The 72089-nt window shown below is 38.0% G+C and overlaps 2 protein-coding genes, 1 non-coding gene and 2 pseudogenes across 5 annotated transcripts; 1 reads left to right on the forward strand and 4 right to left on the reverse strand.

Annotated features, from left to right (window-relative positions):
- The first annotated feature begins 8063 nt into the window (after window positions 1–8063).
- On the forward strand, window positions 8064–12974 carry LOC149821613 (putative F-box protein PP2-B12 pseudogene; annotated as a pseudogene). The gene is made up of 3 exons (XR_016426146.1): window positions 8064–8348; window positions 11043–11161; window positions 12311–12974. The product of XR_016426146.1 is annotated as a putative F-box protein PP2-B12 pseudogene (transcript).
- A 1783-nt stretch (window positions 12975–14757) lies between these two features.
- On the reverse strand, window positions 14758–25337 carry LOC149821614 (uncharacterized). The gene is made up of 3 exons (XM_089980721.1): window positions 25124–25337; window positions 23521–23675; window positions 14758–15232 (listed from the first exon to the last, which is right to left on the reverse strand). The coding sequence occupies exons 1-3, from the start codon at window positions 25299–25301 to the stop codon at window positions 15068–15070; spliced, it is 498 nt and encodes a 165-aa protein (XP_089836847.1). The 5' UTR covers window positions 25302–25337; the 3' UTR covers window positions 14758–15067.
- Window positions 25338–30920: 5583 nt separating this feature from the next.
- Window positions 30921–31105, reverse strand: LOC149821615 (U2 spliceosomal RNA; annotated as a pseudogene).
- A 2041-nt stretch (window positions 31106–33146) lies between these two features.
- LOC149821616 (U5 spliceosomal RNA) lies at window positions 33147–33265 on the reverse strand. Its single transcript, XR_016426255.1, has one exon. It is a non-coding gene; the product is annotated as a U5 spliceosomal RNA (small nuclear RNA).
- Window positions 33266–37861: 4596 nt separating this feature from the next.
- On the reverse strand, window positions 37862–51019 carry LOC149821617 (U1 small nuclear ribonucleoprotein C-like). 2 transcript variants are annotated; one of them, XM_089980722.1, is made up of 8 exons: window positions 50985–51019; window positions 50626–50724; window positions 42791–42853; window positions 42633–42675; window positions 41702–41743; window positions 41344–41632; window positions 38893–39289; window positions 37862–38101 (listed from the first exon to the last, which is right to left on the reverse strand). In XM_089980722.1, the coding sequence occupies exons 3-7, from the start codon at window positions 42796–42798 to the stop codon at window positions 38895–38897; spliced, it is 777 nt and encodes a 258-aa protein (XP_089836848.1). In that variant the 5' UTR covers window positions 42799–42853; window positions 50626–50724; window positions 50985–51019; the 3' UTR covers window positions 37862–38101; window positions 38893–38894. The 2 variants fall into 2 exon arrangements, with proteins under 2 accessions (XP_089836848.1, XP_089836849.1); XM_089980723.1 differs by lacking the exon at window positions 50626–50724 and having other exon boundaries at window positions 50985–51001.
- Window positions 51020–72089: the final 21070 nt, after the last annotated feature.

Below are 72089 nucleotides of genomic sequence, written 5' to 3' on the forward strand. Positions count from 1 at the left end.
GTGCACATTTTACACAACAATGATTTTCTATATTTAGAAAATAGTTCATAATTGATTCATTGCTAATTTATTAAAAAAATTAGCAATTGATAAAAATCATGAAGGTCTCATCTATGCTAATTGATAAAAAAATGAAATCCTTAACATTCTAACCAAAAGCAAGCATTTATTATTCATGGATTCATGTTTAATGTTAATTGAAAAAGAAAAATACATAAAAATCCTAATTAAATATTCATAAAAATCAAATCAAAACCCTAATTACTATAAACATCATAATTTTGCATTTATGCTAATTGATAAAAAAATAAAGCCCCTAATATTCTACTAAAAATCAGGCATTCATTATTCAAGAATTCATGCCTAATAATAAATAAAAAATACAAGAACTCCTAAAATTATAACTAAACATTTATGTTATTATAAAAAAATTATATCAAAACCCTCCCACTCTCACTTGTTATTCTGTCATGAAGTCTGGTCAGGTGGTGTCCACCCTGACAGGATCTCTCATTGGGTGGGCAGTTGGGTCAGGGTGGGCACGTGCCTGGCCAATGTACCCGTTACACAACAGACAAAACATGTGTTTTGTCCATTTTGTTCTTCATTCAGTCCATCAAACAAGCCCTTATGTGTCCCCAGACATTCATATAACATTCATATAAGAGATGCCCGAGTCTGGAGGTCCATGCACCAGCCTTCTCTATGGGGGTCAACGGGTTGGATCCTTGCTCAAATGGGTGGGTTCAAAACCAGATCCGGCTAGGTGATGCGGGTATCGGATCCGGATTCAAATCTGATTGGATTTTTCATAAGAAAAAACATACCCGGATCTGATAAGAGTATCGAAAACCAGACTCAGTCCATACCCAGTAAAATAATAATTTTCATTTCTTTTATATTAAAAATTTTCATATCTTAATGTGTACTGACCTGGGCTTGGTATAAAATTTCTTAAAACTGTACCTGACCTATTTAATAGTTGGACCTCATGGGTCTTTTCCGAATAGTTAATCGGACCCCTTCTTTGTAACCAAACCCTGACCCTATACTCTATAGGATCCATTACGGGTCCAGATAGGGTCATACCCAATCCGTTGACACCCCTAGTCTTCTCAGAATGATTGGGACCCTCAAACCATTAATTTTATCTGCCAGAAGTAAAATCTAGAAGGACCCAATAAACCGAAATCCTCAAAATGATTAGTTTTAGGTTTTTTTGTTATATTTTTTGGAAAAAATAATTAGAAAAAACCATGTTCCCTTTTATGCATCTTCTTGCTTTTAGTTATTGAGGTTATTAATAAAAAAATTTGTCATAATTTTTATTTTCCTCAAAACATTTCTTTATTTTTAAAAATTCATAAAAACATATTTAGCATATTTGAAGTTAAATTTGCATCGATTCAATTCTGCCCCCCGTTTGTCAAATCATTTTTTAAAAAGATCTATTATATAAATCAATTTTAACGACACTGGTCAGGGTTGTTTTATCTTTACTTTGGTTATTTGTTCACTGAGGAATGCTTGCTCTACATGAGTAGACATATGCAGATACTGAACCACATTAATATTTTGCTTAAAATGGAAGGGATTGAAGCTCAAAATCAAGGAGTCAATTCATAATGCAACTGACTTGCCCTAAACAAGGACCAAGTCATCCATGAAGTACTAAAGTCACAAAGACAGCATTTTATTAAAAGGCAAAAATAGGATATATTCTCGGCCGATAAAAACACTAAATATCGGCAGAAGTCGTTATTAACTTTTTTTCATTGTAAGAATTCATTTCCTATTTTAATTATTTTTTTTGCTAATATTTTTCGGATGAAAACATGAGAAAAGCAAACAAATTCAATTCTCACCTGAAAAGGTGTGGTATTTCCCTGTTTAAATTCTTGCCACTGTTAACGCCACCACGCAGTACGCATCCACATTTTCTTAGCACCCTTGTTACTTAAAAATGTAGTCTATAAGATTCTCGTAGTCCTAACCTTGCTTCATGGCTTCTTCATTGTTCTTGGCTTTGTATACTGAATTAAGTTTTAAGCTTCAATATTCTTTCAAAAAAAAATGAAATGAAAAGTTTGGGTGCGATCATACTGGCTGAAAGAAATAATTTACTAAAAAAAGAAAATTTATGCAATAGGAGGAAATAATATAAAAAAGACTTTTTTAAAATAACAAACAAAATAAAATGTAAAATATCGAGCTAAAACAGTGATTAAAATGGAGATAAATTTGGTCACAATGACCTGACCGTCCATCCTAACAGGAAATCATGGGTGCCAGTCATATGGACCAAATCCAGTGGAACGTATAGTGATCCCATGGACATGACCTCAGCATCACCTCGTCATCAATGGGACAAGGTCTTTCGACTTTCAGTCCAAAAATCAGCCATCCAAACTTGTTCGTCGGCATTGTGCACGCACTTGCACGGTCCCGTGCTACCATGTACCATTGGGATTGTACCGCCATACTAAGGGCCACTTCTCCGCACACTCAAGGCCAATGCCCATGTCTCATGGGGGATTTGCATTACACTGACACTCTCATGCACTCTCAGTGATGCTCGTGCGATATAAGGGTAGTTTGTGCCAAACTTGTATCAAGACAGGCCAACCAGCTCAAGCAGGAGGTCTCTTACATATGTGTTTTGGGAGCTAAGTTTAGTTTCCACTGGTAGAAGAAACCCAAAAAAAGTACTTGAAAAACCATAAAATTTTTAACTTTTAAATTATTCGAATCCAACTTCACTAACGTGTTTCCTATAATTCATTTACACGATGTATTTTCAATCTTGACCCTAAACAACTCCAAATGCACTTTGAACTTTTACCTTCAAGATTTCGTGCATGTACCATGCCCGTGCTACACACCAGTGCTACTAATGAAGGGAAGGAATTAATGAGCTAGAAATCATAGGTGCAAGTTGTATCGACTCAATCTAAATGCATTGCATAGATGTATTTAGCATGGTTTGCTTGCTAAGGATTAAACCTGTATCATACTTTTTCTGATGTAAAAATATGATCTTTTGAGTTATACAATTTTGGCACATTGTAGGCTATTGATTTTTGAACCCCTTTAAAAACTAACTATTTGTCACAATCAAACGATTCAAAACAAGTTTTGTACTAAACAAACCATATAGATCACATCCCTAACATTTGATTTACAAAAAAAAATAAAAAAAAATTGAAGAAAAAAGTGATTTCTACGCATTAGTTTCTTACCTTCATTAGTAGGGAATATTTTACCCCAATCCAGCCTCACCCATGAATTTAGCATGGTGCATTTGTTAGGAAACACACCTTTGATGATGTTTCAATGTTGTTACCTGAATCAATCAATTTAGAGAATTGGCCTATTCAAACATAATCAAATCAAGCTGAGTGGGTTTCTTTTTAATTTAAAAATTATTACAAAGTAAAAATATTAAAAATAAGGGCCTATTTAGATCCATAGCCATTTTTACCATACCTGAAAGTGTTTGTCTTGTTAGAGTTGCTGCTTCCGTTTGATTCTTGTGTTGGCTCAAGCTTCTTTTAGGCTTTTATCATCTATTTTCTTTCCTTTTTTGATCTCTTCTGTAAGGTTATGGCAGTCCCCCCACAGGTGTTCCCTTTCTTGTTGATCTTTATACAGCATGTTCGGTTTTTATTTGATTTACCAACCTCATTGAGGACCTGACCGAGAGGGTGGTGTATGTTCCCCCCCGATGATTCACTGAATCCCACGTCTGTGTTCGGGGCTTTTAATGAGTACCACGTATACAAGCACATGGGGCTCGTATTCCCGTGTATGTTGACATAACTTTGCATCGGACTCTGGTGTTGTTGCAAAGACTTAAGTACCCTTTCTTGCTATTCTTCTCATAAAGTGATGGTTTGAGAAAATAACAAAAATGCTCTTCATTCAAAAAAGAAAAAACAAACAGTTAAAAAAAAGGACAAACATGTTCTCTAGCCAGAAAGTCGAGGATGATGTTGACTCTTCAAAGTCTTCTTCTTCTTTCTTCGTTCAAAAAAAGGACAAACATGTCCTCCATCCAGAAAGTCGAGGATGATGGTGACTCTTCAAAGTCTTCTTCTTCTTTCTCCGTAAAACACTGTAAAACCCTCTCTCTCTCTCTAGACAAGAAATCAAGGGAGGCAAAGAGTTCTCCCTGGAGAAGGCCATGAACATCAACCCTCTCATTCTCTCTCCCTTCTCTCTCTACTTCTGTGTACATCCAACAGACGATCCTACATTGCTCCATCAAACACCGACTGACCTGCACACTGACTGTAGCATCGTTCAACTTGAAGAGTTATGGAGTCTGATTCAGAGTTTTTACCCTTACAGAAGGGGGGGTCTGAGGGCTCTTCCCAGCGTGGGTAGCATCATTCAACTTGATTCGTTGTGGAGCCTGATTTAGAGTTTTTGCCCTTACAGGAGGGGGGTACGGGGCTCCCTCCCAGCACAGATCCCGCTGCACGGTCAGCGGGCGGGGGTCCAGGGGGGGCGCCCCTAGCGGGGGGCTCGGGGGGAAGCGCCCTCCGTACCAAATTTTTTTTGGGCCTTCAAACAGCGATTTGTAGTGTTATCGGGCTTTCCTACAGCGATTTGTAGTATTTTCGGGTCTCCAACGAGCCCTACAATGATTTATAGTGTTATCCGGCTTTTCAACAGCGATTTGTAGTGTCTTCCGCAAATCGCTATAGTGATTTATAGTGTTTTTGGATCTCACTATAGCGATTTGTAGTGTCTTCCGCAAATCGCTATAGCGATTTATAGTGTTTTTGGATATCACTATAGCGATTTGTAGTGTCTTCCGCAAATCGCTATAGCGATTTATAGTGTTATTCAGTAAGCAAATCATTGTAAATCGCTACCCGAATTAGGACCAACTTGTCAGGGCCATATCTCCCTAACCGGAGGTCATATTCCAAATTCGTAAAAAGTGGTATCTTCGTTATTGAGTCTAGTTTATTTTTGTAAATTTTAAGTAATTTCTATTGTCATTTCATTCCCCATTTTAACTTAACCTATACATTACAACCACAATCATCAAAAGAAAGATTGCCCAAGCTAAGAGTCTTGAGAGAGCAGAGGAGGGCCTCACCACCCACCGAACAACAAAAAATACAACGACTCAACTTCAAGTGCAGTAAGGACCCAGAGTCGAATAAATTTAGAGGCAGCTCATCGATTGGCTCGGGTTCATATTCAGCATGACATCCAGAAAACTTAAGAACTAGTTTGTCAACAGTAAATGATTATACAAAAGTTGCCCCCAGACCCCTCTCCTGTAAGGGTAAAAACTCTGAATCAGGATCTACAACTCATTTAGTTGAATGATGCTACTCACGCTGGGATGAGCCCCCAAACCCTTCTCCTGTAAGGGTAAAAACTCTGAATCAGGCTCCACAACAGTCAATGTGCAGGTCAGTCGGTGCTTGATGGAGCAATGTAGGATCTTCTGATGGATGTGCACAGAAGCAGAAATAGAAGAGAGAGAGAGAGAGAGTGAGAGGGTTGATGAGCCCTCGGATCTCCCTCCTATAAGGGCAAAAGGCCATGAACACGCTGAGAGGAGCCCTCAGACCCCCCTTATGTAAGTGTAAAAACTCTGAATCAGACTCCATAACTCTTCAAGTTGAATGATGCTACCCACGCTGGGAGGAGCTCTCAGACCCCCCATTTCTGTAAGGGTAAAAACTCTAAATCAGACTCCACAACTCTTCAAGTTGAATGATGCTACCCACGCTGGGAGGAGCCCCCAGACCCCTCTCCTGTAAGGGTAAAAACTCTGAATCAGGATCTACAACTCATTTAGTTGAATGATGCTACCCATGCTGAGATGAGCCCCCAAACCCTCCTCTTGTAAGGGTAAAAACTCTGAATCAGGCTCCACAACAGTCAATGTGCAGGTCAGTTGGTGCTTGATGAAGCAATGTATGATCTTCTGATGGATGTGCACAGAAGCAGAAATAGAAGAGAGAGAGAGAGAGAGTGAGAGGGTTGATGTTCATGGCCTCCTCCAGGGGAGATTTTTTTCTCGGATAATCCTGCAGTACAGAGACTAGGTCTTAAATAATCATCTTCGGGGCACTTAAGTCTTTACAACCACTTCTTTTCAAGAATCGTCATTTTTTTTTTGCATCAATGGAGGAGAGGGTACTTAAGTCTTTGCAATCGCATCAAACTCCAACGCTAATTAATGCTGACAAACATGGGGATACGAGACGCACATGCTTACATACGTGGTGCTCTTTGGGACCCCCGAACATGAGATGTAGCTAACTGCCCTGTTCGGGGGGGGGGACATATAACCTGCTTTGGACCTGACCACTATTCCTATCAAAAAATCCAGGCCATTTTCCACGTCGCTGCCATCTGTGAATTGAATGACAGATCTTTTCATGTATATATTCGATGTGAAGTCTCATAGCGATACAAATCCTTTGCCAGAATTTGCAGAAAAAAATCTATGCTACGATATATATGTTCTACTTTAATTAATTTAATGAAAAGTTTAAGAAAATTGAACGAAAAATAACCAATAATTCATTCATTCATTGACCTCTCAGTGAGACCTCTGCAATAAGTATTTATAGCGAGATAAAATCAAAACTTAATTATAATCCAAAATCCAATCGAATACCAAAATATTTAGTATTGGATTAAGAGATTACAAACGGCAACATCATAACGATATTTTCAAAATATCGCCGACGTATGGGGTGGAAATGTTTTTACATTGTAAGAAATAAGAATCTGTCGGCTTGATGTTTAGATACTCACAGTGTTACCAAATATTGTGCCGTCGAAGCTTAATTAGGTAACCCAACCGGAGAAGAAAGGACGAGGGGCCTTTTGGCCTGTCAGCAAAAAGCTCCAAACGCCATATGCACTTCACTTACAAAAAAGCCACCAACAACGCATAAGTGTAACTTTGCATGAATGCCTTCCATAGATTCAAAGGGTTCGGGTATATCCGATATCGAATCCAAGTCTTGTTATTCGGATTCAGTAAGCAAAAACCATGTCCGAATTCGAATTCGAATTCGACTCAAAGGCCATCGAAATCCGAGATTATATGTCTTAATCGGATTCAGTGGAGACTTTGTTCATCCAAGTATCCGATACTGATCTGACTGAGTCCAACCCGTTTACATCCCTACCCAAATCCAATTCCGTCTCAAAAGCTTATACGTTTAAGCCAAGAAGCACCAAGACGAAATTAATATGATACTGAAACCTTTTCTAAAAAGAGCTTACCCTGCACCAAAAGCACTCCTTTTTGAACGGGTTTCGGGTCCTAAAAAAGGCGCCCTCATAATCGACTATAGAGAGTAGGGACCGTGATTCTGTGCCGTCGGATTACGAGCGTGGACGGTGATCGTTGATTCTCCGGTTTCCCGAAACGGTGGTCCGCCTGTCACGCCCTGAGGAAGAGTTCCTTAGTTGCGAAGACTTCAAGTTCAAGCGAATAATTACCATAATACCCTTCAACCTTACAATAATAGTAGCTGCATGGATCAAGTCTCCTTTGGTGGGGGGGCCATTGTCAAAGGTAAATTACAATATTGCCATTTCTACGTGAACAGTAATTAGTAAAGCGTGCAGTTTATAGTATACAGATTAGGCAAAGATATTCGGAACCGCTGATTTTAGAGTTTTATAATTAAAATCCAGATCTGATGAATATCCGACCCGTAATTGTGTAAAGCCGTAGCCAAGTGGCACAAATAGCTAACTGGATCCGGGTCTCATAGGAGATTTTTCTGATCCAAACCATTTTAAGTAGGGATCGTATAATGTTGGATCCGATAATGCCCACATTTCCGTGTTCAACTGCGGATATGGCTAGGTCTGTTGCACTGATATCCGAACCGAAACCGAACGTTCAAATCCTTTAAGAAAGGTAATATGCAACATGGGGTCCACGAATCATGGCACTATGGTAATATTTCTGTAATAACGGGGGTAGTTCTATCGTACGGCCTCTATAAATGGAGGGGCGGTTATGATCTTCGAGAAGCATAAGCCATAAACCGCTCGAGGGAACGGGAATGGCGAGCGCTCCGTGTCCGTCGTTGACGTCGATCTCCGACCTGCCGGAAAACTGCATCTCCCACATCCTTTCTCTGACGACGCCGAGGGACGTCTTCCGGTCGTCGGCCGTCTCTTCGAGCTTCCGGTCGGCCGCGGACTCCGACTACGTTTGGGAGAAGATGCTTCCGGCCGATTGCCCCGACCTGCTCTCTCGATCCGTCTCTCCCGTCGGCTTCTCCTCCAAGAAGGAACTCTTCTTCTACCTTTGCTCTTCCCCTCTCATCATCGACTCGGGCAAAAGAGTACGTCTCTCTCTCTCTCTCTCTCTCTGAGAATGGACAAATCATCACGGCCATATTCTACATTACCGATTGTCGGTTATATTCAATCTCCACCGCAAATCTCACTCGTTGGAACTATGTGTGAATTGAATATAATCAATGAATTGGTTACGTGCAATGTGACCTGATCTGCTCTGGAATCCCATGCATGACCGAGCCGGCTTAGTTAATCGGTTGGGAGGAAGAAGGAAGGAGGGCTTTGCCTTCGATTTTATTTGATGACGAAATTACCCGCGGGTTTGGTGTGAGGCTGCCCGGGAGTCTGGGTTTTGAATAAGGGTGTTTCTGTCATCTCGTTAATTGGATGGAGCCCAAACTTTTGTTCCAGGGGTAGAGGGTAGAGGTTTGAGATGTGCTGATCCTAGCCTAGACTCACTTGCTAAGTCTGTTCTTTGACTCCGATGGGGTTTTAGGTCAAACTGGGCACGGGCTCGATACCATGGGAACGACTGGCCGAGTCGACCGAGTTTCGGGTGCAAGTAAGCCGCCGACGAACCGGTGGGGCCCTTTTGGTGAATAGGGTCCAAGCTAGGGAGCATCTGGTGGGTCCCGCAAAGGTATATCTTTAGGCCTTGTTGGGAAAACGTGAGCAGTACGTGGAGGAATCTTAGGTGTCATGCGGCTCAAAGGCGATGATATATTGATATGTATCCAGCCTAAAGTGGGTTCCGATTGGGTAGAATGTAGAGTGGAATCTGGTTCGGAACGTTATTCTGTGATTTTGGGTCCGAAAATGGATGGAGAAAGACCCGAATCAGATTATGGTATGGAAAAAATCTGTTGGATCTGGATAAACGTTCAACCCAATCAGATCCGTTTTCACCCATAATCCGACCAGTCGTTTTTGTTTACACGGGCAAGCGTGCGTCTAAACGCGCCTTTTATAGAAGGTAGAAAGCAGAAAAGACGAGCGAAAAAAGATGAGAAATAATGGTCAAAAGAAAGAAAAAAAAAATGGGAGAAACGGTTGCAGCAGAATGTGGAAAAGGGGAAAAGAATGAAGGAAAATGGTAGCCGGAAAAGGAAAGACAATGTGAAAAGGAAAGGTGCCCTGGTGAAACGGATAACTCGTGAAAGAAAGGCAAAGATGGGAGAGGCAGAAAGGCGAATCAGAGACGTTACGGAAGATGACAGATTGGCCGCATAAAAAGACAAAAACGTACGAGAGTGAGGATCCCTCTTACATTAAATCCTAACCGTCTAACCAATGTTGTCGGTATCGGTATTGGTCGTGATTATATCGGTCAATACCGATACTCAAGTGAATCGTTATTTATGGGCTAAAAAATAATAAAACATTATTAGTGTCAATCATAATGAAACACGTGTTAAAACCGTTAGACCATTTGTTTGCTATCCTATTGGAAGTTTAACAATCCATTTCATCACTTCCATTTGTTTAGTAAGAAGATTTTACAATAAAATAGTCAATCCATCTTTTTCTTTTGCTTCTTCTCTTTTTCTCCAAACTAGCTAAATAAAAGATCACGTTCCTGATGGTTCTTTCTTCATCAATGGATATAGGAATTTTACTCTGGATCGGGATTATGGCAAAGTACTTTTTGATCATTTCTATCAAATATGCACCCTCATTATCAAATATGCACCCTCATTATGACTCCTTTTATGTTCATTTTCTCTGTCTACATACATTACATTATCTCTATTATTAATCTTTGATTAAACTGGAACTGCAAATTCTTAAGTTTTTTTTTCACTCATATAACTATATTGATTTAGTTCATCCATCCGAATAAAAAAAAGAATTAAATTACTTTTTTTTCCTAAAACAAGCAAAAAAAATATTTTTATATTTTATTAGGCTTACAGCGTATCAATTTTCTGTGATAAGTACCAATATTGATGCATCAGGATTAAGGGTGTCATGGGGTAGGGTTTAACTAGACCCAACTTAGACCAAACCCTATAGGGTTTGGGTACGATGACAAATAAGAAGACCTGATTAAGACCCAAGTTCGAACCTGAAGGTCCAATTAATACATGAATTTGGGTATAGTTTGTGAGATTTTATATCAGACCCGAGTCCTACCCGAGTTTCCTTTAAGACCTGTATTTTTGTTCATGTTAAAAAATAAAAAAATATTATTTTATCAGGTATGATTCGGGTCTGGCCCATGTAGTTCTTATCGGATCCAGGTATGATTTCTCTTATAGTATACCTTATTAGACTCAAGTCCGAACCTGATATCATACCCAAAAATTTAGTCCAAATCTAGTTCCACATGGGTCCGAACCAAACCAAACCCGTTAGCTAAATAGAGCGACGATCCTTGTAATTGGCCGATACTGTTTCTGAAATGAATCTTTTTAATTCGGTTAAAAATACTTCATTGTCAAGCAGAGCACGACACATGTTAAAAAAACATTAAAATAATATTAAAAATTATTTTGAGCATTTTTTTAATATTTAACCAATTCAAGTTAGTATCTTATCGATTTTCTATGTATCGGCGTATACAAAGCCCATTCAGGCTGATACCAACATTGATTCGGATGCATCAATTGGAGATGTTAGGATCAACATAGGATCCTCTGTATCATGTGTGTCAGATATATAATCGATTGTACAGGTGCAATCGATGTAATGTGTGTTGCAAACTATATAAGAAATGTTGGTTTTGGCGGTGAGTGCAGAGTTTGTCGCTGGATAGATCAAGCGGGAAGAAATGCATCATGCTGTCTGCGAGGGAGTTGTTCATTGTGTGGGGTGACGACCCACGTTACTGGAGGTGGATTCCTCTGACTGACTCGAGGTACGTTCTATATATATATCCTTTTCCTTTTTCTAGCTCTTTGATTCTTTCCCGTTTTTTCCCTGATCTTGTTGTCTTTATCCTTCTCCTGATCGCTCAAAGGAAAAAAAGCTGATTTTCATTTTCTAGTGAAAAGTTTTCCCTAGATACTTGAATTGTATGGCACTTGAGGATCTGGTCGTAAACTCTTTGTTCCAGCGACTCAGATGTCCCTCCCGTTCATTTCAAACGAAGAATGAATGATTTTGTCTTGGAAAGTCCTTGTCGGTTACTTGGCTTTGTAAATTGATGGCCTGAAAGACGATTGAGTTTAGAAAACAAGCCCTGGGAGCTTTCGGGGGACACCTGTGAAGTTGTGTATTTTTTCTCCAAAACTTAGATCCAGATAACATGATCCTGGGATGCATGATCTTGTACGACTGGCAGGTCAGCGTGATGGATGCTCTCGGATTCCATCATATATCAAACACTAACAATGAGATCCTGATATCAGGATTTTCTTGGTGAGAGAAAATCTCGTGATAAATTAAAAAAGTTTGCTTTTTTCCGAGAAAAGCTCAAGACGGTGGTGCGGGCATAAGCAAAAATTAAAAAACATATATATAAAACTTCTATAGAAACACAACTGAAGTACATCAGTAAAAAGAAAAAACAGAAATCAAAATAGGCAATCGTCTGAAAATATTGGGCTAATATTGGCTTTATGAAAAAAAAAATCTTGAAAAAACTGAAAAAGACTTTGTTGATGTGAGAGAAAGTATTCTTTTAACTTTTTCTTATTTCTGGGTGTCCTTTGTGTACATTGATTCATGCGGCCGCACTTGATCTCATGCTTTTGAATTGGAATTATTTGTCAAGGAAAGAAAGAGCAGCAACACAGGTGGTAGTAAAAGGGATCCGAAAATTAATAAACGAAGGGTTACTGTGCTACCACCATGTGCATGAAGTTAGTTTTTGTGATGGATAAAAAAGGGAGATATTGCAGAAACGTTTGTCACAAACTTTACACGAAGCAGTGGGCCATTGGGATCCGTAATCATAATGGGAAAAGCAAAACATGACATTTCAAGTATTCTACAGACAGTACAAGTGTTGTGATGAATGGCAGTGGTGCGTGGTGTTTGATCAGTGAGAGTTTCCTACTTGCAGGTTTCCGGAGGTGGCTGAGCTCTTGCAAGTGTGCTGGTTGGAGATCAGGGGCGCAATCAAAGCCTCTGAACTCTCCCCACGCACCCAGTACGCAGCATACTTCATCTTAAAGCACAACACCCATTCGTTCGGTTTTCACTCGCGCCCGGCCGAGCTTTCTCTCAGCGTGTGCGACAGCGCTCTCGTCTCCAAGCGCGAGGCCTTCATACATTCGGAGAAACGCAGCGAGACCGCGCCGGTTCCCACCCACAGACACAGGTATTATGGGTTGGGAAGAGTGCCGAGCTTCAGACCCCGCGGGCACCTCATGTCGGTGCAGCCCCCGGCGTCCGACCTGCACCCAAGGGAGGATGGTGGTGAATGGATGGAGGTTGAGATCGGGGCGTTCTCCACGGATGATGATCATGATGGTGGGAAAGTGGAGTTCAGTATGATGGAAGTGAATGGTGGTCATTGGAAGAGTGGGCTTGTGCTTGAAGGGATTGAAATTAGGCCCAAAACCAAGCCTCAAATCTAACTAACTGCTCTAGATGTGCATGCATATGTCTATCTGCTATTTCATTACCTTTGGTGCATGAAGTTCGTATAATGTTCCTTACACCCCTGGCTTTTCATTTCATTTTTTTGGGGCGTATTGAGTAGTTTACTACTACTACTACTGCTGCTGCTGCTGCTGGTAGTCTTATAATTAAACTGGTTTGCTGGTTTTTATGGAGGTTTGAAGCATACGAATTGTAAAAAATTCCATTGTTATGAATTCAAGAAAGTGCTTTCCTTTACGTCTGTTTTGGGTTACCCTTGAATTGTACCACTTCACACCAACCTTCCCACACACCACGACCATGTTCTTCAGGGCTCTGGCTTGACTAGGGCTGGTAAGCGAGCTAAACGAGACGAGCTTGAAACTTGAAATGTTCAAGCTTGGCTCAGGCTCATTCCTGTGGTGAGCCAATCTGAGTTCGAGAGCTCACAACGAGCACGAGTTAAACGATCCGAGTTGAAGCTGGCTTGTTTATAAAAAGAAAAAAAGTACATTGGTTTAGAGGGTTACAAAAACATGTAAATTATATCTAAAATATATTTCTTATTGTTCATATTCGGCTTGCCGTGCTTATTTTTACAAGTTTGAACAAGCTCTTTACGAGCGGCTCAGCTTGTTTCCCAGCCCTAGGCCGGGCCCTATTGTGCCAATAATAAGGCCCTATGGTAATTGGGTTGGGCCCCCATTGGAAAATCATTTTACCCAGACCCAAAACCAGCTTTCTGTAGATACGGGGACACCCCAGTTGACAATTAGTACATATTTTTCAATCTTTTTCGTATTTTCTGAAAATAAAATATATTTGTATATATTAAACTTATAAATGTGTAACATAAAAAAAAATTAAATACATATCCTCGTGTCCTACTTTCCATAAAAAAAACACTTATTATTCACATCCCAAGTTCAGAACTTCATATCTTATCGTGCCCATGTCGTATGCATGTGAGGTAGCTTGCTTTATTGAGCCCCGGTCTACTCATGTCTCAGGCTGCACATGGAGCCCAAAACTGGCATGCAGCTCACCCCTAACTTGAATCTAGTTAACCAGGCAGCAAGTAGAGGTGCCAGATAGGCTTGAACCCGCACGCGCCCCCCCCGGTTCAAGCCCATTAACGGGTCGGTTCATGAACCGGATCAGTTGAGAGGCTGATTCATTGAACTGGACCACTTGTAAGAAGGCCAAACCGCACTGGTCCAGTGGAACTGGCACGGTTGGGCCAGGCTTAGGCAGGCCGGTTCACGGGTTAAACCGGCCGAACCGACAGAATTGAAAAAAAATCAGAAAAATTGAAAAAAATAAAAATGGACACCATGATTTTACGTGAAAACCCCAAAAGGAAAAAACCACGTGACTAAAGTCCAAAATTTCACTATGAAAAAAAAAATACGAGTAGATTACAAATTAAAAATAAAAAAATGTAAAATTATAAATATTACAACTAAAAATAAAATTAAGACTACTTGTCTTCTTCTTCGAATGGATACGATTCACTGGACAGGTTGTTAGACGGGTTTGCGGGTTGATCCGGTCCGGTTTACAGGTTAAACGGGTTCAGGTCATAACGGGTTTTTGGGCCGGGAGGAGTGAAACCAGCATGGCCCACTACACGGTTCACGGGTTGAGCCCGGACCATTACTGTAGCTCTTGGGCCGTGCTGATCCGGGTTCCAATGGTCTGGTTAACAGGTTGAACCAGCCCATTATCCACCTCTAGCAGCAAGTTAGCCTTTTAAACAAGTATCACATTTGCATAACTCAAACCCTTTTTTTATTCCTGGAATGTGATTCCATCAATTTCATTAAAATCATATGGAGTGGTAAAGTGAATCAAGATTGATCAGCTGGATCCATTCCTTGCATGAGTAGCTTCTCTACATCTACAAACAAACAAATAAATAAATAATATGAAAAAAATGAGAATAGCTTTATGACCTTGCATTTGGCAGTATTTTTTTTTTGGATACACAAAATTATATATATTGATATCTCTTGTTAAGTGCATTTCGACTCTTCAATACATTATTATGAAGGATAAAAGGTGTACCCGAGCAAAGTGTAAAAGCAAAACAATTGAGAACAGAGAACCACCTAAAAGAGTTCTTCCTTTTACGTCCAATCAACAATTTGGGCTTGAATTATACATATACGATCATAAAAGAACATGAAGCTGGAGTGCCATATGATAGATCGGCAGATCCAGCCAATCCTTCATACTATGTTTGATTGGTGTCAGGCTTGGTGGTGTCTGATGATGATGGAACGGCGGGAACTTTATTGCCTGTTGATGCTGTCAATGACTTCGTCACAGGCCCCTGGTCTGCCACGGCTTCCTGGGAAGCTTTCTCCTTGGCTTTTTTTGCTCTCTCCAACACTTCCTCCTACATGGATCAACTCTAAAGTTTCAGTAAATTGTCCGTTGAAAACAGAGTGACCTCATATTACAAGACTGCCAGAACCCCACCGTCACAAAAGAAAAGAGAAATCAACCCTTTGAATTGTGTAGAAGGGGCCTAACTCCGAACTTAAGCATGGGCATTCTTAGGGAGACATGAGGCTGACTTGTATCTATCAGCTCAGGTCCTCCATCTTGACAAAGATCAGACACACACTTGCACCTCAACAGTCAACTGAGTTAAGATAGAAGTGCCCTCTTACATCTTGCACAACCATAATTGGGTCAGATTACGCCAATGCTCCCTAAAGTTTGGAACTTGTACCAAATCCAACAAAATCCTGAGTGGTTTCTACAATTTGCTTTCCTTTTTTTCCTAATCCAGTGTAGGAATTTAGTAAATTTTTTATTTACCAGCGTTCCATGCTAACACGTTGATGTCGATATTAGTTTGTGATTGATCGAGGAAGGTCTGAAAAGACTGAAACAGCAACTAGCTAAGAAATGCAGATCACGAAGAGAAAATAGCAAGTCCTAGGCAATCTACATGTTATTTCTGGTTAAACCCACAAAACAACAACCGAAGTTGGAATAATGTACAAACACTCTGGAATTTTCTATAATGGATTTTAGAAGAAAGCAATGTTAAGTAATTCAGTGATATGACACAAACCGACAGCAGTCAAAAACCATTATATTGCATTTCGAAAAAAGTATTTTTTAAGAATTTCCAAACACAAAAAACATAATAATATTTTCAGCAAGTGAAAACTAGATACTTCAATTTAGAGCCACATAGATTAGAAATAATTGAAAGCTTTTCTTCACAACATGCTTCAGTTCAGTTATTTAACTGGCACAAATGCCTGCAGTTCTGCATTAAGGAAACCCAATCTTATACACTAGAAGCTACCTCCTTCACAAAGCAACCATCATATAAAGATCAGCTTTATGAAATCATAGAATGGCTATTACAATCAAATGGGCCAGCCCTTTCTTCCAAAGTTAGAAGATTTCAGGAAAAGGAAAATTTTCAAAACCCTACTGCAAACCCGCTAGTTCCCAATCAGCAATCAACAAAGCATAACTGCTGGCAGAATGATTGTTAAGCTGGGCAAGAACTCCTCTACACAGCACTCATGAAATGTTAGGTTCATAGATGTTGGGGTTGGGACAGACTTGACAGTGCATCGAACATGATGCCCAGCTCTCAAGAAAAGGTTAAGACATAGGTGGTGGGAATTAGACGAGGTTGACACCCAGTACAACCAAGATACAGTTTTCGTTAGGACACACTTGCATCTAGCACTCAGGAAGTGTCATAATCCTCAAGCAATGGTTGTTGTTGTTATATATATATATAATTCATTTGTAATACCCAATAGGGGTAAAATAGTCTTTTCACCCTTTCTCGTATATTCATTTTTTAATATGTTTTTTTTGTATTTTTATTTTTATTTTTTTGTCTGTTAGGCATTGAGGGGGCCACCATATAGATGTTGGGCTCCTCCAACGGTCATAAATATGACTGTTGGGGGGGCTCCAACGCCTATATGGGAGCCCCTCCTTGGGTCCTCTCTCTTGTATAAATATGAGGTTATTCCCTTGTATTTGTATGCCTTTTTCAAATCTCAATCCAATAAATATTTCATTATAAATTTTCATGCTTGTGTAGCCTTTTTAAGCTTTCATATTGTCCCTTTGTGCAGTGCCGTAGCTATGATTCATGTGAGGGGAGGGGGGGGGGGCAAACAAGGGTGTAAAAAAATATATTTGGTGTGATAGGGGTTCAGGGGCAGCGCCCCCGAAATTTTTTTTTTTTTAGATAAAAAAATGGCTGCAATTATTAATAAAAATCTATTTCATATGGACAAATCAAACTATTTGCTGCACTCAGGGCTGGGCTACAAAAAATGGATAAAAATTTATTTCATATGGAATCAGGGCTGGGCTAGGACTGGGCTTTACAAAAAAAAATTAACTGTTTCTGGAGGCTCCTGTGCCCCCCCCCCCAGCTACGCCTCTGCCTTTGTGGATTTTTTGTTTGATTGTTGTAGTGCTTGTCCATTATTGGACTTTGTTAATGCTTGCACATTCTTGGGTTACACTTTCGCCTATTTTTTTACATGGTATCAGAGCAAGGTCTCTAGGAGAATAGATCATGTGTTGCGTCATCATGATGGTCGTCTCAAAAAACGTGCCACTAGAAGTTGTGTGGCTTGGATTCAAAAAAAGTTTTTACGCGGTATGTATCTCATATTTTTTAAAGTGTCTTTTGTATTATTTATCTCATTTATGTATCTTTATTTGTATCTCATGTATTGTGTATTTATGTATCTCATTTATGTATATGTATCTCTATTTTAAATAGTAGCTTGTTGCTAAATATGTTAAAAATGAATAGGGTTTTTTAAAGTAATTATTAAAGCTTGTGTGTAAGCCTATGTCACCGGGACTCGGCTAGCAGGGTGCCGCACCCACGTCGACGTGACTCAACGCGGGTGCGGGTGCGGCACTGGGTGTGGTCAACCCGACCCTGGGTGCGTTGACCGCACCTAGGGTCATTTTGGTCCATTTTTTGTTTTGTTTTTTATTTTGCCCTATGAAATGGGCTGCGGATGGTCCACTTTTTTTGGGTTTTTTAAAAAAAAAAATTGTCCTATGAAATGGGCTGCGGAATTTTAAAAAAAAAATCTGGGGGGGGGCGCTGCCCCCCCCCCATAAACCCGGGATACATTTTTGCCCCTGCCGCACCCCCGCACCCGAGTTTTTGTAAGTGTCGAATCCCCGCACCCATGTGACATAGGTGTAAGCATATTTTCATAAAATATTTGTTTTAATTATGCATATCATTAGGGATGGCAGTGGACCGGGGGAAAGCGGGGCCCCGCCTCGCCCCGTTTGGACCGGGGATGAAGGGTATGAAATGGGGATGGAGGCGGGGACGAAGGTTAAAATCCATCCCCGTCCGGGGGTGGAGGCAGGGATGGACGTGCACTTTACCCCACCCCGCCCCGCCCCCGCCACGAACCCCGCCACGAACCCCGCCTCATCCCCACCCGGCCACCCCAACCCTGCCCCGACCACTTTTCCCCGCAATATCCCCGCCCCGCCCCGCCTCATCCCCGTTTGAACCGGGGATGAAGGACATGAAACGGGGATGGAGGATAAAATTCATTCCCCGCCGGGGATGCAGGCGGGGGTGGAGGATAAAATCTTGAGGCGGGGCGGGGGTGGAGACCTTGTCCCCCGCCCCACTGCCATCCCTACATATCATCATAAAAAATATATTTTACAAGAATAGATAATTTTCCTTTAAAATCTTAAATATTGTGCTTTTCATATGACTAATTCCTTTGTTGTATGCATTTGGTTTTTATCGTAGTGATTATTGATAGTTTTAGGCATATGTTAAAATATGATTTTTAGGTATATTATATGAATTTTATGAGTTCCTTAAAATTTTTAGAAACTTATACGATGTACATCTTATGTCATCATGTTTTCCTTAACCCTTCGGTAATATCGTGGATATTTTTGCATATTGACATATTCATATTTTATGTGATTTCAATGGTTAACTTTAAGATGTTTTCCTCGTTATGCAAAACTAATTCTTTGAAAAACATTCTCGATTGATTATGCTTGAGAATGATCTTAGATATTTGTGTTCATCTCTATTTGACTTTTATATAGAAAATAAATCTTGCATTGGATGCTTTGAGTGCATTTTATAATGTTAACTCGTTTTTCTCTAAAAATGTGTCATAGTCATACAAAATAGATTGCATTATGAATAATGTTTGGTATAATTTCATAGCTTCTATATAACTATGAGTTATTAGATTATTTTCATGATTGATAGTAATTATGCTTACTTTTGGGATTGTAAAAAGTTCTAAAAACTTTATACGTATTATTTCCTTAATATTACATGTTTTGTTTGTCTCACAGTAGACTTTTGTTTTAAAAGACTTCTTTTTAAGACAATATGTTCTTGTCTTCTCTTTAAAAATTATTAGATATTTTTGTATGTAATGAGCCTTAGTGCATCTATTCCTTGATCAGTGAATTTATGACTTCATTTTGAAGAATTGATTATGTTAAGCATTGATTGCACTTTTTCTAAGGTTGGTCATCTACCATTATTGGATTTTTTATTTGAAATTATCTTTTCAAATCGGTTCCCTTTATGAACTCACCTATTCGAAAAATGATTTTCGTGAGTATTTATTATCTTCTTATAGCATTAATTTTGTCCATCACATATTTTTATATGATGCGTTAATTTTCTTGGCCTATTATTGTTGAATCAGAAATGTTTGTTGAGATGAGTTGTGTACACCTCGTTTTATGTTATTTTAGATTGTCAACTTGTAGTTTGACTCTAACTGACAGTTATGTGATTTTTTATTGTGAGTATATTGAATCACTTATTTGTTTGTGGCCATTGTTTTTATTATGGATGCTTTTAATTATGTGTGTCTGTAATGGATATCTAATTTTTGAAATCATAGTGTTTCGGAATATGGTTAAAATTGATATTTTTTAATTGAATTAGTGTTTTCCATTACAAGCCTTCTTACCTCGGATGTCTTCTCTTGTTTATGCCTCTTATCTAAGTGTCATTATATGTAGACAAAAGATATGTATTCACACCTTCGTGTGTGATTTTTAGCTCATTATTGACTTTGTATACTTGCTCTAGTCGTTGATACACTTGATCCTTAGTGTCATTATATGCAGACAAGAATTGTTTATTCACACTTTCGTGTGTGATTTTTAACTCTTTGTTGGCCTTATGCTCTTGTTCTAGTTGCTGATACACTAGTTTTAAGTGTCATTATATGTAGACAAGAGGTGTTTATATACACCTTCGTGTGTGTCTTTGACCTTTTAATGGCATGATATCTATGCTCTTATTCTAGTCGCTTATACACTTAATTTGTGGGGTTTGGAGGTCTAATGAGGTGATTGCTTGTACTGGACGAACAATTGCTGAGATTTGCAAAATTTCATATTTATGAAAATTTTTAAATTTATCATCTTCTGCAAATTGGTTTTGTTTTGCGTAATTAAAATCACTATAAGATGTGTGAGTTATGTTTCTAATTGATTATCATGCCCACATTGTGGTACACATAAATTTAATTAACTCATCTTTTATTAATAAAATTAGTTGTCTCTTCATTGTTGTTTCATGTGTATTGAACATGCTTTAACTATATGATGCATATATGTGTGTATTAGCATGAAGTTAATTAGACTTTTTTAATCCGTTTTGTAAAAGTTCTCTTACTCATTCAATAAACTTGTTCTTTATTTTTCATGCCTTTATGCATGTGTACTCCTTTGAGAGTGTTCATCTTGCCTTTGTGCGCATTTTTGTCTATTGAGAATCTAGTGTCTTTGAGCACATAGCTTTAGTCTTGAAGACATTTTCACATGGTGCATGATTAATGCCTCTTAAGCATTTTTATGATAAATAAAGATTTATTTACTTTATTTGTGTTCTTCCATTTATACCCTTTTATGAGTTTTGTTTGAAGTGTCTCTAATAGACACTCTTTTAAGAGATTCATATGCTTTTTGGAAGACCACCACTTCATTTAAGATAATTTTTATGCATAATTGTTTATCTTTTCTTAATAAATCATATGTCATTTAAATATATAATCAAATCTTTTTATGAACAATGTTATGATTTCTTGAAAAATAAGTTGATTATAATTTAATTTCATCTTTAAGGGATGTTCCTCTTGTCTTTCTTAATATCTAATGATTCGAAAAGTTATTACTATTTTGTTTAAACTATTTTATTTTGGCTTTACAATATATTGTTGTTAAAATTTTTTCAACTCTTGGCTAGAACATTTTTCTTGTGTACTTAGAGTATTCTTTTGGTTTGTTCTTTCTATACAAGATCTTTAAGATGTGATACCTTCGATACATCACGGAGATAACCAATGAAGGTGCTTGGAGATGATAACCAATAAAGGCGTTTTGAAAACTTATATTTGCAAGAATTTTCTGAGATGCCATAAAGATGGAGATTTCCCTTGAAGGCTTGGACTTCTTCCCAAGATTCTTTTTGTATTTCCAAACTTTCGGGATAACTTTCCCCGTCAAGTTTGAAGGGGAGTGCTTATATATATATATATATATATATATATATAATTCATTTGTAATACCCGATAGGGGTAAAATAATTTTTTCACCATTTCTTGCATATTCATTTTTTGAATATGTTTTTATTTTTATTTTTATTTTTATTTTTATTTTTTTGTCTTTTAGGCATTGAGGGGCCCACCATATAGACATTGGGACCCTCCAACGGTCATAAATATGACCGTTGGAGGGGATCCAATGCCAATATGGGAGCCCTTCCTTGGGTCCTCTCTCTTGTATAAATATGGGGTTATCCCCCTTATATTTGTATGCCTTTTTCAAGACTCAATCCAATAAATATTCCACTATATTTTTTCATGCTTGTGTAGCCTTTTTAGGCTCTCATATTGTCTCTTTGTAGACTTCTTGTTTGATTGCCGTAGTGCTTGTCCATTATTGGACTTTGCAAATGTTGGCGCATTCTTGGGTTACACTTCCGCCTATTTCCTTATAGTTGATTCATGTCATTGACCCTTGCTAGGTGTTTTTGAGGAGATAGAACAATGAAGGATGGCAAATCCTGCAATCAACTTTTCAAGTACACTTTTCAATAACATGCACCAGTATTATGTTCAGAGTTTTCCCAAATCCCAAGGCCAAGACAAGAACCTTGCTAGCTTTTTTGCCACCAGGTATTAGCAGCCATACCACACAATCAGATGTAGCCTGAGGTGCCAAACCAGACTATTTTACAATACAGTCATTCACCCGCCTCAGCATAGCTAGGGGCACGTCTATGCCTATTCAGGATTGGATGGTCAAGCAGCTAATAAGCACGTCTATAGGGATAGGTTCATTCTCAGAGACTTATAGTAGCCATATCTATAGAACCAAGGGGAGAAGAGAGTTATTGGGTTAAACACTAGTTTGGTTCTATGCTTACATATTAGGTTAGCCTACATGTGATCACATCTTTTATGCAACTTGTTTTACATTCCTATTAAGTTTTTCTTTTTCAGTCACAAAGGAAGATTAGAATGCAAGTGCCCACCACATAAACATGCACAGGGATAATCAATCATCACATGTATAACCTCAACATCTGTCTTACTACCATTAGCTATGAGTATTGAAGCTACTGATGGTTTAACAGATGTATGGCACAGAAATTGAAAATATGCCTTGTGTTGGAAATTGTATCGCCTTTGTAATGGCCTAACACTTACAATTTCTATCAATTAAACCTATTATGGAAAACAGCTCATCTTCTTGGAGAGGAGCATTTCAGTTATAAATTTTGGTCAGAACGAGAAAACTATGTTCCATCACAGATGATCTCTGTAGGCTGTGGATCAGAAAGCAGAAGTCGTGAAACAGAGAATGGATTTTATTTGCTAATCTTGCTCTGTCTTCCTAGTAAAACACTTCTGAAGTTTCCTCACTGACCAAAATTCTCCAGTGTTGGGACCAGGGTATTTGTCAATAAGGTGCTCCCAACATTTTCAGGTTTACAACTTAAAGAGAACCTTGTGTGATTGCTATCCTCTCCAAGTTATTTTAAATTTCCCTATTTCCATTTACAATTTGAAAAGATTGTCCCCATCAGATAGTCCCCTTTCACTTCTACAGGAGTTTCTTCATCATAATTCTCATTGTCGTCTTAATTACAAAAGCTGCTAACACCTAGTTTTCCATGTCAGACAAACTTTGAAAAAAATGTAGGTGACGAATCCAACAGACATTGGCTCCAATTACCAATCATATATTTTATTTCATTGCAGGCTACAGTGGAGGGAGAATAGGCTCTGATACAATATGATGAGAGCTTGCCTTTCCCTAAACGCGTGCATGCTGTAAGTGAACATGCTCAAGTTTCAACTTTTCAACATGGTTTTTGTTTCTATTTCTCTATAGGCATAATGTGTCAAAAACAATGAAGAATAATATGAGATAAAGGAAAGCACAGACCAGAACAAAACCAAAAATGATGCATGTATGAAGTCAATTATGAGATTCAGAAAAATAGAAATTGACTGAAAAAAGGGCTCTCAAAGGCAATCTTATTGAGAAAAATAGATTAATTTTAAAACTACAGAAACCCTTGGCCACTTATTTAGACTCAGAACCTTGTAAACATCCAAAGATAACTTGAATCATGATTTGTACCTGGAAATCCTGAATTTCTTTTTGCTGCTCAGCCTGCCACTGACCAATCACACTCAAGAATTCGCCGATTGTTGACCCAACCCGTTCATTAAGGGCCTCTGCAAAAGCCCTTCCAAGGAAAAAAGCATCTAGAACAGCTTTGCTATCATTTTCACCTGCACAATATCCAGAATATAATAAACAAAAAGGCAAGAGTGACTGAATAATGAGCAGCTTTTCATTGAATAGCATTTCACTGATAACTGAAGGGATCTAAGCACATATCACAATGCATTTTTTTCATTTCTCTTGTCAAAATTGATGGAATCTGTGTCACCTTGTGCCATGCACCATTACAATCAATATAGAAGGTGGATCATGTCCAAGAAACCTTGGTCAAAAAACTGTCCAAGGCACCTGGATGATGTTCATCTTCAATATGAATCAAACTCAAAGCCCATCCAAATGAGTGCCCCTCCTGTGTAGGGGCCCACAGGCCTTTGCGATGCAGTTTACCCTCTAGATTAATGGCATCGAAGGCTCCAAACTGAACAGCTAAAATCCACTCAAAACACGACATTCTGGGTGTCTTCCCAATGTTGCTCTGATGAACAGCATCCACAGTCCCAAGGAGGTTTTTTTTCAGGTTCCTTATACCTGATCTGCTCTCAGTGATATAGGAAATGCCAGTATGGCAGTAAATATGGAGCATGCTTGCATCAAGGATGGAAAAGCATAAACCTTCAACAACTTCAATGCACCAGTTTCACTTCATCGATGGCTACAAATTGATCGCCCATTATTCACTCAAAACATGATGTTCCAGATAGGCGGTAGTTTCTTTTTCCTTTTCTAGGTTGATAGGCTAACTAGGCCAAGAAAACCCCCCATCACCCACGGCACATTGGCAGGCCTTTTTGGAGGAGCTGCATATGCATGGAAGTGCTTATGCTTGGAGAGTAGTGGAATTTGGCAAAACATTTGAGGTCTCCCCTGCCCACCAAGGAGTACACCCAGCTTCGACCTTGCGGAAAGGGATGCCCCCTGTGGGTTTTGAGCCGTGGCCGTCCCATATCAGGTGTCAAGCAATGGTCTCCTCTAACCAGGAAGGCGGAGCCCTAGCCGGCAGGATACACAACCATAATATTCTGCTTAGAAAAAGGTAAACTAAATTGATGAAGCTCCCGTTGGAAACGCACAATGAAACTGTAACAGCATTCCGTAGTTATCCAATAAACTATATTGCATCAATAAAGCAAGAGCATAGCATGGAAATAGTCAAGCCGGATTGTTTTCAAGCAAACAAGAAGAGGCAGAGAGATTGGATGAAGGAATGCACAAGACAAGCAACCAACTTGAACTTTACGCATACATGGATCGAAAACAACAGGTACCCACATGAAATTAGTTGGGCAGATTTGCAGATTTTGCATTTTTTAATTGAGCACATGGACTTTCTAGCCTTTAACCAAAACTAATTAACTAAAAAAATTGTTGGTGTGACCAATAAAAACCATACAAGAGCGGTTTTGGATTTGTTGGTGGCATGTGAATCGAACTGAACAGATTATTCTGAAACACAGGGAGCGAATGGATAGAGAAAGAAAAGGAGGGGCTAGAGTACCGGAGTTGGGCGGCGGTGGGCTACTGCTGCTGCATTGGATTGTCATCCTTGTTGGTGTTGCAGTTCTGGGAATTGGGGTTCGGAGGAAGCATCGAGGGAGAGATGGTGGGTGGGTTGTTGGTAAGAAGCGGGAGGGAGGAGGCGGGAGAAGGCAGTGGCAGCCCGAAATCGTTCCCATTTTTTGCGTCGCTCTCTCTCCTGCCCAAGCAAATAGGAGACCAGATCCAGTAATCGGACTACCACCCAAGACAAAACTCGCGGCCCCTTACCCGCCACGCTGCGCATTTGGCGCTATAAAAATCGTTGAACAGCCAGATCAGACGAGCTCGAGCTCGAGCTCGAGCTCGAGCTCGGCTCGCTTAAACACGAGCACGAACCGAGCAACAAACTTAGTCCACTGATAAACGAGCCGAGTCCGAACATGCCTTGTTTGGTTTGATCGGCTTGTTTATGAGCCCTACTGTTTTCTAGACGTGTATCTTGGAGTTTTCAGAGATTGAAAACTCAACAACCTACAATGTATTAAATTTTCAAACCTAAAAAAACGTGTATTATATCAAAATCATACAATCCGAGACCAAGCTAATGGTCAGATTTAATCAAAACCACCTCTCTCTCTCTCTCTCTAAGTTGCAGCTAAAGGATTTCTTACCATAACGGTAGCAAATATTTTTCCCTTAATATTTGTATACAATCAGTATGTATAACAAGTCATACGCAATCATATTTTAGAAATACATAAGCAAAAAGATTCTTTCATTGTTCTCGATAATTCTTCTCTCACTACAAACAGGGTTTTCATTTGTGGTTCTTCCAACGTTCAGGTCGCAAAAGGATCAACAACGCAACGAGAGCCTCAATGCTGCATTGAGGCTGTCATGCAAGAATGTATAAATAGCAGGTTGCCACAAGATTCTATGGGTAAGGACTTTATGAAGGGTGAGATTTTTCTTAACTACTTGTTGCAGTTAGCTGGATTTTAGTGTTTGTGGATGCCCAAAAGTGATAAGTATGTAACACAGTTTCTTGTTAAAGTAGGTGCATCGAGTGTCACTTGCATATGAGATGTTACACCACATAAGAGTGGTTTTTTTCTCATAGTAAAATATGTAATTGTTTTGTTCTCTTTCTCTTGTATTACTGGTAGGGGTGTGCCTAACTCCAGTTTGTCTAACCCATCTCATGAGCCAGAGGATGGTTGGACTAAGGTGAAGAAGACGATAGCCAAAGGGTCAACCAAACCCAAACCCAAACCCAAACCCAAACCCAAGACCCTTCCATCAGCTACCACTAACATATTTAAAACCCTTTCAAACAACCTAGCTCCAAGCATGCCTAAGGCGCCAAATCAGCCTCAAGAATCTCCTAAATCACCAACGGGGGCTTGGCTTGTCTGGTAGGAGCAGCTAGTGCACGTGACCTTGTATTGGGATGTTGCAGGTTCAAAACCCAAGTTGTATAACTGGTTAGGGGTCTGCCTAACCCAGCTTGCCTTTGAAAAAAAGAATCTTCTAAATCGATGTCAGTGCCCCAGGTCATGAGGAATACCAAAGAGAAGCCCTCTGCTACTTCAAGTTCCAACTATGCTCCAGTTAGAGCAAACCGTAAGAAGCAAACCTGATCCATTTCAAGTTGTCGACCATACCATTCGGATCTGGATCAGATCCTGGTTGAGTTGGTGCCCTTTTGACCCAATTGTCATTCAAGGTATGAATCCAAACTGGATCTAGATCCACCTCAATAAGAACGACAACCTAGGTTATCGCCCAGACCCAGGGCAACACATAGGACCTCTCATTTTGGGTATAGTTCTTGTTTGAAAGGAGTTTTGGACCTTCAAATTTGCCAAAAACTCAAAAGTCACCCTTAGGCCTTTCAAAAATATTTCCTTAGCCCCCTCATTCTGTCAAACCTAGTTTCTTAGCCCCTTAGTGAAAACCCTAAACAAATAGGTTTGTGTCACCCTAGATCTTTGACCAAGAGAATCTAGGCACATGCATGGCATCTGGATCCAATTTCTATGGCCCATAATCCACCATACCTAAGTCGGGGATCTGTATTTACAATAAATAGGGACTCACTCCCCTAATTTCGAGCATCTATGATCTATGATTTATGTCTTCTAGTCTAATTTGTTTATGATCTATCTTTCTTGGCCCATCTCTTCCTACACCACCTGCATTCTAAGCTACCCTATACTCACACTATGCCCAACCTTCCCCCACGCTTAGCATACCTACCATAGCTTGTTGGAGCCTGGACACACCCCCATAAATTCTAGATCTTGATTCTTGTTTCACCGGTCCCATAGATCTGCCTAGTTGAAGCTCTTGTGCTTATCGTAGTCGTAAAAAAAAGTTGCCTAAGGTCGATGTGAGATTCATATTCATTATTTTTCTCATTTTTATTCATTATTTTTTATTAAGTATAAATTTAACTAATGTTCACACAATTTTGTATGTTTTGACCATTTTTTGAGCTTTGGTAGTGTCCTACACCATTAAGCTCACTTTTTTTATAGGGTTCGCATACAAGGTACGAGATGTTGCACAATAAAGCTTTGATCGAAGGGAGCCGAAGTTTTTAATGAGGTTGATCCTTTTTCAACGAAAAAAGAAAGACGCTCGACTTGTAGGCAGGGATCCCACATCACCTTCAACTAAAAAAAGGAATCATTTCTACTGTTCATAATGACCATAGTGTCAAAAAAATCTTAATTCAGCTCAAGTCTCATTGTCTAAACCCTAGTTCTCTCTTATATTTATATAAAAAAAATCTTCATTCAAGCATACTAAACCTACCTAAGGGTGATAAACATTAATTAAGAAACTTGCTAATCCTAATAAAATTATGGATCACGTATTTGGATCCAATACCCACTACAAGATATCTAAATAAAAGAAAATTGCAAAACTATAAACAAATCTAAATGAACCCTGTGGACTCAGATATGTGTTTCTCCGCTCAAGCGCTACTTGGCTTGCTCAAGAAAATGGTGCCAAGTCAAGCCAACCCTTGAGCAGCTCTGCCAATGTTTGATATAGAGTTCAAACCCTTTTGTTTCAATCTTTGAAACTACAATATATTTGGGCTACTAGAATATGAGAACTAGAGTGTAAACCAAGATTTTCATGTGTTTGATTGTTTTTTTTTTATCTTGAATCTAAATGTACAGATTGTCTACATGTTTTTTTTTTTATAGGCAGACTTCTACCAGATATCTCTTAAGCCCCATGTGGCAATGTGGCAGAGGGATTCAATAGTGTGGCACTTACCACATGGGATACCACCTCGGTGTTATATTGTCTACATGCTTTGTTTGAAAGGAACCAGCTCAGATTTTTTTTAAGATTTAAAAATCAACGGCTCACAATTTTTGTAAATATTCAAACATCTACTTTTTTTTCTTTAAAAGCATGATCCAACAGTTGATTCTTTGAGTCTTTGGTGTGGATGTGCATACGGTATCATTGAGTTGAAACTCATAGGTGCAAGTGATTCTGACTCAATCTAACCCTTCAGATGGGTTCAACATAGTCAATTTGATAAAGATCAACCCTTGTATCATGTTTTTTTTTGACAAAAAAATATTTTTTAAGATATAAAAAATAGTGCATTTATGACCGTTGATTTTTGAATTACCAAAAAAACCTGTACATACACCAGATTTTGGTGATTCAAAAGTCTAACTCCACCAAATAAAGTATGGTGGATAGTGTCTATAAGCATAAATTAACTTAAAACAACATGAGCAATAAGATATTGTTAGTTTCAACTCATTGATATTGTATGCACATCTCTCACTAGAGACATATCCTATGTATACGAGCCAATTTGAACTCGGGTCAGTAGATCGGGAGTTCAAATCCAATTGCTTTCAGTTTTGTATCAAAGTGTGTGTTGTGTTTTTTTTTTCTTAAGAATCAGCTCAAACTCGACACATCTGGCTTGGGTTTGTCATGAGCTGAAATTCGCTAGGCTACAAAAAAGGGCTGAGCTTGAACACCTCAAGCTCAGCTCGTTTGACTCATTTATAGTTGTGCAAAAAGGTCGCATCTCTGACCTTATTCTAAAATGGATCCGAGTCATAATATCATATTCAGATAATCCATATCCAAATCCAAGTCGGATTTAGATCAAATAATGTCGGGTTTAATCATATCCAAGTTGCAATTGGATCAATAAATAGGTTCAGAGCTGCGCAGGAACCTGGTCTCAACCAACCGTTTTCTGTCATGTCTTTCAAGTCAGATCTGCATCCGACATTGGACCCATTCATTGAAAACCCATACCATATCCGACCCATTTGCAACTCTACTCGTTTATCACCCCTAGTTCTGACAATGAAGGTTTTGGTATTGCCCAGTATCACCAAGCCCACCTATGGACTCGAGCACCCTTGGAACTGGACCTAACACGTACGGATCAGGTCTAATTCTTCCATAGGCACGACAGGCTCAGAAGGGTCACCCTTGTGCAAATGGATTGAATCCGTCAAAACTTAGGCCAACTTACATTTATTGGCTTATGTTTACGTGATGGGGTTTAGACTCAAATTGTGGTTTTTAAGTTATTGAACTCTTTTTTTTTCGATAATAAATTTAGTTCTAACTATTTTAGTCTTAAAATGTGAATGAGGATTTTTTGTGGCTATTAATCATGATTTTTTATCATCCCGATTAATCATGATTTTCAAAAAAATTTAAATGATGAGGATGGTGGATTTTTTTTTGCTGATGAAAGCACATTTTTTTTAAATTTATAACTCAAGAAACTGCACTTGACATGAAGACCTGGTCACGCCGGCTCAGCCTGCCATACCTACGGTCATTGTGCCCGCCGCGTAAAACACCGAGGCTAGGACCCTACCCCCGGGGCCTATGCTAGGCATTGGCTTGCTCAGAGAGGCGACACCCAAGGGAATTGAACCTTGACCGCCCGTCTAGCAGCCCAGGACCCACCCCACTACGCCAACCCCCCTTGGGGCACCGATGAAAGCACTTACTAAAGGAATTACGGAGGATGAGCTTGGCTACTATGAGGCTAAACATATTCCTTAAAATTCTTTGGTGGACACGGGGTCACACCGGCCTAGCTTGACCAAGCCTTGCTCTGGCTTGACAGGCCCAACCCAGACTCACGCTCACAAAAGACAACCAGACATTTATTGGACTTATTGGGCTGAGGTGGATCTCATCGTTGCCTTTAAGTCCAGGTAGTGAATGGGTCAAGTTTGGTTGGACCTCCAGCCTGAATTACGCATCTTATACACATCATGTAACAAGCCAGACCCAATTTATGGATCAGATTCAGTCTTTGTCTGATCAGACTGTGTGAAATTGAGTCAATATTTTCAGTTGGACTATGGATGTTTCGGGAACAAGTTCGACCCAGTTTCCAATTCTAACCATCTTCCTATCCAACATCAAGATACGAAAAGTCCCAAGGTGTCATGGGATCCATAATGAAGATCTGATCAACTACCCAATCAATAACGAATCGGTTTTCAACTCCTATTTCATATCCAAACAGCGACAGCTAACAAATAAAAATTTAGCATTGGGGATTGGTACGGGTGCACCAGGCCCGTGCTGTAGTGCAACGCATGGGCGACGTTCAAGGGGCCCAGTGGCAAGCTACTGGGAGAGGGTGCTGCGTGTGCACCTCCGAAACATGCACTGTAGTTACAGTGCATGTTCCGGGGTCCTCATTGAGCACCGCGTGGCACTCAGTGGGGATGTATGGGGAGCCGTACACCACCATACATCCTGCAGGCTGATGCAAGGCAGTGTACAGCACCTCGTACACCCACTGAGCGCCACACGATGCTCAGTGGGAACCCCTGAACATGCACTGTAAATACAGTGCATGTTCCGGAGGTGCACACACAACACCCTCTCTAACCTGCCCACAGGTATCAGATATTAAACTGATAAGAACAGATACTGCAGTTGATCTTAGCCAAAAAGCCAAGAGAGAGGGTGTTGCACGTGCAACCCCAAAACACGCACTGTAGTTACAGTGCATGTTTTGGGGTCCCCATTGAGCGTCACGTGGTGCTTAGTAGGGTGTACAGGAGAGCCGTACACTGTCTACACCAGACGGTATACAGATCCCGCGTACACTCCACTGAGCGCTACCGTGTGTGTAAATGGGGGAACATATAACCTGCAAGCCGAGAAAGGTACGAGTAACTTATCCCTCTGAACCCCCTTTTATACACCCAAAGATGTTTCTTTTTATACCACCAAGATATCAAACTATGGTTCGTGCCCAAATTAAATCACAGTAAAGCAAGTGTACTAGGCACAGTCCAAAATCTGGCCTTAAAAGGCTCAGTGCTGAAGAGTATAAAAAAATCCAAAACTAAGCCACTGCTCTCTATCAACAAGACCCAAAACGAAGACTGAACCTCCAAATGTGGTGGCTGACCTACTAGCGATGCAAACGGCTTGGATCCAGAACAGCTAAATACATTGGGAAGTCGGATATGGAACAGCTAAAATTTGCAAAACCTCCATCCTGGATCGGACCCATTTGCGATAGTTCAACTTAAAACAACCAAATATTGGTGATAGGATCGTATGTCCGAACTCGGAAAAAGCAACCAAATATTGGTGACTCATTCCTAGAACCATGATGGATCCCATTCAAGTTGAACGCAAATATCAGAGGAGGATCATATTCTAGATCCATGTAGCTCGTCAGATTGAGCCATATTGGATCAATTTTCTTTTTCTTCTTTTTTCCCGCTTGTTTTATATGTTGCATCATTGCCATGGGTGATGGATTGTGTTCGGTCTGACATCCGACCCGAATCTAACGCATTTTTTTTCTTAAAAACTGAACATTTAGTGGGTTTGGATTCAGATTTATGTGGTTGAACCTCCGGGATCCCGATCTGGATTCGAATCAATGCTAAAATTTGATCTCCATTCAAATCTTAGAATGAATCTGATCCATGTTGTAAATTTTTATGGAATAACTTGTTTTCATCACTTTTTTAATACCCAATCCGGTAAAAAAAATTTATTTTTAAAGGCAAGCTGGGGTTAGGCTAGGGATGGCAGTGGAACAGGGAGGGGGGACAAGGTCTCCAACCTGCCCTGTCTCAAAATCCAGACCTCTATCCCTGCACGGGTTTCGATTTTAACCTCCATCCCCATTTCATGTCCTCCATCCCCAGTCCAAATGGGACGAGGCGGGGCAGGGCCCCATTTTTCCTCGGTCCACTGCCATCCCTATGTTAGGCAGACCCCTACCAGTTAATCACTATACCATTCGGTTTTGAACCTGCAACGTCTTGATGTGCACTAGCTATTCCTACCAGACAACTCGATCCGGTATTACCATATAAAAACATATCCAAATTTAATTCTATCCGTAGTCACAAATATTGGTAATGCTTCAAAAATATAGCAGAGAAAAAGAACCATATTTCTGTGGCCGTTTTAAATGGCTAAAATATCACAGTATTTTCAAAATATCATGATATCACCACTTATAACAAAATATCATGATATTATTGTGACATTTAATTATGGCAAATTAATGGAATAAGACTGCACTTTTATATTTTTTATGGATTTGCATTTTTATTTTTTGGTCTATTTTATTTTTGCTGATATTTCACTGAAATGCAAGGACAATGAAAATTTGCTAATTTCTCACGGGAATTGGTTGTTATTTTGACGTTCTAAACCTTTATCAGTGATTCTATCTCATCTAGGGCTGTTAATGGGTTTGGTTTTTTTTTTTCAAGTACCGGATTTGACCTGAACGTAGAGATATGGGTATGGGTGTAGAAAATGCATAAATGAACTTGACCCAAATGAGTTACAAATCAGAGACGTCTGATTAGGCATGTCGACGGGTCAAGTTTGGTTTGCATTGAGATGAAATCAGACCCGGCCCTGATTTCCAGACATGGTATCGGGTTTGAACTTGGGTCTAATCGTTGAGCCAAGTTAAAGCCACGATTAACAACAAAAATAACAAAAAAATTATGTCAAACTATTGTTAGGGTTTTCCCGAGTGGGAACACCCTCCAAAAATAGGCGTATGCCGCTTTTAAGTGGAGAGCACACGGTATTCTTTAGTAAAAGGCGAAAGAATAGTTCGCTCTGTGCTCACCACGCGGCTGCGTATCTTTCAAGCTTACCTCTCACTCCCTTATATACAAGAGAGTGGAGCCACCGACATCTCTTTCTAAACGATATGGGACTAAACTCCCGTTCATACGCGTTTGATTTTCAAATGTTGAACCACTCAACAGAGTTCCCACGTATGCAATTTTAACCACTGCATTCCCCCGTTGCACTAGTCAGTTTTTTTTTAATCGCCCAAAGGCGCAGACCTAGCCACTCTGGCTCAGCCTCTGGTACTTACAGTCTCTGTCCATGTCGCGGGTAAGCCTACCCCTTGACCCAGAGAGTCGCCAAGCTTCGGCTTACGCAGGGGGTGACACCCATAGAATTTGAACTAGATTGCCCGTAGTCTAGGCCCCAATGATCTAGAACATATATGTGAGAAACATATACAAGGGGTCACCGTATGATCTACACCAAACCCCTCGAGTCTATATGTGAGAACTTTATATATGAGTTTCCGTATGATCTGGAAACATATACAACACAATCATATTTGTTCATCGTCCCTGATTAGTGGTGCACCTGAATCATATTTGTTCGGTTTCTGATCTGAATCTGATATATTGTTCTTGGACATGGATTTCAAAATTGAACCTGAAGTGTCTGTTTGGATTTTGGACTTGTATAATCACCGTTTTTTGGATTAGGATTATCACGAATCTGAGAATTAAGATTTTTTCATCAAGTGAAAATCGTACATTAAGGGCACTTTTGGAAGCAAGAAAAACTCTCATAGGAAAAAAAAATTGCCTATGAGAAGTTTTGATATGATAATTTTTAACTTTTAAAACTATATTTTGTAAATGAGCTTGTTCGTGTTCGTCTTGTTTAGCTTGGGCTTTTCATGAGCTCAAGCTCAGCTCGGCTCGACACAAGAAATGAGCCAAGCTTGAACACCCTTTATTTGGTTAGTTCCGCTCATTCCCAAGCTCAAACTAGCTCATTTACAAAATAAAATTTATAAGCAATAAGATTTGAACTCTAAACTTATTGCTTGCAGCCAAACACTTCAAAGATCTTTATTCTATAATATAAATTAAATATATGTAAAATATATTTATTATTAATAAATGAGTCTATAGAGCCGAGCCGTGCTGAACATTGGTTGTTCATGCTCGAGGTTGTTGAGCCTATTCCAGGAGTTTGAACAAGCTCTTTAAGAGCATAACATGAGCCGAGCCACAAGCAACTCATCTTGTTTCCCAGCCCAAGGTACTGGTCCAGGTCCAGATCAGATAGAAGCTTAGGCAGGTCCGCCATTGTTCTGTGTAACAGAATCGGATTCAGTGGGATTATGATCCGAACCCGATACAAGGTACCACCTCTTACTATATAAAAAATCCTCTTTCTTTTCTTTGAGTTCTAATTTTTACGATATTAATCCAATTTGTGCACGATTTTGTCCGAATATATATATATATATATATATATATATATATATATATTATTTATTTATTTATTTATTTATTTATTTTTTCTCGATAAGTTTGGAGCTCTAGAGTGCTTTCTTGGTGACGACTGTGGTGTTGATCATTGTTTTGTTAGCTTATTTTGATCGATAACTCGGGGTCTCTGCTTGGTTGGTAGGAGCTGTCAGTGCACGTCTCATTGTGGTGGGACGTTGCAAGTTCAAAACCCAGTGTGGTATGTTGAATAATAATGGGTGGGGTATGCCTAACCCCAGCTTGCCTTTCAAAAAAAACTTGTAATAATCGTTTTCGAGGGTTTTGGGTTCTCTTTTTTGGTGTTCGCGTTTGGTTTTGAATTGAAGTTGATGCACATTTGGAGGTTGGGTTTCACAAATTTCTGGCTTTTGTAGGAATTGGGGTGAGTTTCAAGCTTGGAGGCGAGGGATTCTGCATCACAGTGATACGCTATTTGGGACTTGTGTCATGCATGACATGATTCAGACACGTAATTTAATAATTTAAAGCGACCACTTTGCTAGCCTATTATCAGCTTACCGCAAGTAAACGGGTAATTTCAGGTTGATTTTTGCAAGTCTGACCCTACAGATGTGTTCAACATGATCGGTATACTAGGAAACAACATTTGGATCATGTTTTTTAATAAAAAAATATATATCTATTTTTACCTTGAATATTTATGAAATCTTAAACCATTGATTTTTAAACCGTCTAAAAAACTACCTGCATATCGATTCATATAAAATCAAGCATGTAGAATACACTTTTACGGTTAGATTTAAGAAAAACATAGAAAAACCCTTCAAAAGCCCGGTAGGCCAGAAAAGTAGCAGTCAGCTACCACATACTCATATTTTAAATATTACTTTGTTACTTTTTAATAATATTTTAGTAACAATATATAATTTTAATATATTTAAACATAAAAATTAGTTATTATTGATTAAAATATTCAAAGATCCATCTGTGAATATGGATTTGCTAAATTGGATTCAGACAGTCTCAGACTAGTATTATAGGTCGGATATAATTCATATATGAATCAAAATCTGATCGGATTTTATTTTTCCCTTAGGGCATGTTCTGTTGGATCATTCTAATTTACTTTCTCATTTGAATGAGAAAGTGAATCTGATTTGTATAAGCAGCCGAACATAAAAAGTTAATATGTGAGAATGTGATTCTGAATCTCAAGCAAATTAGAAAGTGATTCTGAATCATGTTTTTTAAAACGAGCAGCAGAACTTACCCTAATGTTTTGCACGTAAAGAGCTTAGATTTCATTTCTTGTACAGGATCTAGTATAACCAGATCGAATTCAACCTTTACTGCATTGGGCTGATTCACATCCAGATTCAGAATCAGATGTGCATTGTGCATTTCAAATTTGGATTCAAACTAGCAAGATCTAGACAATATCCAAAGCATTTGGGGCTTTACTACTACACAGTTTATTTTGATTGATACTCCCTAACCGAGTCCAATAAGAGAACTGGATGGTTAGATTGCATTATTATAACGGACGGAGGGTATCGGCTTTGAACCATCATTATCAAGCCTTATCCCAACTATATGGGATCGGTCTATGCTCCGAACCACAGGGGATTATCCTCCGCTTGCCTGCCAAAATAAAAAGAATAAGCAAAAAAAATATGTTTCTTTCTTTTTAATATCTCCTCCCCCCAAATCCCCTGAAGGCTGAAGCTATACTGAAATGCCTACTATTGATGCACGTAAAGAGCTTAGATTTCATTTCTTGTACAGGATCTAGTAGAACGAGATCGACTTCAACTTTTTTTTTTGAAAGGCAAAGCTGGGGTTAGGCAGACCCTACCAGTTATACAACTATACCATTGGGTTTTGAACCTGCAACGTCCCAACACAAGGTGACGTGCACTAGCTGCTCCTACCAGACAAGCAGAGCCCCGTTGATAGATCAAATTCAACATTTACTACAAGGGAACCACCTAAATTGCTAAATCTCGAAAACCAACAATGCTTGCAACTTCTTTTGATTATCATGCTTCTTGTTCAAGCAAGCAAGTAGGACCCGTTAGTTTTGTTAATGTAAGGAGAATGGTCTCAGCTCCCCAGTTCCCACCCTCCTAATAGGTTCAAACTGTCTTGAAACCAAACGAAGATCACAACCTGGTTCAGTTGAGCTTGGTTAAATCGTAGAGATATTGTTGTTACAAGCCTTTGCGACTTTGGCTTGAGGCGCTTGACCCAAATGGGAAGCATTGACTATCTTTGAGACAATGTGGGGAATAAAGGAGAATTCCCCCTTGACAGCCAGTGGTTTCCCTCCTAATTAAAAAAAAAAAAACATTTTAATCAATGAATTGTTGGTGAATGTTATAAGCCTGCAGATATATCTTGATTAGGTATTTTCATCTGATTCTTTGAGCTTTAGCGGAAACTCAGACAATCATACAAGGATGAGATGGGCCAGATAAGGGTAGGATCATATTTGACCCTGCACTAAATTCGATATGTGAATTGTATCATCGAGTTTAGATCCACCTTGGACCTCATTGTGGGTTACGAACCTGAATTAAATGCAAGTATCGGTTCAAGTGAAAATAAGTAGGATAATTTTAAAAAGAAAAGCTAAATAAATCCAGCTGGAAGTAAATCATATTTCTTTACCTCGTTCAAGCTCAGATCCAGTGGACATTCACATATGCGGCTACACTTGTTAGTATCATACTATCTAGCAAAATTATCTGATTAACCTACCAAATATGTGTTACAACATATTTTTTAGATCAAGTCATTTTTCAACATAAAAACACGATCTCTTTGATTGTGAAATTTTGGTGCATTGTAGAGTGTTATTCTTTAAGCACTGAAAAAGCCTACTTAGAACACAACAACGGGACAATCCAAAAAGATGTTTTTCTTGCAAAATAAACCATATAAAATCATACCTGTTGGGTTGGACCCACCAAAATTTCCAAGAAAATGCTTTTTCATGAGGAACTCTCGCTGAGAACTGGGCCACTTAATGGGCCTGCACCCCCTCACCCTACAAGGTAAACCCTGAGTGGGGTCACCGACACCCAAGCCCTTACGGAGCCCACCCACCAGTTAAAGGCACCCGCACACCAGTTTAAAATTTTGTTTTCTACTAAAAAGTATGGCACTTCTCAAAAATAAAATGCTACTGACAACCCATGCTTCCAGAGCCCATCAAATATCAGTTGTGAATGGCATAAATCAGTAAATATTTAACTTTTACTTACCACGGTACCTATGTTCAACTCAGAGTAGCAAAACAAAAACTGATCTATCAAAAGAATTCAGTCAAAGAGTAATCTAATTTGTATTGCAATCCGTCTCTGGGTACAGGATGCTGCTCCAGTTTCACCTGATGTCAATTTGCAGAGCTGCATCAAAACCTGTTTCAATGCAATCAAACCGGAAAGTAAACCCACTGAGCACGGGTATAAACCTGCATGCATGCACACAGGCACATAGATACAGACAATAAAGCTAGTCATTCATTGTAGCATTCATGACATGAGGCACCTTTTTTTTTTTTGAAAGGCAAGCTGGGGTTAGGCAGACCCCTACCAGTTATTATTCAAAGTACCACTGGGTTTTGAACCTGCAACGCCCCACCACAAGGAGACGTGCACTGACAGCTCCTACCAACATCGTGGAGCCCCCCCCCCCCCCCATTGGGGGCATGAGGCACCTTTATCATGGCACTGATAGCTTATTCAATCAAACATTACCAAGGGCATGGCATCGATGATCAACATTGAAATAGTTGCAACACGATAGGCTTTAAAATTGGCATCATAATGCCCATAAATTTAACTATATGCATTAATGCTCAAAATAATAGACTAGGTGCATCTAATTCAGTAACATAAAATAAGGCTAAATGTGTTTTTTTTTTCACAAAGTAGGCCAATCTGTAAAACTAAAGCTCCTGCGCTCTGCAGGGTAGAGCTCATCTGCAGCTGAGCAGGCTATATTGACAGAAAGGAACCTGCACTGATGGATCATCAGTGTTTCAACTTTCAACCTAAATGTATCTGACTTTGTCTATGTTTCAGGCAGATAGAGGCTCGGGGCTCCCCCTCGTATTCTGGACCATTAGTTTTCAAAACTAACATTGCAAGCCATGAATTTTAAGCATCACTTGAATGAAAAAAAGAAAAACTTGCAGAAAAGAATCAACCTCTAATAGGCTGGACTGGAATGACTGGCATTGGAAGCTTGACCATAGCTGTAACCATCCTGCGATGAAGCTGAAGCAGTTGACTGACCAACCCTTCCAGGACTCATCATTTGTAAATCCTGCGGTTGTGGGGAAGCAGCATAGACATGACCAGGGAGAGATGTAGCAGCAGGAGCCTGTGACAAACTGGCAGGTGGAGTTCCACTGGATGCTGAAACTGTTGCAGTTGGATTCCCTATATATCCACCAGGGTTATTGCTAGGGAGACTGCCATTGCTAGCTATAGAAGGTGCCCCTGGCACTGCTGGTGGCCTAGGCATACCATTGGGCTGCATTGATACAGGGTAAGCACCGGGTGGCATGACAACATTTGGAATGGTTGGCACTGCAGCATACCCTGCAAAAGCCAAGCAAGAAATAAATTCTTCATAAAGAAGAAATATGTCGCTGATTAAAGTTTCAAATGATTTATATGAAGCATAGTCCAAGTGACAAGTTCTCAGCTTAGTGCTTCAGATGATCTGCATGAAGCACAATCCAAGTGGGAATTTTTTCCTCTTAAAGCTTAACGTACAAATTCCCTGCTTAATGCATCTGCTGATTCATAAACTAGAGGAATGAATCAGCCTGCTGATTCATAAACTAGAGGATGCATTGGCATCCACGACTCCAAGTGTGATCAAAAGCACCACACAGTGCCTGAACTTAAAGGCCAAGTAACTGAATTGGATGCATAACATCTGCAGATATTCAAATGCTTTTATTCTCTAATCTCAATGTTTTCTCAAAGTGCATATCATGTGACCATCCCCATCGCCTAAAGATCAACAATTTTCAAGCAGCAGATCCTAAGTCATCTAGATCTCTATTGAGGTGGCTATCTCCATCGAAACCAACAACAGCAACAATTGGTACAATTATCTTAGCCACCTCCAACAATAAACTACTACAATTATTATCAAGGGAAATTGTCTCAACTGCCTGTCAATTGAGTTATATTTTCAACAATAGCAACCAGTAAAACTATTATGTAAGCTAAAGGTACATGATTGCCAAAATGGGGGTACCACGATGGCACAAACATGTTTGGTGCCTGAGAAATTTTCGCTATGAAAGAACTGGATGCTACAGTATATACATGCTAATTTATGTGTAAGTCTAAACCGAGCTGCTTCGGTTCATTCTCATCACAGAAAGTCATAGAAATATAGATGTTGTACCTACTAGTGAAACAGAAAGCAGTACTTCACATATGAATTATCCTCAAAGCTTTATTCCATACTCCCTGCAATGTCAAATGCTTATCTTAGATATGTGAACGTATAGCATGAACAACCATTATCTCTCACTGACTTTGTGGACTTATTGTTTAAGATGTCAAAGCAAATATAAGGATCAGATGATCTGATACTTCCTGTTACATCCTTTCTAGATATAAGACAGCAAAAATATTATGATTCTCCCAATTTGTGTTGGATAGGCATAAACAAGTTTAACATAAAAAAATCTGTATACCAGTAAGTTAAGCATCAATAAAGGTTATTAAATTTGTCTCTCCCCAACCCAATTTGCACATATGTGTGCAATCGTGCACTAAATAAAATGACAGAGAACACATTTATAGGGTCCGCTTCAGGAAGAGAAAATCAATGGGGCTCACTACATACTATGATACCAACATCAGTACCACACACACACACACTCACACGAGAGAGAGAGAGAGAGAGAGAAAGAGAGAAAATCAGGTTACTTAAAGCAAGGAGGAGCAGATAATCCAGCATATTACATCTTTTAACAGTTAGGAAACCAAATCCATCAACAGAAAAACAATTAATGCTAGTGGAAGGATCTGATATGATTCAATGGAGAAACTGAAAACACCTGGTTTTTAATGGTACCAACCAAAGGCGGAATCATGATTAAGTTATGATTATGAAAAAATTGTCAAAAGTGACCCTCCGTGGATTTAAGGATTTTATTTCCAAGAGAACTAATTAAATTTAAATAAATATAAAAGAAGAGAGGCAGTGCACCATACAGCTTACAATTTTCACAATATTATTTCCAGCATGGAAAATTATTAAAAAAAAAAACACTTTTCAAATGTAGAGAATATCTACTTGAAATTAAAAAAAAGGAAATGTGTAAATAAAATGATTCAGTGAATCGCTGCATTTGACATTAGCTTGCATCAATCCACAGACTTTGACCATCACGAGCAGCTAATGCAAACAATATTCCAGACTATTCATACAATGTGACACGCAAGCTCAAAAAAGAGACATTCTTATATATATGTGAAAGCTCCCATGCACAAACAGATGAGACCAGACACTTGGAATGATTATAAGAAACACTTACAATTAGAAAAATGCAGCTGTAAAAAAACTTATCAACTAGAATTCTTCTATAAAACAGAAATGCAGTAGAAAGATCTGTAATTTTTTATACCTGGAGTACCAGGAGCTGGACGTGGGAGAACAGGTGGACGAACTCCTGGCATCAGTGGCATATTTGCAGGGGCTTGTGAGGATGCACCAATAGGCATGACAGGGGGTGGCAGGACAGGGAGACGAGGCCTTGGTAGTGCTGATGGGAAAGAAACAAGATGCTGGTTAAAAGCCACACCAACTTGCTGCTGATATGCAGTTTGGCCAACAAGATGCTCTTTGATCTTTTGATCAATCAGGCTTTGAGTTTGTTGCTCCTCAAACTGTTGATAATAAGAACGCACATTTGCCTGACAAGAAGGCAGAAATCAGTCACTAGCCTCTAAAAATACTACTGAATGCGTCTTTGAGAATGATACCTTGTGCTTGTATCCTGCATTGTGCTGTTTTCTGACAGATGGCTGGTACAAAAAAATAAAAAATTGCAGACAGTTAGCAATGGAAGGAGACAGTAATTGAGACTAACTAACAAAAATTTGTCAGGGTCAGTTAGAAAATGCAACTACATCACAAGATAAACACAAAAATCAACAACAAATCATCAATATTTGAAAATGGGATATGGTGATCAGATGAAAATAAATTAAAAAAACATTTAGTCTGAAAATATAGGCAATCACATTGTACCTCAAAGGTAGTTTCATTGGTCATGCATAAAACACGAGAGAGGTGAAATTTTATAATGCTACAGAAATCATGCATAAAACAGAACAGGTTTAAATCAAGTTAAGGAAAGAATGACAAACAGAACAAGAATGGCAGCCATACAATACAAATATACTTCTAGCTCAACAAATACTCTCGATATGTACAATCCTCTCGAATTTTAAAATTTTCAAATGGAAATAAAAGTATTACACTGGGGGTGCTTTCATGACCATTTGAAACAACAGAACTTTACTCAATTTGAGTCCACAGCTACATGAAAATGCACACCCATAATGTTCATTAACCACATTATGATCGCTAAAAAGTCAATTTAAATTCAAGAGTATGAACCATAACACATCTGAGAAAAAGAGAACTGCAAAATTGAGGACACTTCACTGCCATGAAGGAAATGTTGACTCTGTAAGCATGCTACATCATACAAGCATCAGACTTACATGACATAAGGCTACATCCATAATGCCACAAGACCATCCTTTTTTACTGGTAGGCAAAGCCACCCAATATAGTCAACAAACAATGTTATAATGCAACAATTACGGATCAGGAAGAAATATTTCTGCATAAGAGGTTAGGAATTTGAACAAAGGACTAAGACAGCAAACAAAATGATGTCCTTACCGAATCATGTGTCAGGTAGGTGTCACAATAGTCACAATAATACCTACAGAACAGAGAGGATGAATTAGCCCACTTACTGTCTGCAGATTGGCAAAGAACAAATAAACTATAAGGAACAAGAAGCTGTTAAACAGACTGAAAGGAAGCAATTCTTCTACCGTGGCATGCTGGAAGATGGAACTGATGCCACAAAAAAATTAACCCAGCAAGCAGATAAGTTCCTGTAATATCAACAACCCATGAGCAGAAAAACTGGTAAATTACACTTTTACAACTATAGATAGAGCAGTAAGAAAACACAAATCGCAAATAGCTGTTTACAGTAGGCTGCTAAACAGGCTGAACAACTGAAACTTGCCTTGTTCAAACTTTGCTTGCTTTTCCCAATATGAGTTCAAGCCTGAGCTGACAGATTATAAGCACGATTCGAGCATACACTGGCTCATTTGAGGGAAAAAATAACAATAAACAACTAGGAGGAGACCAACTGACCTCCCTTTTTTCTCTTATCCTAAGTCCTAACTTCTTGAATGCAAGTCAAGATTGGCAACTAATATATTTACATGTTACTAAATAATGTGTTATAAAGCATATATATATATATATATATATATATATATATATATATATATATATATATATATTACAAGCATATTAGTGCTTACACAAGCTACATTGAACTAAGCAGCCTCTGTCATACATAACAAGCTTGTAATGAGCTGTTAATAAGCTTTTTTTAACATGTTTAAATGAACCCATTATCAAGGTGATATATAGGATTGCACTGATCTGGACTCTAGGGAATCTAATTCTAATTAGGATCATTACCGGACCAGAACTGGAATCTTTTTCAATCTAGTCTTGCATATGTCATACTCTAACTCATGCATTAGAAGTGAGAAACTTTTATTTCATTGTGTCTTTGTCTAACACAGTTAGTTCAAAGCAAGTCTAATGCAAACATGTTCTTCCATAATTAGATGTGGTGACTGGCACAAATATGATTCAAAATCATCACTCAGTAAAGCTAATTGAACTGGTGTGTGTACACCAGTTCAATTAGTTTTACACAAAAAGTACCAGTTTGTCAGCATTATTGCAAAGAAACAACCTAGAGGTAAATTTATCATATAACTCTAATTCATGCATGGGTTGTCAATACTGGGTCCTTATTGTACAGTGTACATTATCGTGCACTTAGCATTGAGAAGATTTTGGAGTAACATCTTATATTTATAAATTGCAGCTTACAAGTTGCAACCATTTTTCCAAAAGCCTCAAGTGTAATTCTCTTTTTTTATACTGGTTAAATTTGATCATGCATAATTTATGCATATTAGACCCACTTTTTATGCATGATTCGATGCGAAAATGGATTAAATACCCATATTTATCAGTGTTTTCCAGGGCATTGGTTTATTTTCAAAACGAAGAAAAATCGCACAAATAGAGTTCACCTGGATGATTTGTTTAGAATTTCATTTCTTTTAGGAGTCCTTTTTTAAAACACGTTTTTGAAAAGGTAGTTTTTTAGAATTTTTGAAAAATTAAACCGAGTTTTAGAAAATACAGTTTTTAACCTAATTATGTTTTAGAAATAGTATTATTGAGAAGAGGCCGGCGTCCTCCCATTGGGAAAAACGCCAGCCCCTTCTCTCTCTCCTCTCTCTCTATCATTGGTTTCTTCCCCGTCTCTTCCCTTCTTCGTTCTTAATTTCCATCTTTCTTCTAATCCCATCTATCGTCGGTGCTTCTTGCCCCGTCATCGGAGTGTGCATTTCACCGCGGGAATGACCACTTCTTCCTCCCAACCCCTCCGTCGGAAGCGACTGCCAGGTACGCTTCTTCTCTCCCGTTTCTCTAATTTTACGTATTTAGCTAGATTTATTTTGCTTCGTCGAATGCATAACAACGTGTTTTAGCATTGCATACATCACCTTTTATTTTCTGCAGTTTCATAGCATCTAGGATAGTTTGATTCTAAATTTTGCTTTCTGCATTTAGGTTAGGAATAAATCAAATACATTGCATCGCATAGCTAGCTCCTTGTCTTTTGTTTTTGGTTTTATTTAACAGTCTGATTTTTTTAGAGAAAATGCAGCCTATATTTATCTTTTTGAAAGGCCAACAAACCGACCCGCGTGATCTGCAGATTCATGCAGGTCGGTTTGGTTTTGCGAAACGCTAAGAGATCAGTGTGAATCTCTGATTTCACGCAACCCTCGATCAGACGTCAAACCGCGTGATTTTTAAATCATACGATATTTTTTTCTGATCGGTGTAATCTGCAAATCACGCAGACTTGTGTGATTCGCAGTTCACGTGTTGCAGGTCTGCTGAAATCAGCATGGGCTGTATACGCAGAACCAATCTGCGTCGGTTATTCTTGGGATCACGATCAGTGTTTCAGCAGTTGGCGTAAAACTACGTGATCTGATTTCTGTCTTTTTACCTGGAAAAAATCACGGTCTGCTGGAACCAGCATATACACACTGTTAAAATATTTTTCTGTTGTTCGCTGGATCTTCAGCAGACCGTGCGTGTCACACAGATCCCGCACGCCATCAGCATTTGATCAGATCAGGCCTCTGATCTTCAATCAGATCTGCGGCCTGCATGTTGCATCTATTGAAACGCGGATCTGCACGACATGCGATCTGCAGAGCATTGGTGTTGAGCGATCAGGATTTCTTAACAATGTTCGTGTTCTAATTGTCGTTCAGAGCAGGTCAATGTCGATCTTCATCATAACGTACAGTGATTCCGTTTTTAGCATCTTCTGGCAGATCATGTACATGTGCATAAACTGTCGATCACGCCATCATCATTGGATATGATCACACAATGAGCTGATCTCGTTTTATTTTTTTCTTTTGTGGCCTGTATATTCTGTCATAAGATGCATTAGTTAGTTAGATTAATTTTATTTTAATTTTCTTAATTAGTTAGTTAGATTGTTTTAAGTCTCTTTATAGTTAGTTAGTTAGTTTAATACAGTGTTGTTAAAAGCGTTGAGGCGTAGCGAGGCGCTCCACCAAAATCTGAGGCGAGGCGTAAGCCTCGAGGCGCAAAGCGTAAGCCTCAAAAAAAAAATTTAACTTAAAAAAAACTATAAAAATGATCTAAAATTATAAATAAATAAGAAATGCTTTATTGATGAAGCGCCAACCAACACGAAATAAAAAATCTCAAATAAATACGAAAAAAATATGAGATTAACATGTAAAAGTAGCATTAATGCAACAACTTGATCTATATAAGTATCTAATTGCATAAATATGAGCATTCATTCAATAAAAAACTAACATTAACAACAAAAACTGATTGAAATAACCATACAACTGCTCCTTTATGTCCAACTTTTATCTTCAAGAGAAGTTGCGATGAAGTGACCACCAACATGACAAGGGATACAAGTTCCATAAGAGCCTTTTCAATTCCTTTTCAAAGCAGATTGATATTCGCCACCATGAAAAGCAAATGATGCTTTCCAAAAGAATAATAAAATATGCAAATTTAGCAGCAAGGAATTAATTTCTGGACTGTATTCTGCACAAGATGTCTAGGCTCTCTCTCTCTCTCTCTCATATGCCTCAAGTAAGCAAGCATTATTGACGAAAAACCAAATCAATGCATGCTTAAACAATTCAGGACATCGCATATTTGATTGCACACCAAGAAATCATCATCGCTACAGTTATATGGACAAAAAAGGAAAACAAGGGACCACAGTCATATGGACAAAAAATGGCTACAATTATTAATAAAAATCTATTTCATATGGACAAATCAAACTATTTGCTGCAGTCAGGGCTGGGCTAGGACTGGGCTGAGCTACAAAAATGGATAAAAATCTATTTCATATGGAATCAGGGTTGGGGTAAGACTGGGCTTTTAAAAAAAAAAAATTAACTGTTTCGGGAGGCAGGACTGGGCTAACTGTTTCGGGAGGCAGGACTGGGCTACAGCCCAGTCCTGCCCCCCCCCCCCCTAGCTACGCCCCTGGTTAATAAAAAAAAACGAAAAAGCCATACCTGAAGGAAAACGATGATCGGCGACGGGTGGTGGCTGGCGGCGAGTGGTGGCCGGCGGCGAGCAGTGGCGGCGGCGAGTGGTCGCACGGCAAGTGGTCGCACTGCGAGTGATCCCTTCTCAGCAGAGGCGGTGATCGGCGAGTGGTGGCCGGCGGCGAGTGGTGGCCGGCGGCGAGTGGTGGCCGGCGGCGGGTGGTGGCCGGCGGCGAGCAGTGGCGGTGGACGAAAGGGGACGGAGTAGAGAGAGAAGGGGCGAGGGCTTTCCCTCGCCCCGAAGCGCCTATGTCTTTTTTAAAGACAGGTTCTCGATCTTTCAAGAATACGGGCCCGGATCCGGGTCGAACTCGGGTCCGGGCCATCCGATGTTTAATGCGCGCCTCACTTTGAGGCGCGCCTCGCCTCAAGGCGTACGCCTCAAGGCGCATGAGGCATACGCCTTGAGGCTGTTGCGCTTTTTACGTGCGCCTCAAGGCGAAAAGGGCCTCGCCTCGAGGCGAGGCGCGCTTTTTGCGCCTTGAGGCACGCTTTTTGCGCCTTGAGGCACGCTTTTAACAACACCGGTTTAATATCTCATAGCTAACTAATTAGATTCTTTTGCTTGTCACGTAGTCAGTTAGCTAGATGTTTTTATAGTTGTTATAGTTCTAATTGATTTTTGTTTTTTGTTTTTTTGTTTAGTAACTAACATTCGTATTTTAGAAATCGGGTGCGTGCGTTTTTGCATTTTTGTGCTTTTGTTTTTTGTTTCGTGCTTTGCAGGTAAACCTCTATGTGCAAAAAGATTGATATTGTTAGGGTCATGCCCATGCGAAGAAAAAGAAGCTAGTTCGTGAAGGGACAGAGGCCTACAATTTTTGCTTTTCTTTATTTTATTTTTTTTAGGGCCACATGCCATTTGGAGAAGTATATGATAGCAAAGAAGGAAGCTAAAAAAGTAGTTCGGAACGCGAAGGATAAGGTATATAAGGAGGTTTATGATAAGCTGGATACCAAAAAGGGTGAGAAGGATATTTATAGGCTTGTAAAGATGAGAGATAGGAAATCGAGGGATCTGGGTATGGTTAGATGTATCAAAGATGAAACGCAAAGGGTTTTAGTCAAAGATGAGAAGATTAAGGAGAGATGGAAAGATTATTTTGATAAGCTATTTAATGAAAGTCATGCTCAGGATCTTGGAGACTTTTCAATTCCTTTTCATGAGATGAATCGTGACTTCATGCGCAAGATTCAAAAGAAAGAAATTGCAGAGGCTTTGAAGAAAATGAAATCAAGAAGGGCAGTTGGCCCAGATGGTATACCTATTGAGGCTTGGAAATGCTTGGGAGAGAAAGGTTTAGAATGGTTGACAAATCTTTTTAACAAGATTTGGCGGACAAATAAGATGCCTAATGAGTGGAGGAAGAGTACTTTGGTGCCTCTATATAAGAATAAGGGTGATATACAAGATTGCACAAACTATCGTGGTATAAAACTCATGAGTCATACTATGAAACTTTGGGAGAGGGTGATTGAGTCTAGGTTGAGGAAGATTGTCATGATATCGGAGAATCAATTTGGTTTTATGCCTGGAAGATAAACTATGGAAGCTATACATCTTCTTAGACAACTTATTGAGAGAAATAGAGAGAGGAACAAAGATTTGCATATGGTTTTTATTGATTTGGAGAAGGCTTACGATAGAGTACCTAGGGACGTTCTCTGGTGGACAATGATGAAGAAAGGTGTTTCTCTCAAGTACATTAGTATAATTAAAGATATGTATGAAGGAGTAGTAACCAATGTCCGCACTTGTGGAGGGGTGACAACCAATTTTCCTATAACGGTTGGGTTACATCAAGGATCTGCTTTAAGCCCTTTCCTATTTGCTATAGTGATGGATGAGCTTACGAGATCAATTCAAGAAAATGTGCCGTGGTGTATGTTGTTTGTTGATGATATTATTTTGATTGATGAGTCTAGAGTTGGGGTTAATGCTAAGTTAGAATTATGGAGACAGACATTGGAAGCAAGAGGTTTTAAGTTGAGTAAGAGTAAGACAGAATACATGGAATGTCGATTTAGTAAGCAACGAAGTAGTGATGGGAGTGTAGTGAAGCTTGGTGAGCACGAAATACCGGTGGATGATTCTTTCAAATATTTGGGATCTATCATTCAAAAGTATGGAGAAACTGATGGAGATGTAAATCATAGGATAAAGGTTGGGTGGATGAAATGGAAGAGTGCAACTGGAGTGTTGTGCGATCGTAGAATGCCATTGCGGTTGAAGGGAAAGTTTTATAGGACGACTATTAGGCCCGCTTTACTATATAGTACGGAATGTTGGGCTGCCAAGGGACATCATATTCAAAAAATGAGTGTAGCTGAGATGCGTATGCTGAGATGGATGTGTGGAAATACAATAAAAGATAAGATTCGGAACGAGGAGATACGTAAGAAGGTAGGCGTTGCACCCATTGAAAATAAGATGAGAGAGAATCATTTACGGTGGTTTGGACATATTCGACGAAGGCCTAATGATGCTCCAGTTAGAAGGATGGAGAAATGGGAAAATATATTAGTTAAAAGAGGTCGGGGTAGGCCTAGGAAGACATGGATGGAGGTGATAAGAAAGGATATGAATGCTTTGAACCTCACCGAGGACATGGCATTGGATAGAAATGAATGGAGGAGAAGGATTCATATGGAAGACCCATAATGATTTTCTTTGTTGGTTCATATCGCCGACCCCAATTGTTTTGGGATGAAGGCGTAGTTGTTGTTGTTGTTGTTTTAGGGCCACAGGCCATTTGATTAAGTTGGGTTGTAATAAGCCTTTTTATTTTTGTTTGAGCCCTCTGCAGAGGGTAGCACAGTTTATTTACATTTTATTTTTAAGGCAATAAAGATTGTCTTGTGTGGGTTACAAAAGTTTTTTTAAACGTGTTACCTGTATTCGACCCGGACTTCACCACTAGTGTGAGCCGAAAATTTAAGATTTGATGCATGGTTTGTATAAACGGTTTTTATTGAAAAATACATTTTAAAATACTTTCACGAAAAGTTGCATCATGATTCAAGTTCACTTGCAATTAAAGAAATTACAAAATTTATAAGAGGTGTTTTTCTTTGGGTCGATATTGCAATACTTTCTAAATAGGTGATATTTGAAAATATCACAACAACTTAGAAATCATATAGGCCGCTGATAATATCATGATAAATTGAAGATATTTTCAAAGTACTGCCAATATTTGTTAAATAACCTTTCGCAATATAGAGTATCACATCCTAAGGGAAATACAGATTCCTCTGTATAGAAGCATAAGGCATGCAGAAACATGAAAAATATCTTAAATGTGGACTTCTAATGCTTATCCTTCAGTGTGTCCTTAGCAAATCCAATACAAAGCCATCTATGACATTAGAAGTTTCTTCACAGCATACGAAACAACAAGAAGAAGACTACATACACGATGGAGAAGATGCTACTTGCAAATGAAACATATCAATCCTTGTAAAGGAAATACGAAGATGAACCATACAGATTCATATCCGTGGCCCAGCACAATACAAAATCCCACTCGCATGATTCGCGTTTCTGCATTTCCCGTGTATTTATTTAATTAAACAAAAGAAAAAGGAGCAGCAGCAGCAGTAGAAACAAACCACAATACAACGAGATACACAAAAAAAACAAAGCAATCTATTTCAAGGCCCAAGATTAATAAGAAACTCCTCTGTTTCAAGAAAAACTACCTTTACATTACATCCAAAATCAAACAAAGGGGAAATAAGAAAAGGTCGCGAAGACGATGCGAACTCGCAATCTATCGTCTTGGTAATTTAACGACATGGAGAGAGTGAGCACTAAGCAGAACTCCGTGCGACGTGAAGATAAAAGCAAGATCACAAAGAGGAAACGATAAAAGACTAACGGAGGAGGTATTTCAACAAGGACCCATCAGGAAAGGAATTCCAACCTGATACAGATAGTCAGCAACACGGCCCACGCTGCGCCGCCGATCCGCCTCGGCTCTCCGCGGGGAACTCGTCTCCTCCTATCTCTCCGGCACCAAACCCTAATACACCCAAACGAGAAGTTGAACAGTAGAATCCCTAACCCCAAAATCAACCAGAGGCAGTAAGCACCTCCAACTCTCAAGAACAAAGAGGAATAAAACACTAGAACCCTAACCCTGGGAACAGGGTGCGCAAGGATGAAGACGAACCCTGATCCTGGGAACAGGGTGCGCAAGGATGAATACGAACCCTAACCCCGGAAGCGTGTAGAGAAATCGGACGGAGCAAGAACGGAAAATGAAAGGTGGAAACCGCTTACCTGTGGAGAGGCGAAGGCCTGGGTCGCTGTCGAGACTGGAGACAGAAAACTCTCTCTCAAAACTGAGTTTGGTAGGGCTGTCAACGGATCGGATCGAATCCGGGTCCCGGATTCACCCATATAATTAATAACCGGGTTCGGGTTTTGACGGTCGCGAAAATGGAATCCCAAACCCAGACCCACATAATTTCAGATATTTTTTATTAAAAATACATGTAAAATACTTGGGTCGGGTTGGGTACCCGGTAACCCAGCAAAAAAATGAATTGGGTCGGGTATCTGAAAAAATCATGACACAAACCCAGCCAGCGGGTTCAGGTCAACCAGAATATTATCCGGGTCGGCGTTTTGCATGCTCATACCTGGAAATTTGGGTTCGGGTTGGGTCTGTTACCCCATTGACAGCCCTAGAGTTAGGGAGCAATGCGGATTGGGTTATGGCTGGCTGGCATTGACATCTGCAACCATTTCAGACTCGATTTGGGTTATATATTGAATTTGAAACGGGAGGGCAGCAAATGGTGTCGTGTCTTTGAAATAAATAAGGCCACTACAATATGCCAACTGAAAACATGTGAATCAGAGTGTAAAATGGACATTTTCGATACTTTTTTTTTTGCAAATCCCAACTTGTATATGCGTTCGATACAGTCCATTTGGTAAGAATCAATTGTTAGATATTGCATTTTCGTTAAAAAAATATGTTTGTTTGGATGCTTGAATATTTACAAAAATTAAGAGCTGCTTATTTTTAAGCCTTAAAAAAAAAAACCCAAATTGTATATGCGTTCGATACAGCTGCCAAGAATCAATTGTTAGATGGTGTATTTTCGTTAAAAAAATATGTTTGTTTGGATGCTTGAATCTTTACAAAAATTAAGAGCATATTATTTTTAAGCCTTAAAAAAACTTGCTTATGTGTTGTATCGGGATGATTCATTAACTCATTATTATAAAACCAAGCATGTAGATGATTTCCTTGAGGTCCTATGTCAAGCTGAAGGCCCGGGATCGAATCCCTCTTACACATGGGGTGGTTGTTGTTCTGGTATGGGTCACCCTAACCCCAGCTTGCCTTTCAAAAAAAAAATGAATGAATCTAGAATGGTTTAGCAACCTAAAATACGGATTCAAACTTTAAATTTATAACAACCCCAACTCATGCTTGTTAAAAATTAAACAATTGTGAAAATATTCTTAGAGACCATGGGCTCTTACAATCATAACACATCCACAATCATAAGAGACATTACACTATCATCATCCAAACCAAACTAATTTTATTAATTAAATCATAGAGTTTAAGAATAATATGCAAATAAAAATAAATAAACAAAAAAGTTGAGTTCCTTTTTACTTAAGTAAAACTATCAAACAGTTGTTTAGCCCTCGTAGTAACAGGTTCCTTCATTGGGTCTCAGAGACTGTGAAAAACATAAAAATAAAGGTATCAGAATCATAAATCATGTGTACGAGTCCCTCTAATGAATTAGATAAATAAAAAAAATATAAATAAGATTCATTCAATATTTTAGAGATATATAATTACAATAAAATCACTATTCAAATAACCATTCATGTAATAGAAAATAATTGTAAAATAATAAAGAACGACTATTAAGCAATAGGTAATATTTATCATGCATTAGATAATTATTATCATGCATTAAGGAGCAATTAACATGCAATCATTAATATAATACATGTAAGCGAACAGGTAAATATGCATAATTTAATGGATAATAGAAAAATGCATGATATCAATACACATGCATGAGTACTGTATTATCTTCTATCAAAGTTTTCCTTTATATACATGTCTCTATTAAATGCACCAAAATTTTTGTTCTTCTTTTTATTACCATTGCTCGCAAATACTCAAAACGGGTAAATAAATTCTCGAGCTTAAGTTAGGTTCTCAATTGTAGTTTAGCACACAATTCGTATTTTATTATTGGGTTTTACACTTAACCCTCGACCGATATCAAGAATCAACATTATCCATCGAAACATTAAAAATCAACATTTAATGCTAGGACAGTAGGAAAATTAACATTCATTGATGTCACTTTCTTGGTATACCAATAATAACAGTTGTATCTACACACGACCCTCAAGCAAAGTGGTGGAATATCCATAAAGTCATAGTCAGGAGGTGAACCACATAGTTGAGTTCAAGGGCACAAATACACACGAAGTTTTAGTATCCTCACGGTTCTCCAAAACCGCAGTCAAGGATTCTCACACTAAAGAAGGGACATCTAAGAAAAATGGAAATTACATTGTTCTCTTCTTTTTATCTTTTTATTAAAAGAATGATTTATTTCAATTATTTATTTTGTAAATCAACATACAAAACATAACAACATATATTTTACAAATCAACATGTGAAACTCATCACGTGACCACAATCCGTGGTAACATGAAATAATGCAATCAGTTTAATAAACATCATATTGATTTTTGTGATGCATAAGAAGACTAAACATGGAGCAACATCAGACTAAGACCCACACGGCCTACGGTGATCCACTTTTGACCACCAATGTATCTAATGCAAAAACCATTATAAGTATGCTACTTATGCAACCATTCAACATGCTCTCAAATGCATATTCATATATACCAAACAAGAATGTACATAAATAACAAATTTAAATTTTACCTACATATGATTACATTATTTTATAAAAATACATATTTCTTTACATGATTCATCTCATACTCAATATGCGAACATTTATGCGATTATGCATATGCATAACAACATCAATTTCAAGATTTGCATATGCCCACTACATGCATATGTAAGTAAACATCACAATCATGCGTCAACAATAATTCTTCTAGCCATTTTGGGCAAGCTCAGGGTACAATATACACAACTACTGAGTCCAAACCATGTTTCTCGCACACGGGACAACATTGGTACATTCCAAACAACCATTCCCATGCCCATATGAAAATACGCATGACACTCCAGTTATAAATATACAAAAGTTGAATATGCATAGACATACAAATCTACATATAACACATGCATAAGTCTATACATTCACATGCATAAAAGCTAATCTTTTATTATATATAAATATGAAAATAACTTAACATATATATATAGAGAGAGAGAGAGATTTGAAACTGTCCAAAGTTATACCAGTTTTGTAAGTTTAAAACAAACCAAAGCATGATGTTCTAACAACATGTATGCTGAAAATTTTGAACCTGCCCAGAAAATCATTTGCCCAGCCGAACTGCAGGTCGGCATGGGCTTTGTCGTCAATATACAGTATCCAACTGATGCAATTGGTTGGGGCTTAACCGGCCTAGCAGTGCCCAGCCAATTTGTAGTTCGGCTGGAACTATTTTAATAATTACTAGTGTCCAATTTCTCTATGTTTTAAATCTGCTAGCCATCCTACACTCAACTGGGCTTGACAGGTTTAAAATTTGCCCATAAAAAGCGAAAGAGGTTTACAAGATCCAGGTAAAGTGTTATTCATTAGTTGGAAACCAAATCTATTGGCATTCCAAAAGTTAGATCTTACATCATATTAACTATTGCATGATTAAAACTTAGGCCCTGAGATGAATCAACTGACCTTTAAAGAAAACATTCAAAACAAGTTTTTCAACTAATTAAATCACAAATTCTGAAATTGGTTTTGACCCTAGATTTATTTTTATACTACTGCAGCCCATTGTGAAAGTTCGTATATTGGCATACCAGTAGAGTGGTGCACCTGTTGGTCACCTGGAACCGAAAAGAGGTTGGGGTCCGAGTGACCCAACTGGTTACACTACCATGAGTGCATCAACTATTGTTGTGGCTTGACACAGTAGTCAGATGTTGTTGTGCTCAACTCAGCGGCAGCACAATGTTATACGCCTCTTTAGCAATCAGTTGGAGTTAGTAGAACCAGCAGGCCTACTATGGGCAGCAGTGTCAAGTTGCAGATCTAGTAACAGTAGCCCACGACTGGGGTCATAGCGACTCCAGCTGACTCTGCTCAGCAAAACGTGGAACACTCTGTTGTCTGTAGTGATTGTTGGTCACCAATAACAATAGACAACATTTTATGGTCTCCACCAACACGGATCGTGATAGGGGGAAACAACACTATTATGGTGCAACGCACCCTGCACGCTACGTCTGAAATAGGGATGACCATATGGGGCTCACACCAAGTCAGGTTGATCAGGTTGTGTCAGATAGGATCAGGCCGACCAATGTGGGCAGCATGTAAATACCCCAAATTTTCCCCATTCATTTTTAGACACCCTCTTCTCGCAGATGCCAACCCCTGTAGGTCAATGTAGGAGTCTAACCCTATGTCCATTCCAGTTTAGGTGTTATTTTATCCCCTTTTTACCAGTAAAATTACCATTTTACCTCTAGGTCACCTTAGATCCTTATTAGTCAGACTCAACCAAGCTTATTTTTAGCTCAGAAGAGTTAGAATGTCAGTCATTTCTAGCTCACCTGAGCTCACGATGAGTGAATCCTATTCATTTTTGTTCATTTCAGCTAAAATTGGTTCATTTCTTGAGAAATAAGCTCATTTCTAGCTCGAGTTCCAACCAATTATCTCTGAGTCAGTTAATTCCAATTGACCCTGTTTCCTTGAGTCTAATCTGAGCTCACTAGGAGTTCAAGTAGTCTTGTTCTAGTTCAAATCCATTTCCCATAGTTTTGGAGTTTATTTCTGCTCATTTTAGCCGAAATTTAGCTAAGTCTTGTTAGTTTAGCTAGTGTTTGAGCTCCAAATTTAGTTCATCTTAGTATATCTGATCTTTATTTCAGCTCAAACCCAATATATTTTTGTCATTCACTTCACTCTACAAAGCATTTTCACCATTTTCCTGAAAATTGTGTCATTTCTCAATCATCTATTCTAGGAGTTTAGTCGAGTCAGTGTCTTTTTAGTTCATCTGAGTTTAGAAACCCTAGAATCCACTTTAATTCTGTTCAAATCTAATTTTCTAGTGTCACTCTTTTCTCTGTAAGGGCAAAATCATCTCTCAACTAATTCTATGCAAAACTTTAACTCTATCATTTTCCCAAAGCTGGTATAAGTGCCAATCTTGGCTCGGATCAATTCTTTTTTCTAAAATTTTAGCTATATCTGAGATTCAATTCATATTTGGATCGGATATAATATTGTAGTTGATATTCAATGTCCAATCTCCATCCTCAGACGAGAATTTTCAATTCCTTGTCTCTGTCAGGGGTCCAGGACTTCAAATCCCTCATCTAGGGTATGCATTTCGTAGTTATTTTATGTTATTTTATCGCATTTCATGTCATTGCATGTCATTGCATATTATTTTTGAGATCCAACACTCTTGTTTTCAAAATATCAAATCAAGACTCGGTTTTAAAACCTTTCTTTCGAAACTAATTTTGAAGACTTGGGTTTTAAAATCAACTTTTGCCATTTGGCCAACCCTAGAGCTTTATTGTAAAATCTATTGAAAAAAAAAAAACTTCTTTGGGGTCAGACTCGGGTCGGGTCTAGACCTGACCCGGATCTGAACCAGGTACATGCCCCCCCCCCCACCCACCCCCGCCATGCTTATTTAAAGCACGAAGAGGGAAGGGGTTTTCATTAAAAAAAAAACTCTCTCTCACAGCTCTCTCAGTCCCCCGCCTCTTCTCTCCCCCCGAACTTGACACCCCCCTTCTCTCCTGTTCTCATTTTTCGGTGAGACCCGTCTGACAACCCCTCTTCAACCTCACCCCTCTCTTCCCTCCACTCTCTCTCTCTCATTCGTCTGTCGATGCCGATGACCTCCAGGTACGCCCCTAACTCCCCTCTTCTTCTTCTATCTTCTTCTTCTGCTTTCTTCTTCGTCCCCCTTTTCTCTTTGGCAGGACAGTAGGGGTGAAGCCCCCTGTCATTTGTTTTGGGTCAGTCGGCAGGGGGAAAGCCCCTGCCCCGGTCCTTTTTCCTTTAGCAGTGGAGGGGTCGAGCCCTCTCCCTACCTTCTTAGAATACAAGGGAGGAGCTCAGCCCTCTCCCTGTTTCCTTTTTCACCAGGGAGGGGCTGAGCCCCCCTCCTTGTCTCCCTATTTAATGGGAATGCAAGGGAGGGGCTCGACCCCCCTCCCTTTTTCCTTTTTCGCCAGGGAGGGGTCGAGTCCCCTCTCTATCTTCATGTTTTACAGGATGTGAGCGAGGGGCTCAGCTCCCTCCCTGTCTCCCTGTTTTACGGAATGCGAGGGAGGGGCTCGCCCCCCTCCTTGTTCCCTTTTTCAAAGAGGGGTCGAGCCCCCCTCCATGTCTCCCTGTTGTAAGGATTACGAGGGAGGGGCTCAGACCCCTCCTTGTTTCTCCTCTTCACAAGGGAGGGGTTGAGCCCTCCCCTTGCCTCCCTTTATGTTTCAGCCATCGGGGAAGGGGTTGCACCCCTTCCTTATGGACCGATAGAAGTTGGAAGGGGCACAACCTCCTTTCCTTCTCTTTTTCCTTTTCTGACAGACAGGCGGGCAGAAGTTGCACTCCTGCCCCTTTCCTTTTTCATGACAGGCCGGTGGACAGGTGTTGCACCCTTTGCCCCCCCCCCCCCTCATTCTTTCATTTTCTTAGGTCTACCCCTAGCAAGGGTCGACGCTTCTTATTGTGCAGCTTACACGATGGATCCTGCTTGCACAACACAACCCGAGCCCTTCGTTACTTACACACGACGACAAGTGCAACCCCGATACTCCCCAAGGTAGGAGAAAGTTGCGTAATGGACTTTGGATGAACTGAACTAAGTTAAAACACTAAAATTGTAAATTAAACAATTAAATATATGTATATATATATATATATATATATTTATAATAGTATGTTTTTAAACTCAGGGAAACAATTTTATGACCCTTGTCCTCATTACTTTCTGTCATTTACTTTTGCCGTCACGCTTTAGTGCACAGGCTGATTTCCTTTATGCATTTATTTGGCTTGATATGTGGTTTCACGTATCAAGCATCACTTTCTGTCATTTACTTTTGTCGACACGCTTTAGTGCATAAGTTTATTTCCTTTACACATTTATTTGGCTTGATATGCGGTTTCGCGTATCAAGCATCGCTTTGTGTCATTTATTTTCATCATCGCGCTTTAGTGCACAGGCTATTTGCTTTTTCTGCATTTACCTGCTTATGCATTTGTTTAGCTAAAGTACGATTTCGTACCTCATGCATTGTTTTGTGCATTTACTTGCTTACGCCTCTATTACAGGCACGCTTTTGTGGCCGAGGTATGATTTCATACCTTGCGCACCGCTTATGTATTCTTGCGCCCAATGCGCGTCTTCGCACCTTAAGGATTATTGACACCTTTCTGTCGCACTGCCTGGTGCACGAGCTCGCTTTTCCATGCTAACTTATACATGTGTAAGTTTAATACTAGAGCGAAATCTATTTCACTTGTTTGTTTTGAAATGACACAAACGACACTTGTGTATTCCAGCTTTTAAAAAAGGATTCCTTAAGCGAATCCATTTTGTCAAATGCGTAGCCATAATGAATTGGATTTTGGAAGTCTTTACCATTGCGAGTTTGCAACCTAGTCTCCCGAATTGATGTATTTGGGAAAGAGGTTTTTACTATCGCTGTTGCGTATCCGATATGACTTGGATAACCCCCGGTTTATTGATACAAGCATGTGTTTGGGTGGGATTCTTTTGAGAAACCCATGTTTTGTTTATCAAACTAGTATCGAGTTATGCGATGCATACATATACTATGATAAACGAATGAGAAATCAGTGGCGATCTCATAGCGTGCAAATAGCATAAGTGTTTTACATCAATTTCGAAAGCTAAAACTTGTCAAAGGAGTTTTTGCATTACATTGCATCTTTGTGACACTTTGTATTGGTGTTTCCTTTTTGTGAAACCTATACCCCTTTTGTCGTAGCATACTCATAGACATGCGGGTCATGTCAGTACTATGATGATCGGATGAGACGATCATGTGACCTCAAATCATGCTAATGGCATAATGCTGTGATCACATAAATAGTGATAAATCGCTTTCACCGGCAAGATGCTTGAGTTGGGTCTAACAGACCAGAGCATGCAGAATGATTCTTTAGTTAAATAAAACTTGAAACGCTCATTCGACCTGTTGTTTCCTGTCAAGAGAGAGAATGGGACGATACAAAAACTCTGATGGACAGGTTGTTAACAACCACCCCTCGGGCAATGACTCGGTATCCCCAATCATCAAAGTTAGGGGATGAGACTACCAGAAATTATCCTAGGTGGTAGATCCTACAGTCTTTTGTAGAAGTAGGATGCATCCGTTTGTCTATGTATGCCTTTGGAGAATTCTCTTTCGGTCACCGACAGTTCCCTTAGGGGCGTACTCAATTAGCTATTCAGGGTATTTGAAAATACATAGCATAATAGACCCCTGAACAAGCCTTAGTTGTTTATACGATTTGTGTCTTGTGCGTACCCGCAGGCCAAATAAGTATCAAAACGAAAGTTATCATGTTCACCTCTTGTTTGCTTTATACTATCTGTTAATTGATGCTTATACTAATTGTAGCATTTACTTGTGTTGATGAATTGCTTATATAGTTTTTCACTGGTATAAACTGTTGATCATGATATAATTAAATGCATACACTTAATTTTGTTCTCTACTGTTTTATTTTTGTATCTACCAGTTTTTCGTGAGACTGGCCTATTTCATGAGCATAAGTGGCAAATAGGTTGCGAGACAGGCGATGGTATGATTGTGAGATGGTTTGAGATCTCACTGTTTTGTTGTGAGCTCACATCTTATACTATTGGGTTTTTGGCAATGGTTTTCTTTAGGAAAACCAAATTTTGTATAATCAGATCTTATTTTGAATGCAATGGCTTATTAAAAAGTTTGCAAGTTACTTCTATGTGAAAATATGGATTTTTACGCTAACGCGTCCAAGGTTGTCAAATTGTCTTTCTTTCTTATTTCAAGAAAATCATTTTCGTTGATACGTTAAACAAAACTCTTTCAAAAACTTTGATAAGAAAAGAATTTTCTAGCCTTTTGAACCTTTAAGAAAGGTTTATAAGTTTGAAATTTTGGGGCGTTACATTCATATTTCATTATTTCAAAATAATTTTTCTTAGAAAAATTATCTCGATTCATTTTAAACTGTATTTTTAAGCCAAATTTCAATTTTTACCAATTTTCTTCAATTGAGGCCCACTCTGAAGGGGCACCAAACTTTAATTTTTCCACATTCATTCAAATTCATTTTGTTTCCATGTTTTATCTATTTAAAAAATATATAATTTTTAGTGGATCTAGGTGTCTTTTAAAGCTTCTTGAAATCTTGTATTTAACTCCTTTATTTTGCCTTTTTAAAATCATTTTTTTTAACATGTGGGGCCCACATAAGTGGCACCAGATTTGAGAAATTTTTAATTTATTTAGAGTTTTAGTTGGTTTAGGACTTGCTTTCACTTTAATTTTTTATTTTTATCCTTGTGATTTTAACTTTGTTTAAAAAAAACATTTTTTAATCTTTATTTTAATCATTTTAAAAACCAAATATGGGGCCCACTTAGGTGGCACCCCATTTAGAGATTTCCATGTTTGTTTAGGAGTTTAATTAGGTGGAATTTTGAAAAGTCAAAGCCCAAATTGAATTGGAATTCCAAAGAACCCCCCCTAAGGCTTTATCTCTTAATTAATTAAAAGAGTTCCAACTCAATTAGAACTCTCTAATTAACAAAGCCAAAATTTCTATAAATACCTACCTCTAGGATTTCAACCCCCTCATGATCTCCTCTCATCTCCTTCTCTCCTCAAAGCTCTGGCGGCTCCTTCCTCCATTGAAGATCCAAGGTGAGCTCCTTCTTCCTCTTGCTTTTATTAATTTTTATTTGTTTTATTCAATTTTCCATTAAATCCACCATTGCCGCCCCTCTTGCTTGGATCTTTTCCCATCTTTTTCTTTTAAAAATCCATGTTGATGGTTTAAGAAGATGATGAGTTGAATGTTCGATGTTATTTACACATTTTTGATCCATTAATAATGTTTATATTCCGTTTACTTTGTTAATGCCCAAAGAAAGAAGACGATTCAACCCCTCTATGGATCAAATCCATCTTTTAATGGCTAAATCAAATTCTCAACCATGCTTTCCTGATTTTTTATTTCATCATGCTCATGCATATTTCATTATTTTATTTACTTAATCATGATCCATAACCTTAGTTACATATTTTATTAATTTTGTCATGCTTAATCAAGTTTTATTTTGTTCTAGGGTTCTAGATTCTATAGTTTTGAATTCTAACCGCCTGTTTATGCTATTATTTTGTCTATTTATATTTATTGTTTAAAACTAATTTTTTTATGGTGGAATCATGCATCTGTCCATAGTTCCCAGTAAAAATATCAGAAAAATCTGAGTTCTGTAACCTTATTTTCAAAAATCCAAGTCGAAACTTGTTTTCAGTACCGTTAAAATGTTATATAGAATCAGGTGCTACTTGTCAGGGTCATATCTCCCTTACCGGAGATCATATTTTAGATCCGTAAAAAACAATGTGTTCGTCTATATGTCTACTTTGTTCTGTAAAATTTATATGATTTTATGCCATCGATTGCTATTTTTCTTTAGTCCGATATCAGAACCTATATTTCTTGAACCGACTGGCACAGTTCAGGTCCTGATCCATCTTGCCGGAATGATATCTCCCTCACCGAAGATCGTATCGACAATCTATAAAAAATAACTTATTTGTATGCGTGTTTACTTTCTATGGAATATTTTTTATAAATTTTCACCGTCATTTTCTATTTTCTTGAAGTCTAAAATCAGAGTCTATGTTTCTTAAATCGTCAACCATGATTAAAAACCTAGGTCATCTTGCCGGAGCAATTTCTTCTTCACTAGAGATCATATTTTTGATCCATAAAAAGGGTTTTTCTTGTAGTTATATCTAGTTTATCTCTAAAAAAATTTATGAATTTTGATAAATGTTTACTTTATTTCCTTAAACACAAAGCCGGATATGTCTTTCTTGTAGCGTTATGCACGGGTCAGAATCAAGCGCGTTTTGCCAGAGTCATATCTCTTTAACCGAAGATCGTATTACCAATGTGCAAAAAGGGTTATTTTTATTGATCTGTCTAGTTTCTTCTTGTTAAATTTCATAAGTTTTTATCTTTTTTTTATATGTCATTCTGCTCTGACACCATAATAGGTACAAAACCGTAAGTAAAATAACATGTTTTTCTTTTTTTATTTAATATTTATTGATTAAATAATCATAAATATTTTTTTTAGTTACATATTAATTTTAGGGTCATTGGTAGTTTCCATTTCAATTTTTATGATTTTTTAAATTCATTTGATATGTTATTTAGTTATTTCACAAAAACAGGATGCCCACGGAATCCTGATTCAACAAAAACATGGGCAAAAATTGATATTTTTCTATTATTTCATTTTTTTCATGAACATTTTTTATAAATTTAGGTTTTGATCATGTTCATAATTATATCATTTTTCTCTCCACCCGATTTGGCATTATTTTAAATTTGTTTGGTCTTCAGATTAATCATATTATAAAAATCTTTTTTGAAAAAAACTTGTTTTTAACCCTGTTTTGCAAATAAGGTTAATTGTTAAGGGTATTTGGATCATTTTTTCCTCAATTACAAATTTTTAATTTGTTTACTTCTATTATTCATTTAGTTAGTCATCATCCATTATGTTATTTAATGACTTTTATTTTAGGAAGCATGGAAAAAAGCTTATTTCAGGATAAAATTCTTTAATTTCTCGATATTGTTGGATAAATCCAGAAAATCCTACATTTTTCTAGTAACTTGTTTGCTAATTTTGCAGGAAAGCTCAAGATTAGATTTTATTTCCCCTTTTTCTTTTCTTTATTTTATTTCAATTATTGATGTAAATTGTAATTGTAATATTGAAATAAGAATTTTCCTTTATCCATAAATTAGGGATGCATTTGCATATAGTTTATTTTAAATATTAATTACGATGGATGATAATTCATGTATATTTCAAATTCACAATGGTCAACACGAATGGCACGTGCACCTACTTTTATGGAGTTGATAAACTCAGTGGAGTTCATATTTGTGACCATAATCAGAATACGAATAAAACTCAGATTTATCATCTTCTTTTAAGTTACAAACAACCTACACTCTTAGGCTATCTTAATAAATCATTGTATAATTTCAAAAGCCTTTTCAAAGTATTTTTCCTTTTAGAATCAAATGGGGTATATTCAAAATATATTTGTGGCTATAGTCATGGATATATGACAATTTTATTTCATATAAATTTTATAAGACACATAAAAATCCTTTTATACAAAATCGATTTCTGAAGGAGATTTCTCAACGCCATTTTTAATTTCCTTTTTGCAAATATGATTTTATAAAACCATATTCCATTCATCATATAGGTTAGTCGGCATCATTTTCTAAACCCTTTTCCTCAAAATTTATTTTTTCAAAATCTTCAGTTTTCATGAAGTTTTCAAACATTTTCTAAGTCTGGCTCACAATTTCCAAGTTTTTCTTTTCTTCAAAAATCTCTTTAAGTATGACTCACGGTTTTTTAAGTTTTTCTTTATTCAAAAGTGTTTTTTAAGTTAAAAAAATGATTTTTCAATTATCTCCTTTTTTCCAATATTTGTAAATATTTGAAGCATACATCATGTTTTCAACCTGTATTTTTTAAAGTTCATAGCACATGCCTGCTTTTTCATGCATTTAGGAATAGAATAATGATTTAGACAGTTGAGCAAAGCAAAACATATGATTGATCCTTGGTTCGATTACCCTTGATTATGGCGCCAGGAACGATTGAACCTCATACCGACAATCGAATCCCATTCCTAAAAAAATTTCTATATTTTAAAACACATGCGAGTTATTTTGAAATTCTTTTTCAAAAGGTCAATTTGACTTGTGAAAGTAAAATTTTGCAATGATAACACAACTATGACCACAATTGTCACCCAACCATGAACAAGGGCTAAGGTCGAGCCGACCCCAGTCCGTTATTGATTTCATCACCGAAATAACACGTACACATGTGTGTATATATATTGTCATAAGTAGAGGATCAATATAAATTGCGTGTGTGCACAAGATTAATATGGGATGAATGAGAACAAATAATATATATGCTTTTCTTTCAAATCGCATAAGCAACGAATGCATTTAAAACATATAAAACATACTCTTGCCATAAAATAAAAGTTTCAAATATGGATTAAACCTAAACAACCATGCTTAAATCAATTTAACATAAGTTAAACAAGGGAAACCAAATCAGATTCATGGATATATTTTTTTTTCCAGACACCTGGCCCAGCCTAACCCAGTCGGCTGGGTTTGTGCACTACATAACCACACCCAACCGACTGGGTCAGTTGGGGGCCAAACCGAGCCACCTGCCCAGTCGAACCAGGGGCTCGGTTGGCAGCAAAATAAAATAAATATTTTGTTTATTCTTTTTGCTGCATATATATATATATATATATATATATATATATATATATATATATATATATATATATATATATATATATATATATATATATATTAACATGGACTCAATCCCAACCGATGAGTCAGCAGGAACTAGATAGCAAGTTTGTCTTGTCCCAGTCGATTGCATTGGCTGGGACTGGACATAATTTTGTCTGGTCCCCAAACACCCAGTATATATATATATATATATATATATATATATATATATATATATATATATATATATATATATATATATATATATATATATATATATATATATATATTGTAAAACAAGAACACATGCAAAAATAAATGTAGAAATCAAAATGCACATATTCTAGACATACCTACGTCAATTTTCACGGATTAAAAGTTGAAAAACTAAAATAAAATCTATGGTTTCCTACAAAAATATTGCCTATAGTTTATTTAGACTCTTTTTCTCATTCGAAGCAAGAGAGAACACTTGTACCTTGTTTGGAGTTTGAATAGCCATTGAAAGGATCTAAGGATGGTTGGAGAGGAAAAGATTTCCTCTTCTTCCCTCTCCTTCTTTTCCTCTTTTTCTTTCTTTCTCTCTCTTGTCCTCTTTCTTTATTTTATTTTGGTTTAAATAAAAAGAATACCTTCTTATTTTTCCAGCAACTTCTATTGTATGTTGGAGATTGGACTTTTCATGTGGGAGTCCATCTCCAACACACTTTCCTATTCTCATAAAATTTGAATCTTTGACTTTTTTTTTTTCAAACCTTTCTTTTTTTCTTATTTTTTTGTTATTCCTTCCTTTTATTTATTCTTGTCTTTTGGCAAGTGTGGACTCTTCTAGAGTCCCACCATTAGCAACTTTTGAAATATGAAATTAATTATGATTTAATAATAAATGTATTAATTATTAATTATTTATTACTAATTAAATATCCAAAAGCTTTGAGAGGGTACCTTATCCCTTTGTAAGTCTTTTTAACTTTAAATAACTTCAATTTAGACATATATATTGAATTTAAAGTTATATTTAATTGGATCTAGAATTTGGATATGAATCTGGATCTAAGATCCAAATCTATATCCAAAATTTATTTGGATCCTAAGCTAGATCTATTCCTTATTAATATAGGTCTTGGACTGAGTCCAGATCCATATTAACTTGGATCATAGGTATTGAATCCAATATGATCCAAACCTGAACCTGGCCCCTCGAGGATGTCCTTTTTAGAAAAGATTATGATTTTCGGGCCAACCATAGCCCGAATTCAAAAAAGTAGAATACCATTATACTCAAAATTTCAAAACGCATCTAACGATATACAACTCGAAATTCGTCTGAATTTTAACCTGAATTTTGCTTGAATTTAAAAGTAACCAAACATTATGAAACAGAGATTAGAACAAAATTCAGATAAACTAACAAAGGTTAGTGAACCTAAATAACATAATCTGATAAATGAACTGCTATCGCGATATCACTGACGATGGAAGTATTCATCCAGAGAAAAATGAATTGCTGAAATGAATCGAAAAAACTCTAGATCCTCATTTACAGAAATGCAATCTCAGAGAATGCTTATCGCTAAAGCGAATTTTGTGACTCTAAATTGCAAATTGTCTAGACTAAAAAAACGTATAACAAAATAAATGATAACGAGAGGTAAAATTTACCAATAGCAAGTGACAAAAGGAAATTGAAAAGAAAAACTATAAGGGAAAGCTGAATTTGAAATAACGTAAACAGAAAACTAGCAAACAAAAAAAAAAAAAAACAATGAAGATCAAAAGAGGAGTCCAAATGTAAAACAAACTATCTGGAATGGGACCAAAAATCAGATGTCGAATCGTAGATCAACGAAATGAACCAAATATAAAAGATTGTTGGAATGCAATCATTCCTTTTGCTATAGCACCAAGATGGGTCAATGTCGCACAGGCAACATCGGGACCACCAAGAGTGCGTTAAAAGGATCAAGAACAAAAAGGAAAACAAGAAAGCTTCAAAAGAAGTTAACTAAGAGGAAATCAGGAGGAGGAAGAATATTAGACTTACCAGAGGGCTTTGTGTTGCGGGTGCATGAAGAGTTTCCCTTATGCCCTCTTCTCAAAATCCTTTTTCGATGGAGAAGGAGAAGAGATGAGTCGAGAGCGAGAGTGGATGGATCGAGAGGCCAATGGAGAATTGGATGCCTTTGGGATGATAGAGGCAATGGGGGTGAAGACGGATCCCTCGACCCCTTCCCCCACGGTCTCTCTTTTTAGGGAGAGACCGTTAGAAAAAAAATCAACTTAATTTTCAAAATTTTGAAAGGAAGGCTCTTTTCCAAAGTTTTCTGAAAAGAGGTTTTATCAAAAAGACGATTCTTAAAAGGTGGTTTTACACTGTTATCTTTTTTTTCGTATTTTCTTTTCTATTTTTAATTTTTTGTTCTTTTCTTTGTAATTTCTGTATTTTTTTTGTGTTTTTGAAAAAAACCTTAAAACTACCAGAAAACAAAGGATTTTGAAATATTTTTGTGAAATTTTTAAAAGGATTTACAAAAGAAGGGTTTTTCTGAAAATCCGAGTTTGGTCTTTTGAAAATTTCTTCAGAAAACGGATTTGGGTCCGAATTTTGAGGAGATAATCAAGTTTTGGATCTTGAATTGAGAAATATGAGACAGTGGATCCAAATGGATACTAGATGGATCGATCTGAGACTGTCATAATTTATTTTTGATATTTTTGTAAAATTTGGTTTAAAACTTGGATAACGAGGCTCGGATTTAGATTTTGACACTGGATCCGGATCCGAAATTGAGTTAAATGTAAAAAAAATGGATTTGATTCCAGTAAATCCGAGAAATAAACTGGAATTTGGATGAAAATCGATTCAATTAACTAGAAAATGGGGACCAGGGCAAAAAAGGGAGACATTTACAAAATTTTGAAAAATTTGGGGTGTTCACAACAACAAGCTTCATGTGCAATTTAACTAATATGCAGATGATTAAACTAGTATGCATATGCTAATATGAATGTTAAGTGATATATGTGTGGGTAAATAAAATGAGCGTTGTGAATGTAATAATGTGAAATGGTGAAATGAATACAGTGAAGGTGGCCATGTGAATGTGATTTTCAAAAATCAGATCTACTATCATATTGTGCAATAACAGATAAATGAAAAACACACAGTGAATTTAGCAAAGCACAACACAAGAGAGCATTTCTCATAGTGAATTCACTCAGACTTCACAACATATCCAGATCTAGATTGGATGCAGAGTAAATTTCTCTGCAAATTCGAGTAAAAAGACTTCAGATCTGAAGTTCACGGTGGATCCAGTGAAATAGATGCTGGATTGAAGTGATTCTTACAGGATTGCTGAATCCAGTGAATATAACATTGTGCATATCGTGATATAAGATGTTGAATGCTAATTGATGCGATGAACAAGAAATATGTGATGCAGAATGTTGGATGAACAGAAGATCGATGCTATGAATCAAGCAATGGTGCAACGTGAATGAAACAAAAAATTTATGCAAATGCTTATGAAAACATGGAATACAACAAATCAGCCGAATCAACAAGATTTAAATGAGATGACTATGAGTATGATGCGCAGATAAACAAAAATCATATGAAAAGAATGCTATGATGATGAGGTGAACGAGGAAATTATGATAAGAATGTAGATGAAAATGAAATTGCATAACGTAGCAGACCTAACACTAAATGCAAACACACGAAATGGTAATCAATGAAATGCAAAACACAAAATGTAATTGAGAAATATGAAATGGCAAAAAAAAAGAACAAATGCTAAACATCGGGTAGCAGAAAATGAAATAAGATGTAGAAGATCAAAAACAACAAAAATATAACAAGGAATTTACAAAAGAAAAGAAGGAAGATAACAATAAAAGAAAAGGTCAATACCCTAATGCGAGATGCAGATCGATGCTGTTATAGGCAGATCGATGTTGCATATTGTGCTTCCAATGGGCAGTGGAGAATGAAAGAGAAGAAACAAAATCCAATGCTACAAAAAAAAGAAGAAGAAAATACTTAAGCAAAGAGAGAGAGAAGGTGATTTTCACTGTGAGTTAGCTCAGGTTGAGAGGAGAGAAGTGATTCTTCTATATATTGTTGCAGGATCAAGCTTCTTCACCAACAACAAGAGAAAAGGAGAAAGAGGAGGGGAAGAAGAGGAAGAAAGAAGAGGGGAGAAGGGAGAAGGGTTCTTTGCAAAGCTCTGCCAGGAGAGCTCCTTGCAAAGCTCGATCGATGAGAGCCTCTTTGCAAAAACAATTGATGCCTCTCCCCTCCCCTTTGATGGTGGTTATAAAAGGGAGAACCGTTATAATTTTTTCAAAAGCAGCCTCTTGAACCTTTTAAAAAGGAGGTTTTAGTTTGTAAAAACATTAAAACCCTAATTTTTTTTCTAAATTTTTGCCCCTTTTATTTTATTGAAAGAAAAACTAGAATACAAGAGGAGGGATCCATATGAACAAGATTTTGTAAAAATATTTGTTTTGAAATTTGCGAATTTTTGCAAAGGAGGGCTTTTGAAATAGAATTAATTCTAAAATTGAATTTTAAAAAACAGATCTGGATCCGAGATTTTGAGTAAACATCGAGTTTGGATCTCAAACTGAGGAAAAATGAGAGGAATGGATCCAAATGGAGATTGTATCTGGATGAAGTATCTGAGCAATATAGAGAATTGATTTTGGATTTTTACATTTGAATTGAAAATGAAAAATTCGGGCTCAGAATTGGATTTGGATATTTGATCTGGATCCGAGGTTGGATCAAGTACAGAAAATGAAATTGGATTTCGGATCTTCAGCGAGGAACTGAATTAGAGAAATGATTAGAAATTGACTGAATTGCTCTTCTGAATGACTCAGATGGTGGGTCCTAGGGGCAAACAGGAAAATTTTAAAATTTTGAAAAATTTAGGGTGTTTACAGGCGTATATAATTGCAATGAACACTTGGCCTAGTCAAGGCGCAACCACTACTCTGGCGCACCGACCCTTACGAGTATGGTGCCCTTACAGGCAAAGGTGGAATGAGCCATTCTAACAGGGTTTCGATAACAGAACATCATTGTTGCACCATTTAGACAAGTCTTCTACCAAACATTTCGGCATCACTTCCTCTGCTTAACATAGGAAGTGGGACAACACTTTCTACTTTGTAGAAAGTACTTAACAAAATTTTGGCAACACCTCCTCTGTATGACAGAGTAACATGCTACACTCTTTCTAAGCTTTGTTGAGCTTCTTTAGAAATGTTAACAGTACTTTATTTCTTTGACGGAGAAAGCATGCGTTTCTTTTAAGCTCGGAGAGCATATTTTCAAAAAAATCAGCAGCACTTCCTTTCTTTAACGGAGGAATGCTACGCTTAACTCAGGGATAGATGCACAACATTGTGTGTACTTCGCATCCATCAAAGTTTGTTGAAACCTTGGGTCTTAGCTAGGCCATGCATAAGTGACTTAGTTTTTTAGAAAAAGCAGTTTTGTGTACGAGCAAAGCCTTTCCAATATGAGCTTCTTTTGTCAAGCAGAATCATGATTGAGGAGCGACATATGAAATCACATTAGCGATTTAGAGTTGATCTTCATTTGAACACTCATTTATGTGCAACTATATATAATATAAGTAGGAGCCTGTGCTTTATAGTGTGGTGGCATAAATGAAAGCATATTTAATGTTTGACAAGAGAAACCAAACTAAATAACTTGTAGAAAGCAAATACATATATATTTGTAGAAATCAGGACCCTTAGCATTATTCGATTTGATGACAATCTTAAATGTATAAAGTAAATTGCAAACAGTAGAAGTCTTGGCATCGTTTGGCGCAACAATAATCTTAAATGCATAAAGTAAATTGCAGAAAGTAGGCGCCTTGGCATCGTTCGATGCAACAACAATCTTAAAAGCATAATGTAAATTGCAGAAAGCAGGAACCTTGACATTGTTCGACGTGACGACAATCTAAAATACATATATATGTAATATGCATAAAGCAAGAGCCTTAGCATCTTTCAACACGATAGCAATCTCAAATACATATATACTGTATAAAGCAAAAAATTTACATTATGCTTTTAAGATTGTTGTTGCATCGAACGATGCCAAGGCTCCTACTTTCTATAATTTACCAAAATGTCCTTGGCTTTAAAATTAATTCTAAGTGGTTCTTTTTTTGTGGAGCCCACACAGAAAATTCATGGGATATTTTATGGGTCCCACAAGATATTTTTGTGGAGCCCGTAAATATTTTTGTGAGTTTCGCAAAAATTTCAGAATTTCGGTGATTTTTTTTTCCAAAAATTTTGAGTACGCCATTCTTTTCGTATCGATGAAACTAAAAATGTTGCCTTGTATAAATTTCCTAATTTTACTCAATGAGAAAGTTATGGCTCTGTGATCGTTTGAGTATATATTGCGATAATACGAACATTATAAGTATAACTAGTTCGTTGAAATCTATTCGTTTCATATTACGGGTTCATATGCTATTTTATATGAAAATGCTTCATGAATTTATTCAAAATTTTTGCTGAAAAATTATGGGTCTAATAGACCGGTCCACAATGCCATCCTAACAAAAGTTTCATTTTTTCTATTTTGGCTAGACAAGATTATTGATGCATGAAATACCTTGTTTTCGTGGTAGTTGAGATGTGTTGTAATATATTTTTGACATACATATGTAATATAGCCAATGTAATATAGGGGTGGCAAAACCTGACACGACCCGCCAACCCGCCTCTTAGGCGGGTTCAGGTTGGGCAAAAACGAACCCGTTTAATAAACGAGTCGACCCGCCTAACCCGTTTATTAATTAAACGGGTCGGGTTCGTGTTAGGGGTATGCCAACCTGTCAACCCGGCTGACCCATTTAATAAATGGGTTAGGCGGGTGGGTCAACTGGCCAACCCGACCCGCCAACCTGACCCGTTAACCTGCCAACCCGTTTACCCGACCCAACCAGTTTATTAAGCGGGTTGGCGGGTCGTGTCGGGTTACCCGTTTAATAAACGGGTCGGGTTCGGGTTGAGGTATGCTGACCCGCCAACCTGACCCGATTGCCACCCGTAATGTAATATAGTCAAGTGTGTTACATCACCTCCATATTAGAGGGTGTGAAAAGATTGATTTCATTATATTTTGCTGGCTTCACAACTTTCTTTTTATGATCTTGATCTGTCATAATAAATTAAAAAGAAAAAGATTGATTTGCCACAATCCGACGGGTAAGTCATATCACAAAAACCTTAGTTCCGCATCTCTTTGGTATCTTATTGCATCTTGAGGAAGAAGAGCACCCGGTGCACTTTTTATTGGGTCTGACCTATTTTCCATGAAATGAACTCTAGAGTTCACTTCTTATAAAATTGAGGAAATTAATATTGGGTATGTCATCTCCAAAAGCTGAAAATAAAAAAACCAAGTTAACCTACATAGAATATATATATATATATATGTTAAAAAGCATAATACAAAGTGTACAATATAAATCTTTAGATTATACGCCCTTGGTTGTGAGAAGAGAACCATTGCAGAATTGATGCCCTACGCTAATCAGCTTTGAC

This window comes from Nuphar pumila, chromosome 11 (assembly GCF_984573655.1).
Source record: "Nuphar pumila chromosome 11, dmNupPumi1.hap1.1, whole genome shotgun sequence".
NCBI classification, from domain to species: domain Eukaryota; kingdom Viridiplantae; phylum Streptophyta; class Magnoliopsida; order Nymphaeales; family Nymphaeaceae; genus Nuphar; species Nuphar pumila.

Bases quoted from the DNA above. Each gene is read 5' to 3' on its own strand.
- LOC149821614 (XM_089980721.1), bottom strand. From the start codon at position 25,301: ATGGGAACGATTTCGGGCTGCCACTGCCTTCTCCCGCCTCCTCCCTCC. The intron at 23,676-25,123 runs GTACTCTAGCCC...GATATTGTGCAG, and splicing joins CCCACCGCCGCCCAACTCCG to GTGAAAATGATAGCAAAGCT. The intron at 15,233-23,520 runs GTACAAATCATG...TGATCCATGTAG, and splicing joins AAGAAATTCAGGATTTCCAG to GAGGAAGTGTTGGAGAGAGC.
- LOC149821617 (XM_089980722.1), bottom strand. The intron at 41,744-42,632 runs GTAAGGACATCA...TTTTTGTACCAG, and splicing joins CCTACCTGACACATGATTCG to CCATCTGTCAGAAAACAGCA. The intron at 41,633-41,701 runs GTATCATTCTCA...CCTTCTTGTCAG, and splicing joins ATGCAGGATACAAGCACAAG to GCAAATGTGCGTTCTTATTA.